The following is a 70,966-nucleotide window of genomic DNA, read 5'->3' as shown; positions in this document are numbered from 1 at the left end:
CCTACTTTGGTCCTATGCTGGCTCCCACGCTGTCAGGCTGGAGTTGATTGGTTCCCATTAGCTCAGGAAAGCTGCTTCAGTGGGTGTCCCCATCATGGTCTTGATGTCTTTGCTCATATTCTCATTCCTCCCACTCTTCGACTGGACTTTGTGAGCTCAGCCCAGCGCTCCGCTATGGATCTTTGCATCTGCTTCCATCAGTTGCTGGATGTAGATTCTATGATAACATTTAAGACAGTCATCGATCTGACTACATGGCAAGTCCAGTTCAGGCACCCTCTCCACTGTTGCTTAAGATCATAGAAATTCCTGGGAACTTCTCTAGTGCCAGGTTTCTTGTTAGCCCCATAATGGCTCCCTCAATCAAAATATCTATTTTCTTGCTCTCGGTCTTTGTCCTTCCCCCATCTCGACCAAGAACATTTGCTTAACTATGTTCATAACAACATAACACTTCTGGAAACTACCTAGATGCCCCTCAACCAAATAATGGAAAAAGAAAATGTGGTAAATTTACACAATGGAGTACTACTCAGCAAAAACAAAAACAATGACATCTTGAAATTTGCATGCAAATAGATGAAGCTAGAAAATAAAACACATCCTGAGTGAGGTAACCAGATCCAGAAAGATGAGCATAGCATATACTCACTCATAAGTCGATACTAGTGGTAAAGCAAAGATAATGAGCCTACAGTCTCCTACCCCAAAGAAGCTAAGTAACAAGGAGAACCCTAAGAGAAACATACATGGATCCCCCTGGGAAGGGAAAATAGACAAGATCTCCTGAGAGCCGGGTGGTGGTGGCGCACGCCTTTAATCCCAGCACTTGGGAGGCAGAGGCAGGCGGATCTCTGTGAGTTCGAGACCAGCCTGGTCTACAAGAGCTAGTTCCAGGACAGGCTCCAAAACCACAGAGAAACCCAGTCTCAAAAAAAGACAAACAAACAAACAAACAAACAAAGATCTCCTGAGAAAATCGGGAGTGGGATGGGAGGAGAAGAAAGGACAGAAGGGGAGAAGGAGGGGAGAAGGGGAGGTTGAGGAGAACTTGAGAGAAAGGAACACTTCTGTAAAGCAAAGGACACAGTCAATAAGTCAATAAAAAGGCAGTCTACTGAGTGGGAAAAGATCTTCACCAACCCCACATCAGACAGAGGACTGATCTCCAAAATGTATAAAGAACTCAAGAAATTAGACATCAAAATACCAAATGATCTAATTAAAAAATGGGATACAGATCTAAACAGAGAATTCTCAACAGAAGAATCTCAGATGGCTGAAAGACACCTAGGGAAATGTTCAACATCCTTATTCATCAGGAAAATGCAAATCAAAACAACTCTGAGATCCTAACTTACACCAGTCAGCACAGCCAAGATCAAAAACACTAATAATGGCTTGTGCTGAAGAGGATGTGGATTAAGGGGAACATTCTTCCATTGCTGGTGGGAATGCAAAGTTGTACAGCCACTTTGGATATCAGTTTGGTGGTTTCCCAGAAAATTGGGAATCAGTCTACATTAGGATCCAGCAATACCACTCTTGGGCATATACCCAAAGGATGCTCAAAAGGACATTTGAGAATTTTTTTATGACAAACAGAAGTAGGTAGAAAGATGATGAAACATAATCTAAAAGAACCCCAATATAACTCAATAACAAAAGACAAGTAACCCAATTTTAAAAGGACAAGGGAGCTAAGTAGACTTCTTTCTGAATGACCAATAAATACATGAAAGATTCTTAGCAGATAAATATAAATCAGAATCACAGTGAGATACTGTGCCATACCCAATAGGACAATCATAATAAAAAGTAAGATAATGTGTTGGCAAACATGGAAAATTGGAATCCTGGTGTACATTGCTCCAGGAAATACACAGAGGTGTTGCTGCTGGCCACAAACCAGTCAGTACCAGTCTGACAACTCCTCAGAGAGTTAAACAGAGTTAGATGCCATATAAACCAGCAATTGGTATGTCACACGAGAGAAGTAAAAGAAAAACAATCCACACAAAACTTTATATTTACATGTTTGTAGCAGCATGTCTCTCACAAATTTTTAAAATGCATTTATTTATTTTATGTGTATGTGTATATTTTGCCAGCATGTATGTATATGTACCATGTACATTCCTGATGCCAGTGGAAGCCAGAGGATGTCACCAGTCCCATGGTGTTACAGGTACAGATGATTTGTAAGCCACTATGTGGGTGCTGGGAACTGAACCTAACTAAGTCTTTGGCAAGAGAAGCAAGTGCTCTTAACTGCTGAGCCATCTCTTCCACCTCATAGCAGCATGATTTTCTTTGTTTTGTTTTTTTGAGACAGGCTTTCACCGTGAAACAGTCCTGACTGTCCTGGAACTCGCTTTGTACATCAGGTTGGCCTTGAACTCACAGAGATCCACCTGCCTCTGCCTCTTGAGTGCTGGAATTAAAGGTGCATGGTCCAGCATCAGCATGATTTTAAAAAAAATAGCACGGACAGTGATGGTGCACACCTTTAATCCCAGCACTCAGGAGGCAGAGACAGGCCGATCTCTGTGAGTTCGAGGCCAGCCTGGTCTACAGAGCTAGTTCCAGGACATATTCTAAAGCTACAGAGAAACCCTGCTTCAGAAAACAAAAAAAAAAAACAAAAAGAAAAAATAGACGACATTTCCACCAGCTGATTAATGAATAAACAAAATGAGATATTTCCATACAATGGGAAATCATTCCACCATAAAAAGAGATGAAGTCTCATTAAGTTTCCCAGGCTGAACTTGAATTCACTCAGTTGCCCAAATGTGTTTTGAAAGTAACTGGAATTATAGACCTGCACTATCAGACCTCGCTGCTTGAGTTCACTTTAGGGTGTAAGATGGGAGAAGGTCCATAGACATAACATTGTCTCTAAAGCTAAAAAAAACACATTTTCACTATACAGTCATGTGTCACTTAAAAATGGGGATGTAGTCTGAGAGACACCTTATTAGGCAGTTTCATCATACAGATGTCAAAGTGTACTTATGCAGTCCTAATGGGAGCCTACCACAGACCAAGAAAAGATATAATATATAAAGTTTATATTATATTATATTACTACTAAGGCTATTGGATAAAATTAAATTAAGCACAAGAGAAAGTGAGACAACCAAGAGGCATGGTAACCATGAGGTGATGACCTTGCTTATGGCATGATGTTTTGCAATATACTCTGTGTGTGTATGTGTTTGTACATATTCCTGTATGGGCAGGTACACTTGTATCTATAGATAGAACATATGTTCATATGCAAATGGAAATCAGGAAATAACTCCAGATGTTATTCTTCAAGTGCCTTCCATCTTTTAAGCTGGGGTCTCTCGTTAACTTGGAACTTCACTAATTAATCATGAGCTTCCAGGAACCTGCCCATCCCCAGTTTCCAGTCTGCCAGCCCTACAGTTACAGACATGTGCCACCAGACCCAGCTGTTTATGTAGGTTTGGGCAGCCAGAATTCAGGTCCCTACATTTGGAAAGCAAGTGTTTTATGAACTGAGTCATCTTTCCGGCTCTTAGAGTATGTTTTTAAAAATGTAAAGTAAGTACAGAATTCATTCTAACAGAGATTATGTGTTATAAATGCATAAGTCAGTACTGTAGTTTTTGTTACCAGTTTCAACTTTCTCAAAGTTGAGATCTTTTAACCAAAAATAAGAACAAGTTGGAGGCTGGGGGGAAAACCCATCTTTCACATTAAGTCCTCCCCAAATGGGTAAATGCCATATCTTTCTCTTCTCAGATTTCCACCCTTGGATGGATGGATGGATGGATGGATGGATGGATGCATGGGTGGGTGGGTGGATGGACGGACGTAGATGGACAAGGTAGATGTTTATAGTTTAATGATGTGTGCTTGGTGGTCAATTGCTTCATTTATCTTTTCCAAGTCAACAGAAGCATACATTTCTAATGAGTCATGTTTATGCTGTGTAGAATACTCATTCACCATCAAACTGGTAGCCAACTTTCCTGGCCCCATGGTGTCTCACTTGTATGTGATACCTCTGACCCCTACACACACAAATAGATAGATGATAGATAGATGGATGGACGGAAAGACAGACAGACAGATGATGGATGAATAGATAGATGATAGATAGATAGATAGATAGATAGATAGATAGATAGATAGATAGATAGATAGATAATGGATGGATGGATAGATAGATAGATGATGGATGGAGAGATAGATAGATAGATAAATAGATAGATAGATAATGGATAGATAGATAGATGATAGATAGATAGATAGATAGATAGATAGATAGATGATGAATGGAGAGATAGATAGATAGATGATAGATAGATAGATAGATAGATAGATAGATAGATAGATAGATAGATAGATGATAGATAGATAGATGATAGATAGATAGAGTCCGCAATAGCACAGGCTGTTCATGTTACATGCATGTGTTCACTCTGTGGTTTTGTCCACTGTGTCTCTCTCAATTGGGCAAAGAGTCTACCTCTCAGCTTGGCAGTGAACAGCCTAACAGAAGCTCCCAGAAGAAGAAGTCTGAGATAGTTCAAAAGCCCAATAGTTCATTGCCCAATTAAGTTGGAACAGTTTCACAATCCCATCAGTAGGCCAGGAGGTGGAGCCGAAGATAGGCTTCCTGCGGTTCTGTGAAGCTCAAGGGTCTGAGAAACTGGGAGCTTAGCTTTGGATCTTGTATTCTTTGTGTTGTTAGGGACATTGATGACCTCAAACCAGGGAAGAAATCACTGAATACCCCGTGCAAGCTGCCCATCTCAGATCAGTGACCAAGCAAGTGGACCAGTTTCTCAAACCAGTGTGTTCTAAAGTACAGGTTTTTTTTCTCTCTTTTTTTAAATTGAAAACAGATTTTTTCATACAATATATTCTAATTGTGTTTTCCTCTTCCTTAACTCCTCCCAGATCCTCCCCACCTCCCCCCTCAAACCCACATTTTCTTACTCTCATTTGAAAACTACCATCTAAAAAATAATAAGATGTAATAAAAACAAACTAGAATAGGTCAAGCTAAACAAATGGGGGGGGAAAGAAACAAAGAAAAGACACAAGAAACACATAGAGATACAGACATACACATACTCACACACACAGAAATCCCATAAAAACACAAAACTGGAAACCATAATATATATGCAAAAGACCTGTAAGGTTGAAAATGCCCAAACAAAGCTTCATGAGACGATAGACATCTACAACCTCTAAGAACCTCTAAGTTCACTTTGTGTTCACCATTTACTGCTGGGGTGAGGCCTGGCCTCAAGTACAATTTGTATACTCGGTGAAACTCCATCAGAGAAAACTAGTTTTCCTTTACAAGTGGTGTGGTTACCAGCTGGAGATAGCTTCAGGGTAAGGAATGCAGGCTTGTGCCCACGTTCCCTCTCAGTGAACAGCAAAGGCCCTGAAACTATTCATTGATGTTGGAAGGTCATTTGTCTATCTGTTGCTTTCATTGGTTAATTAATAAAGAAACTGCTTGCCCTGATAGGTCAGAACATAGGTAGGTGGAGTAGACAGAACAGAATGCTGGGAAGAAGGGAAGTGAGGGCAGACGCAATGGAGCCAGCCACCAGGTCAGACATGCTGAATCTTTCCCGGTAAGCCACCACCTTGTGGTGCTGCACAGGTTACTAAATATGGGTTAAAGCAAGATGTGAGAATTAGCCAATAAGAGGCTGAAACTAATGGGCCAGGCAGTGTTTAAATGAATACAATTTGTGTGTTGTTATTTCGGGGCATAAGCTAGCCAGATGGCCGGGAGCTGGGTGGCAGGAAGCAGCCCGCTGCTCCTTCTGAAATTCATGGCCCTCTCTGCCTGAGTACACAGGTATATAAAATAAGTAAACAAGTCAAGTATCTGCTGATAATAAGTCATAAAAATTGCATTTTAAAGTAATTGTTTGACATATACATGATTTACTCTTTATGAAAGACAAAAGTGGGCTGATGAGATGGCTCAGCAGATAAAGAAATTTGTTGCCAAGACTGAGGAGCTAAATTCCATTTCTAAGTACCCACGTACTAGACAGAACCATTTCTCACAAGTTGTTTTTTGACTTCCACATGTACTCCATGAACTACACACATACCAAGTAAAACGTAATAAAAGACAAAAGAAACTCTACCCAGAAATGAGATAGACATTTTGCCCCTTTTCACATAAATTTTAATTGTTTCTTAATGCTTGATACCAAAGGACACAGGGCATCTGCAATGTTTTTCAGAGTTGATAGATATTTTTACTTTACAATTATAAATGCTGAGACCACCACTTCATAGAAAAATACATGGTTAAAAAAAAATGATAGAAGTATGTTTACAGCCACTTCAGAAACTGTTAGAAATTCTCTCCTAATCCCAAAACTCATTTGACACTTAAAAAAAAAATTCAAGTCTAAAACTCAGTCATTTTTAAAACAAAACACTCTAACAAAATACAATCAGAAGATGCACTTGTTTGAAGATGGTAGGAAAATAGAAAGCCTTCATCGTCCATAATTAAGCCATTATATTTCTGTAAGAAAAGTCAGTAAAGTCAGTGTAACGCTTACTGCACAGAAGTCTCAAATCTGAGCCAATGAGTCCCATGCAGTCTACACCGGTGTGTGTGACAATGCAGTATATACAGTGCCAAGACTGCATGCTGCATGGTCAGCAGAACCGTGGTGAAGTCCCATGATGCAGCACTGGTAAGTACTGCCAGAAGCACCTTGGATTCACTACACATTTGATTCCGAGTTAATTTTTTATCATTGCACTTTTACTATCGCCACATTTCTTAAGGACCCCACATTCAGTTCTGCAAACCCTTGGGGCGGGGGCATGACGCACATTTGAGAAACAGAGTCTATAGGTGTATTCTTTGAAACGCATTGCGGTGTGCATTTGTGTTTTATTTTGTTAGTCATCTTGAAAATTAAGTGCACCTTAGATCATTTTGGATGGTCATCTAATCTAGCTGTAGAAGAACATTTTCCATTTCCAGAGACATCAAAGCCACACCACACCCCCAAATCCCATGGTCAGTATTTTGAGATAGTGGGAAAGGGCCGAGTGAAGCCTGGGTGACACAGAGCCAGGTGGCAAAGGTGAGGCTTTCGTTTCCCACATGATTTAAGGGGTTTTCCAGTGGGGATTTTGACTATAACCAATTTCTGTATTGCAAACTGGCTTCAAAACTAACCACTGTGACTGGGTGGTGGTGGTGCATGCCTTTAATCCCAGCATTCAGGAGGCAGAGGCAGGCAGATCTCCGTGAGTTCGAGACCAACCTGGTCTACAGAGTGAGTCCCGGGACAGCCAGTGCTACACAGTAAAACCTTGTCTTGAAAAGCAAAGCAAAAAACAAAAACAAAAACCACAGTGTAAGGCAAGACTCTAGTATCAGTTAGGCAGTAACTGAAGGACTAAATATCAATCAGGACATCAACCACTGTGCATGAAACTCACAACTTTACACCATAACAGGTAAGTCACAATCACAAATATTGATCTATTTTTCCAGCATGACCTCAGCCTAACACCAGCCAACATACTAAGTTAGCATTGTCTCTACTTTTGCGGCAATGGGAGCATTGGTTGCTTTTATTTACATTTTTGGTGGATTTGACAGTGGTGTGAATAGAGACTAAAGTGCGTTAAGAGTCACGCTGACTTTACTGCATTTTTGGTGGATTTGACAGTGGTGTGAATAGAGACTAAAGTGCGTTAAGAGTCACACTGACTTTACTGCATTTTTGGTGGATTTGACAGTGGTGTGAATAGAGACTACAGCGCATTAAGAGTCACGCTGACTTTAGTGCACACACAGTTTTCTGCTCTTACAGAAGCAAATTGGCTGACTTATGGGAAAAGAAGGTTTAATATTTTCCTGCAATCTTTCCTCAGCATCAAATGAGTGTTTTGTTGGGTATTTTTCCCCTTCTGTTTATGGGGTTTTTTTTTGTTTGGGGTTTTTTTTTTTATTGCATTGTTCTAGAGTGTTTGGTTTTTAAAATGGCTGTTTGAGTTGTTGACTTGAGTTTTCTTTAAAACTTGTGAAGTGAACTTGGCTCTGGGATGAAGACTTTAGCACATTTGTGCAAATTTAGGGTGTGTACAATTTTAAGGCTAACAATAGGAGTCAGAACTTACTTTATTTACAGGCTTACTTTTATCTTAATTACAATGTGCATGAATGGGGGTTTGGGCATGTGTTTGTGGTGCCTGAAGAGGCCAGAAGAGGCCACTGGGTCCCCAAGAGCTGTAGCCACCACATATGAGTGCTGGGAACCCAGCTTAGAGCCTCTGTCAGAGCAGGTCAGGCTGGTAACTGCTGAGCCATCTCTCCAGTCCCCAGAATTTATGTTTAAGACTTCAACATCTGTTGCCTTGTAACCATTTTCCAATGACAATAACAAAGGTAGCTTGAGGAAGGCCATCTTCTCCCAGTTCGCACAAATTTGCCCTGTGTGTTGGCCCTTCTACCCCCCTCTTCCACTGAACTGTGATGAAAGCCAGACCCCGGCAGGCTCTGTGGTTTTATTTGGCCTTTTCATAGCTCAAGCTCATCACATTAAACCTGTTTCAAGCAGTTAACCCTCCTTCTCTCCCTTCTCACTCCATTTCCCTACCCGCTTCTCTCTCCCCCCTGGAGCAGGGCCTCTCCACCCTCCTGTCTTCTAAGTCACAACGGATCACTTTTCCTGGTTAATCTCATTTTCCAAAATTAACACAGCTTCTGAGCTGCCCGTTGTAAAAACACGCCAGATCCCGTGATCTGAGAAGGCAGGAGGGCTCTGGGCCCAAACTGTATTTATGGGGCTCTGCTCTGCCCCTATCTGCCTGGATCTGCTCCAGGGCCTTCTAAACGTCAATTCGTAAAACCGTGAATGCATATACTGCTCACATAGGGATACAAATCACTGTGAGTCACAGCCTCAGGGTCAATCTCGACTCCAGTTAAGTTGCTGGCTACAGCGAGCCTCGCTATAAAACTTGAACTTAGAAGCAGCACATGGTTTGACCCGCAAGATAGTCGTCTTTTCTACAAGAAATGCCATATAAAACCTACAAATCCACTGTGCAAATGGACACAGAGCTATCTGAAGGGAGCCCCTGCCTCTGCCAGATGAGGATGGGAGAGGGTGAGGCAGGTGAACTGACCCCAGCAGCACCGTGTCATTCTTGAGAAAGTCCCCAGCCGCAATGGCAAAGTGTTCCGAGCAGACGGCTGTGACTTTCTCTGTCTTGACTGTGTGAGACGGGCAAGTTAACACTTTAAAGAATATGAAGGGGGGAAAGTGCCATGCACTTTGATGGCGATCACCTTCTAATTACTCATCGGAGAAGTTCTAGGGCTTGTGTTGATGCACACAAAGCCACCACAGTCCACGCTGGAGGGACCTTGTCTCCAGGGTAAAACATGAAGAGCCAGCTGCTCGCTAGTGGGATATGGATGATTCTGTAGCTCAGGTAGGTGTGGTACTAACACCAAAAGCAGTGGGCAGGCTTGTCAGCATATAAATGTACCCACAGGGTGTGGGCACACAAGGATGTCCCTTGTGCAAGGCTTTGCTTCTCCCAGGCATCTAACCCCATTGTTAATACTCTTGCATTAGCCTCTGCTTCTTCTTCCCCTGCCTGAAGAGAGGGAGGCATGTTTTCAATGATGTATCAGTTCTGCCACCTAGCCTTCAGGGATGTCATTACACCAAAGCAGCCTTGAGAAACTCCATTGCCCTGAACTCCTCAATCCTGCCGAACTTCTCCACCGGAGAGGGACTTGAGGACTTGGTGCCTGTTCACCTTAGAGGGGCATCCAGATGTGACAGCGGCAGGAGTGTGCCTAACATGCTCTGGTCTGTGTGTGTGTCAGTGACCAGATCTTGAAAGTGGAACCAGCGATGTAAACAAGCCTCTCCTGCTTCTCCCAACCCTGTTAGCAGACATCATCCTTGCTTTGAAATCACGCCAAGACCTTCCAGAAACAGCCAGCTTATGGAGGTCTGGTAAGCTTGATGAACTAAAATGTGTCCTCTGCCCTTTGAAAGTTGTCCAGGTAAACAGCACAAATCTTTCATTCACTCGTAGTTCTTGAAGCTCGGTTCTAATCATCACTTGATTCTTGAGAGAGTGATCCTAGAGGAGGTGGAACACAGTGGATGATATTTAACTTCTGACATCTCCAAGAAGATCACAGAGGCTTTCCAGAGCTCAGCTATACACAATCAAGGAAGGGCATGGCAGCAAAATTAAGCCACTGTCTCTGGGAGTAAAACTAGATTTGAACCTGATCAGAACAAGCTAGCCATCTCAAAGACACTTGTTGGTATTAACCCCCCCTCCCAATTCCACCCCATCCCACTCCCATTTTCTAAAGGTAACTGTAAAGGGCCTGGAGCCTCTGGAATAGAAGGCAGAGAGAATGGAATCGTAGGAGGCCCATATGCCCAATCCCAACCACAAATGTCACATATGGACTTTGAGCACAAAAGTTGTCTCAACAGTCCCCTCTCTTTGGACAAAATCCCTGCAGACAATCCCAGGATGCTGAGGGATCTTCATTCTCCTCTCTCCTCTCAAGAACCCAGCCAATGCCCTTGAACAGCAGTGCCTGTCTCTGAATTCCTTCTGCCCTTTGGGAAGTGGAGATCAAACACTGTTGCTTAACACAGTCTTTCATTGCTTTATCCCCATGAGCCCACCAGTCTCTCCCCATGACCTCACTGTCACTGCCCAAGGACCCGCTCCCCACCCTGTCTCTTCTTTCTTCTCTCTACCCACCTATCTTCTCTATGAACCGTCACCTCCTCTTTTCCTGGCCTTCATGCGATGTATTTTCCAGCCACAAGAAGTGAGCTGGAGAAAAGAAAAAGTTGGTCATTGGAGGTCATCTTTTGAGAGTACGGGATGACAGGAAATGAGTAATTTATGGTCCCTCAAAAAAAAACACCCTAGTTTTCTAACTTATCTCAAACATAACCTCAAGCTGATCTGAACCCATCCCCATACCATGCCTTCTGTGTGCCTACCACTCTTCTTGCCTGAACTTGATTCAAATGAGAAAATAACAGTTGATCTCTTTTGCTTCTGAAATATCTCAACCCAATTTTTCAACATTACTTTGCTCCCTGCTTTACCAACCCCTCCTACAGTAGAGATAAGCAGTTGGAACAGCCTTCCTACAATTTTTTTTTTTTTTTGCCCACAGCTCTTCCTCCCTCTCTTAACCAACACTTAAAACTTCTTTGGCAATGGGTGTAAAAGCACAAACTTTAGACTTCAGGCTTGTTTTAAAACGTGCCTTTCAGAAAACAAAGAGTTGAGAACGTGGATCAGGATCGGGGAGTGTGAACGGCACTGGGCGAGATGTTCCCAAACGGAGCTAGCAAGGGAAATATTTTCTTAAAAGCAGTCCTCCAAGAAGAATTCTTATCATAGATAAGGGTGCAGTCTAGTGGCAAAATTCATGAAATGCAGCCCCTTTTCTAAAAGAAGAATGGAGCACTTAGCAAGGAAGAAAGGGACTTGGAGAATGTGGAGAGCCCCTCCCTGAGGACTCCCCAGAGATGGTCACCTGACCGTTTCTTCTTGGTCTGTGGTGGGCAGTCTGGAGCCCACCTATTAGGTCAAACTTACTTTCAAAAGAAGTTAAGACTATCATATCCCTTCTTTCAAAGATTCGGTTTTCTTTCGTTTTCCTAAGGAAAGAATGGTCCCTAGTGCCAACGGAGCTGTGGGGTTTCAAGCAGCACCGTGAGGTCCTGGGTCAGGGTTTCTCCTGATCAGGTCCCAGGGTCCTGCCACTGTGTACCCCTGAGCTCTATTCTTTTGCACCATTAACCTTAAGACAAGGTTTCCTGCAGTGTGGCACCCGATCACTCCAGGAACAAACCCACAAAAGTACCCCCTCGATAACCCCAAGATTATCGCTAGTCTGCCTTCCTTCCACTTAGAAGAACATTTAAGGTGTCTATGGGAAGGACACCTGACACACCAGATGATGCTGACAGATCACAGCATTTCTTCCTATCTCAGTCACTGCTCCCAACAAAGCCGGGTGGGTACCCCTTCTTGACAGTGCATGTAACACACACGCACACGGGCGCATACACCACACACACAGAGAGATAAGCTTCCCTGGCCAGCTACATAGATGAAGGAAAATGTCCACTGAATGTAACTAAAATCAGTACTCCACCAAAGTCTTATCTTAATCCATTTTTCAGACTTTTGATGAGGGAGGGATCTATCCCCACCACTCCTCCCTCTTTTTAAATTCATCTCAACGCCCCTCACCGGCTAGTGTTCACTACCTATCCCCCAAACAACACACAAACCTTCAGTGGTCACTTAGACGCTTGTTTTCCTACAGGTTGGAAAGGACTTGTTGGGAGGGTACATATGGCTAATAAGAAAATGTGCGTCCTAACAGCCAGTGTCCAGGCTAGTTGTGGGTGAACCCAGCCACTCCATTGTATTCAGCCAGCTCACGAAGATTACTATTGCCTGTTCCTCCCTCCACCTTCTCCCTGCTCTCTGAAGCTCTAGTCTGTGCCCCAAGCCCTGTTCGTGCATTCCGTGGGGCGGAGGGCACTGTTCAGGGAGCGAAGGGGAGCCTCCGTGTGTCTAGAAGGCTTCTCCCCACCCCCACCCCGTGTGAGTTTTGCTGCAAAGCTCCTTGGCATCCTTGCATGGGTTGGGTGTTGGGGAGCTCAGATTGCAGCTACAACTGGCTGGCAGCCAGGGGCCGTCTATTTAAAAGCGCCTGCTCGACCAGAGCCCGCAGTCTCTTTGGAAACTTCTGCCGGGGGGTAAAAAGAGCTAGCAAAGAGCTGCAAAGCTGTTTGGGCTTTTTCCTTTTTTTTGTTCCTTTTCGTTATCCCCCCCTCCTCGGTCTGCACCCTTCTCCGGGCTTCACGCAGAACCTGCGGGTTCCGAAGAGGTGGTGGCAGAGTGGGAGACCAGAGGTGTTAGGGTCCAGGTTTGGTGAGGTTTGGGTTTTTGTTCGTTTTTTTTTCCCCTCTCTCTTGATTTCAACATTTTCCCCATCTTCTTGGCAGCCGCCGACGCCTCTTACCTGTTCTGCGGCAGCGGCGCAGCTGGCAGCGGAGGCTTGGTGAGGAGTGGGGGTGCGTTTTAGATTTTAAGCAACAAGAAAAAAAAAATAAGCCAAATCCATTTTTTCTTCATCACTCCCATTTCCACAGCCTCCAAGCTCATATTTTCTGTTGCTTTGGGGTGAGCAATTCTGTGCGCCCCCCCCGCCGCTCGCCCCTGTATTTCTGACCCGATCCCACCTAGGGGTTTCCTAGGTCTCCGCTCACTCTGCGTGCACCTGGCGCGCCTCTTTTTTTTCACCCCCAACCTGTTGCAAGTCTTTAATCCTTGCAATTGTGACTTGCGTGCAGGCACCTGAATCCTCCTTGCCTCGTATTTTGCAAGTGTTTGGGGGAGGGCACCTGCTCTACCTGCAAGAGATTTGAAAAAAATCTCCAGGCGCCCTCTTGGCCCCTTTCTCTACGCACTCTCGCTCTCCTGCCCCGCCCCGAGGTAAAGCGAGACTCGGAGAAAATGGTGCTCAGCGCGGTCCTCCTGCTGCTGGCCGCCTATGCCGGGCCGGCTCAAGGCCTGGGCTCTTTCGTGCACTGTGAGCCCTGCGACGAGAAAGCTCTGTCCATGTGTCCCCCCAGTCCTCTGGGCTGCGAGCTGGTCAAGGAGCCCGGCTGCGGCTGCTGCATGACTTGCGCCCTGGCGGAGGGGCAGTCGTGTGGCGTCTACACTGAGCGCTGTGCCCAAGATTTGCGCTGCCTCCCCCGGCAGGATGAGGAGAAGCCGCTGCACGCCCTGCTGCATGGCCGCGGGGTTTGCCTCAGCGAAAAGAGCTATAGCGAGCAAACCAAGATAGGTGAGCGATCCCGGGGTGCCAGTTGCAAGGCACACGGGTGGAGAGTGGGTGGGGGGATTTTGGACGGGTGGGGAGCCGGGACGGGTTGGGACCCGCGCGCTTTGCGCAGCAAGTGGTTTAAACCATGGGTAACTCCTGGGAATAGATGGGGTGGGTCTTTGCACCTCGGACTTAGAGCGCTGGCAGATTCTGCTATCCTAGGCGTCTGTCTAACCCAACCTCTTACAGTTTGCGCTCGATCTCAGCCTCCACCCCAGCCCGACCCTCCCCCACTCCTAACTCGTGGCAATCCTGACTCCGAGCTCCTATTGAATCTCAAAGTCCAAATCCCGTGCATCCACTCTGAAAAAGAACAGGTTAAATGACCAACCGTCTCCACCCCACCCCCATACTTTTCTCCCTAAACTTTAAAAAATCTTTTTGTTAAAAGGTCTTTTTTAATTGGGGCCTAAAGATGAATTACCCATCTTTGGAGCTAATTCTACCTTGATCCTTCCAAGCCCCATTCCCCATCCCATTGCATCTAGATTTATCTATCCGTCCATTCTTACTTGGTCAGGGGTGCACTCGTGAGCACACACACACACGCACACGCACACTACATCTGGGTAACTCGTACCTTTTGGGTAGAGGTGTTGAACCTCACCCACATGTACACTTGCTGTTTTTGAATTGATATGATTGATTATGATCAATGATAAAACACCTTAGACTGTAAACCGTGTCTCTTTTTTCCTCCCAGGAAGAGAATGACCGCTACAGAAGTGCTGGGGCGGGCTGTGGGGTGGAGGGTGAAAAGAGCTTGGTGTTCTGTGCTGAATATTCGTCCCTGAACCTAATGATTTTTCCCCCTTCTGAATTCAGATTTTACCTAAGATAATAAAGTGGAAATAGGTTTGAGAGGTAATGGGAGGTGTGGGGTGAAGACGTCCTCAAGATCCCAGTGGATGCTTGCCCTCTCCATCCCCCCTCCCTTTCTCCCCACTCCACTCCACCCTAGCATCCCACCCCTACCCCTATCCCCACCCCCACCCCCACCAATCACTTAACCCCGACTGAAAGTGAGTGTGGCTAAATGCATGAGGGGCCCTGGAAACGGAGAATGCAAAATTCAAGGGGCGGAGAGAGACAGAAAGACCGTGCACGGGGAGTCACCACTGCGTTTGCCCCGCCCCTTCTTGCCCCGCCTCCAAGTTCTGTGTGCCCCGGAGTCTATGGTTTAAATGATTGACAGAGCTGCTTGTTCAATCAGAACAGTTCTGCCTCAAGCTAGGTTTCTTTGGGGAGTTATCTGATCATACATATACACACATATGTACATATATACGTATATAAACATATATGTACATATATATTACTTGATCAGCGATGCACAAAATCTGGGCTCGGAGAGATGAACAGTTATTGACTTTCTCCTAGAGGAATTACAATTTAGCTAAATGTTTATTTGGTGCAGTTCCTTACAATGAAAACAAAGGCCTTCTCACGGCCCGCCGTCCTCCCTGATTCACAAGCACTCCAACGTGAGGAGTTTTGTAATCTTTTTAAAATTTTTTAAAATGCAAAGTAAGGACCTAAGGACTGTGCTCAGCATCTCTCCCTGGGAAGTGCAGGTTTTGGCTGTCCCGAGAAGTTGCATCATGAGAGGGAGGGGGAAATACAAACCGCGGAAGCCCTACAGACAGATTTTTCCGGGTTATCTTTTTTTATTACATTCCTGCCCGCCGAAACGGTAGGAATCCATTACCTGGCTTGGAGACAAGAGCTGTGGCTAGCAAGCCCATCACAGCCTAAGTGCGCAAGTTATGACTCCGCAGTAGCCCGGCCCCACTTTTATTTGCCTAACCACGTGACTGATAGGGAGTAGTTGGGCTAGATGTGTGCGCACGCGCGAGCGCAAATGCTAGCCCAGCAGAGAGGCAGCATCCAATTTCCCAAGCCAACGCAGTGCATGAGCCTGCGTGCCCGCGCGCTTAGAGAGAGAGAGAGAGAGAGAGAGAGAGAGAGAGAGAGAGAGAGAGAGAGAGAGAGAGAGAAAGAGAGAGAGAGAGAGAACGACGACGACGACGCTTCTCTCCGACCCCAGCCCGCCTCAGGCAGGTGCCTAGCGGGCTGCGGTTGCTCTCTGGCTGCTATCCACAGGGGCGAAGGTTGATGCTTTTTTCCCGGATGGGAACCAGCTCTCGGAAGATCATTCAACCCGAGAGCCATTAGCTGGATCCCTAAAACGCTAAAGATGACGTCATTCTTAAGGAGAGGAAAATGGGTAGTGAAAAGAGGAGGGTGTCCTCTGGGTCCTTTAGAAAAAATTCCTTCTCCCTAAGCTCCCTCCCCCACCATCGAAATCGGAGTAGTGTGAGCTTGGACCTACCTCTTCTCCCTCGGTGAAAGCTATATTATACATATAATGTATTTTTATTTGGTATGCAACCAAAAGTACATATTATATATTCATATATTATTTGCATTATGTAACACCCCCAGTACAGTGTGTTTCTAGAATGAGAAGTGAGGAGCGGAGGAGAATGAGGTGGCAGGCAGCCAAAGCTTCTGGAGAGGGAGGCGTGCACAGGCAGGAGGAGACTAGCGGTTTGCTGGGTGCGTTGCTTGGCAACTGAAGAGGGCGTGGCCTAGAGATCGCCCGCTGCTAAGAGCACGCCTGGCCAGAGAGCTAGAGAAGCAGAGGGCAGTGTGCGTGAGGCTGAAGGGACTAGGGAGAAAGGAGTTTCTAGGGCCAAGGGAAATAAATAAAAGTGAGTTTCAGGGGGTCAAGGAAGGTCCAGGCTTTTCTGAGAGCAGCGTCTGGAACCGGTCTCTGGATTTGGTGGTAGAAGCCCAGCACACTGGAGGGTCTGGACAGTGTCTCCTGGGCTAGAGACTTGAAATCTGAGATGCAGGGAGCAGAGGGTTGTGAATATCAATCCTGTCATTGAGAAATAAGGCAAAGAGAAACCTAAAACGTGCTTCTGGAAAAGAAAGCGGAGGGGACATCACGCAAATGAAAATGAAGTCAGCTTTTGCTACTTCAACCTGGCTTCGGCGCCAACCCTGGTCCGGAATGCCACGCTGAAGTCAATCCAGAGCAAGGATCTTTGGCCAGATCCATGTCTGGGTTGACCAAGATCAGGGAAAATTGAGGGAGCCAGATTCCCGTCCCACAGCACCCCTCCCTTTGAAGCAAGTCTGTGAGAGCCGGCTACGCTGAGGCCAACCAGAACGGAGGGAGAGCTGGGAACCGTGCTGAACTTGACGTTGCTTGCCTTTGCCCCATCTTTCTGCTATGTCAGCAGGGCCTGGAGCAGCCAACACAGCTGGCCCAGGGAAGCTCCTTTTCTTTCCAAGTCCCTTTTTTTTCCCCTTCAATATCCTCCTCTCCCCTGCCCTCTCTCCTTTCCCCAAACTTTGAGGCATCCCCTGTGAGCAGGGAGCTGTAGTTCTCAGCCTTTAAGCAAGCAGATAGACCTGCAGCTGCACCCTCCAGCCAGAGGTCACTGGAGAGTTGGAGCAGAGTCCATGGAAGCAAGAATCCCTTGGACTCCGTCCTGGTCTCTTAATTCAGGGAGGAGGAGAAAGATGAGAGGGGGGATTTACCAAAGAATTTTCACTTTGTACTTGAACAGTCGGCGCCGATAACCTTAAAATAGTTAATGGGGAGAAAAGGTAAAATTTAAAGAAGGCATTATGACCCTCCAGAGCCACCATACTCAGAAGCTGGAAGGGCTATATACAACCAAGTATGAACAAGGGACACCCCCTCCAGAGGGGGGTGGTTACCATGAGTCACAAACAGGCAAGTGGAAGGGGTTTTATTCAGCTGTGGTTTGCACTTTTACCAGTTAGGCAAAAGCAGCAATTCTCAAGGGCTGTCCTTAAATTCCAAGCCAGGCAGGCTGTTCAAGGCAGTAAGACTGGCCACATGTCTGCAAAAGGAAAGCAGCCGCTAACCAAAGAAGCCGGCAGAGATGTCTGCTTCCCTCCCCAGCCATGATTTCTATGCTTTCCTGCCCAGCCACGTATCCTAACTGTCTCTTAGCATCTCTCCAGGGATTATCTGGATATTGGCTAAAGAACATTAACACTGAAAGAAGCCCGCAGCTACCATCTTGGCTAAGGCCCTCACTTTATAAATAAGGACTCTGGGACCCGAAACAGGAAGCCCCTTGCCCAAGACAAGATCTCTGGTGGTCAGGACTTGAACTCAGCTCCTCCCTGGGAGTTGTGGCACTCTTGCTAATTCTGGCTTGTTTGGTCATCACTAGGGCTCTTGCCTAGACCTGGTCTAACCTGCAGCCCAGACCTTAGGCCAGCATTGGCGAATACTACCCTCCAGTGGTAGGTGTTCTGAAAGTGAAAGGAGACCCCTCCACTTGGGGGCGCTCTATTTTGTGGGCTGGAGAAGCAGTGGAGTGACCCAAAAGTAGGGTCTCTAATACCTTCTTGCTCTCAGGGTTTCTTCTGCCCCCCTTTCAGGCCACGTTTGGTCAGAGGAAGTGAGCAAGTCGGGCTTTGAAGGAATGGCACAGCCTCCAGGTCTGTGGGCCAAACCTCATTTCCTGAATGCAAGGAGCTCTTCTGAGGTGGCGGGCAGGTCCTTACCGCCCTGTGGCTGCCTGAGCTGCCTGTCTCTCTGGAGAACACAGGACCTCAGTGGTCTACTGCCCATGGTAACCTGGGTTGTGATAAACAGGCCCGTGGTAACCATAGCCCAGGTCTTTCTGGAATTGGCAAGCAGGATCCGAGGTAGGACGCCAGCGAGGTAGCGGGGGGGGGGGGGGGGGGCTGACAGAAGTTACTATAGGATTTCTACATCAGAAAGAGGATCATCCACCAAAGATGCTGATAAAACCCGCATCCAGATATGTCCAGGCATCTCAGCAGGCCAGCCTTTGCTGACAGGTTAGAGATGGGGGTTGAGGTTAATCTGAGGCTACGCCAAGATGCATCCCCACCCATCCCCACCTGTCCAGAGGCTGAGGAAGCCTTTCCCTTTGGGGTTGCTGGGGAGGCAGGCAAATGACACTAGCCTATCTTCCCAGTAGGACCCACCCGCTGAGCCTTTAGGCTCCACCAAATAGTCCTTACACTTAGTCCTCAGCCTAGACTGTCAGATAGACAGCCTTTCCTTGTCAAATCCTAGGCCCTGGGGGAATGTCACTCGGAACAGAGCCTTATAGGATCTCTTTCCGTTTGTGAATTTATGTAGGCTCCAGTCACTTGAACTCTGAACTGTAGCATTAAGGCTGTGGCAGCTCTCTATTCCCCACTAGAAGTGTGTTGCCTTCAGGAGTCTTTAGAATAGCACATCCAACTGGAATCTAATACAAGCCACATACGTAATGTCTAATTTTCCAGTGGCCACAATTTTTATTATTTTTAATTTTTTTGAGTGTGGAATTTATGGAGTGAAGGGTAAAGGGGAGGAGAGAGAGAAAGAGAGGGCGGAAGGGAGGGAGGGAGGGGGAAAAAAGCCTAGCATCCAAAAATTTTTTTAAATATTTATTTATTATGTATACAATATTCTGTCTGTGTGTATGCCTGCAGGCCAGAAGAGGGCATTACAGATGGTTGTGAGCCACCATGTGGTTGCTGGGAATTGAACTCAGGACCTTTGGAAGAGCAGGCAATGCTCTTAACCTCTGAGCCATCTCTCCAGCCCCCAGCATCCAAAATTTTTAAAGGTTAAAATGAAACAGAGGAAATTAATATTTCAGCAGAGCATACCCAAATATTATCATCTTAACATGTACCCAAATAATGATAAGGAAATCATCAATATCTTTTTATATACTATCATTAAAATCCATGCCATCTTTTTATATTTAGAATATAAAACCTCAATTTAGACACTGTTTCAGAATAATATAATATATATTATACACCTATATGTAGATATATATAGACAGATGTATTTATTTGGGTCATAAGGTTTATGGTATGTCATTCCAAATATACTTAAGACATTTCCAGTGAGCAAACTGTTTCAGAATTTAAGGTTAAGCTGTTTGAAATTAAATGAACCCCGCTGGCCCTCCTCCCCCTTAGGATACAGTTGTCTACATTTGTTTTCCTCTTGGAAGTTCAGTTCCTTATTCTGATTGTTAAAATCCCTGGACACAGCCTGTATTACTGACCACAGTGGAAAAGAAAATGGTGTCTTCGGGGATCTTCCAGAAAGAGCTTGGGGCCAGGCAGCTGCCGCTGTGGGCCAGGTCTCTGTCCAGAATCCCTCCTCCCCTTCTCTGTATGCAAATGCGCTCACACGGTGCAACTGAGCTAATTAGTCTCCATCTGCAGCTGGGAAGCAGTCAGACTTGGGGAGACCAAAACACGTCTAACATGTTGGGGGACAATGTGCCTCCGGTTTCTGGCTCTCCCACAAGCCTCGCGTTGCCGCAGAGAGCAGGAGGCTGCCTATTGGCTGAGAAACAAGACGAGGCAAGAGGGGGGAGGGAGGGCAGAGCGTGTAGCCTATTTTTGTCACTATCCAGGCACTCACTGCTCAGTGTCCTGGGCCAGTGCTATCTAGTAGAACTCACCGCGATGATGAAAGTGTTCTGTATCCGCACGGTCCAGCACAGTAGCAGCCGGCGGGCGGCGTGGGGCACTGGAAATGTGAAGAGAACACCCGAGGCCCTCTGGGTATTTGTTCCTTTAAATAGCCACTCTGGCTCCCGGATTGCACAGTCTCAGTCAAACAGAAGCCTCAGCCACACTGCCCGGCTCCTTTCTTCCCTGCAGCAAGGTAATCGTGCTCTGAGGCAGGGGCATGACTGCCATGGCCTCCCACAGCAGTCGTTAAACTACAGATTGTCCCATTTCTATTACAGAAGTGCCTCTAGCCTCCAAATCTTTTTGCCTTGGGGGCAGATTCATTCACTCATTTGTTGACTACTATCCAAGGAAAGAGAGGCTAAAGGACAAAGTTGTGCTCCCTTAAGACGCCAGGTTTTAGGGCCCACACAGGGAGCAAGCGTGAGAGTCCCAGGAAGCCCAGAACGTGTCTCCATATATTGGTGAAGTGTCAGATGCCTGCAAGAAAGCATTGGCTGCTGGGGTGTGGTCTTAGAAAAGTTGGGTGTGTACATGACAATGCTCTGTGAAATTCTGCCCTTCCTGAGGTACCTCTGCAACCTTAAAACCAGCCCTGCTCCCAGAGAGATACTGTGTTAGATGGAATGTGGTGAACAGCAGAGAGTCTGGGTGCGTGCATGCGTGCGTGCGTGCGTGCGTGCAAGCGTGTGTGTATGTATTACCACAGGGAGAGGCTGATGTACCCACCACCCCCCACCCCTCCCCGAGGTACCACAGTGATAGGAAGGGGAGGCTGAACAGATGAACTCAGTGTGACAGGGCACGTTACAAAGCTGGCCATAAGTAGACTCAGAACAGACCTCAGGGTAAACACTGGGATAGCATAAAAACTGACCCGCACAAACCCTTTCTTAATTGTTGGAACAGGTCGTGAAATTAAAAGTTCTGCTGCGGTGACTTCTGGGAAGGGAACCCTGAGCACCCCACCCTTCTCATCCTCTGCAGAAACCTTTCCCAGTGGCCTCAAGAGGGAGGGGGGGAGCTGGGCTGTGTTTCTCTTCTCTGGATCACCTTCCAGTCACAGATTGAGAAACTGTGGGACATACAAACGAGTCTTGCCCACGCTGTCCTCCACTCCGGCACAGTTCTCCCTTGTCTATCCCCCGACCTTTTCAGTGCATGCTGAAGACACACAAAGAGGGAGAAGGGATTGATGAGCCTCAAACAAGCAGGAAGGAGAGACACCCGAGGGCTAAATTTTCAAATTGCGTAGTCCATGCAAATACGCAGTCCATTGCAATTGCGCACAAGTGGGAGGGGTTCTCGGTCTCCTGCGCCACCTACTGGCCACTTGGAGGTATAACCCTGCTTGTTTCTGAAAGCCATGGTAGTTTCCTGGAAACTTTCTCTTGTACCCCACCTAAATCCCTTCAGCAACCTCAGTCTATTTTCTCTTTGTGAAGCGACCCATGGACTCTCTTTCTTTTTTTTAATTTAAAATCCAAACCTTCCCAAAATAAAATCCTCTTTATGATTCGGCCACAAGGCAGCTGAGCCAGGTGCTGGCATTCCCGTTCAACTTCAACGCCTGCTTGCCAGTCCTTTAATCTTTCTGACTCTGCCCTGGTCTGCCTCTAAGTTCCCACTGTCTCTTTGGAGTCTGCAGGTGACCACAAGACACTGATTAACATCTTTGCTACTTGCTTCTCCCACTGCCTAAGTAATAGGTTTCTAGCTTTCGTGGGGTGAAGTGGCACCAAAAAGTGGGAGACACATCCAAATTTTAAGCCTGCTCTTCAAAAGCAAGAAGCCTGAAAATTGGAGGAGTGTAAGCACCCCCAGGAGCCCAGACTTAATGAGGCCCAGAGTTTGCAAAAGTCCTTTAAGCCCTTAAAGAAAGATCTCCCCTTCTACTTTTCCATCTGCTCGGAGACTGCAGACTGGACACACCTCCTCCTGTCCCCAAGTTCCACAAGAAAATTGGCTTCATCCCAAAATATCCTCTTTTAATCTCTAGAATACTAAACTCCACCTTCGGCAGTCCGCCTGGAATTAGCCATCCCAACAGGTTCTTATACAGTAGGGTCAGACACTGAGGAAGGGGGACGGGCTGAGAAGGGGAGGGTCTGAAATCCCCATGCTGAACTTGATTGGGGAGAACCTGCCTGGCACTGTCATGTACTCCCGACCCTTCATCTTCCTTTCCAGTAGCTGTTTCTCTTCCTCTCCGAAACCAATGAAATCCTCTAGATCAATGAGAAAATAAAAATTCTAGCAGCTTCCTCCTAGCAAGAATGGATGCCCGGTTCATTAAGCTTGCCAAGCCCAAGAGGAACCTAGGCTTGGGAGTTTGGGGTCACCTGCTCTCTGACCATCTCCAGATGCCTCCCCTCGCTCACACCAGAGTTCCCTTTGGGTTGGGGGTTGGAGACATCCAACAGTGTCTTCTCCAAAACCCAAAACTCCTCTTTCCTTATGAGTTTCCCCTCATCCCAACTTCCTTGAATTCTTTCCCCCTTCTCTTTCATATCCAAGACACTTAGCTGTCGCCATTTCCAGGTATCTGAGGGAGGGTTATGGGTTTTCCTTTGCCCTATTTTATTATTTTTGGGGCTATCCCAAAGGCGTTTTTCCTTTCTGAGTATCTAAATAGCAAAGGTGATGGAATCTGAGCCCCCATCCCTTTCTGATCCTACATCTGGTCTTGGGGGTCACCCTAAGCACACCACCTGGGGACTGCGATCTAAAGGCTTCCCACTCGTAACCTATTGAGGTTGCAAGGTCAGGGAGCTCAGAGGGAAATGGTGGGCCCCAACGAGGAAAGAACTTACTGGAAATATGTACTGAGATGGCCCAGGCAGGCAGCATTCACAGAATAACAAACACGTAAACAAAGCCCTACTTCTTTTTTCTAAAGGTCATAAGTCAGCTAAGTATAGACTCTGTCACCAAGTTGCTCCTATATATAACTGGTGTGGTCCCAGCCAGCTGTCAGCCCCTCTCAGTGAGCTGAGTAATGCCCAGCCTCCCGGGCCCAGTGCATGGCATGGAGCCAGCTGGGAGCTAGTGTGGAGGGAGGAGGCCTCTGGGTTCCATCTACTTTGTACCTCTCCAGGGCCCATATTTCTGCCTCTCCAGTCTCCCAGTCCTCAGCATGGTCTCCACCCTCTACTGCTCCCATCCCTAGATACCCAAGTCCAAACATCCTGGCTTCTAGACTCTGCTCTCTGGCCTCAGAAGCTGATTCTTTCACTCCATCTCCCTACAGAGAGAGACTCTCGAGAGCATGAGGAACCCACCACCTCCGAGATGGCTGAAGAGACCTACTCCCCCAAGGTCTTCCGGCCCAAACACACTCGCATATCCGAGCTGAAGGCCGAGGCTGTGAAGAAGGACCGCAGGAAGAAGCTGACCCAGTCCAAGTTTGTGGGAGGCGCAGAGAACACTGCCCACTCCAGAGTCGTCCCTGCGCCTGAGATGAGACAGGAATCTGAACAAGTGAGTCTTAGGGATTCTCCCCTCCCTGCCCTGGCCACCACCACAAGGTGGTCGCGCCTGCACCTTACTTGAACATATATGGCCTCAGAGGGTGCTCAGGCTAGACCAATCAAAGGACCTAATGCAGTCATGGTGGTTCAACTGAGAGTTTGGGAAGATGCTTTTGAGAACTTGAGTTTATTTATCCAGACTGCGGGTTGATCCGAGTCAGTGGAAACAGAAATAGCTCTTCAAAGAAAGTACCTAGTATAAGAGTGAACACACACGAGGTGATGACCCCTAGAGCTATGGCCGGTCCCAGATAGAAGCTGAACACTATCCTAGCGTGTCTGGAGAGTACAGCCTGTGTCTTCATTGCTTGGAAGGGTAGAAAAGTTGAAGGTGAGTGACCTGCAAGATAAACGGGAAAGAAAAGCCCTGTGCCAGCCTACATACAGGCTTACTGTACAACCAAGGCACCAGCAGGTGAGGAAGAAGAAATAGCTTTACTAGCTGCTGATGGAGGCGATAGCTCTTCTCCCGGAGTCCCTTTGGATGCCCCCCCCCCGTGGTGCATAGGCCTGCACACCTGAGTGGTTTCCACTCGAGTCACGCCAGCCCTCTCATCCCTCCTGTCTTCACAGGGCCCCTGCCGCAGACACATGGAAGCGTCCCTGCAGGAGCTCAAAGCCAGTCCACGCATGGTGCCCCGTGCTGTGTACCTGCCCAACTGTGACCGCAAAGGATTCTACAAGAGAAAGCAGGTACGTGCCCCTGTACCAGGCTCCCAGACCTCACCTCGGGCGTTTCTGATTGGCGGGTCTGGAGTGAACTCCAAGCCCTTGCCATTTCTAACTGGATGACCTTGACAAACCTAGAGGGGACCCCTACTCTAAGTAAAGTTATGAGGTAGATCTCCTTGGGGCATATCTTGGCCCTGTCACTTCTAGCTGTGACCCCTTGCCCTGGTTATTTAAAGCCCCTGTGCAGACTAGCAGTGCCCACCACCCTGAGGGGGAGGAAGAAGAGGTACATCCCGACAAAATTCTTAGAAGAATTCCTGTCACGTGACCCTTCTTAAACTGCGTCTGGTACGCAATAGAGCCACAGAGCAATGTTTCCTGTTTGGATGGCTAGGGTCCTCTCTTGATGACCCCTGGAGAGTGTGAGGTTGGTGGTCCCCAAGTGGATGACAAACGGGAGATGGCAGGGCCAACTCCAGGGCAGGGTGCGCGGACTAACAATTTCTCGGAGTTCTCCCACGCGGTGGAGACACCAAAACCTCAAGAGTTGGCTAAGCGTGTACCCCTTTCGATTCTCAACTGTAGGAACACAGTTAGAAAAGAAGGGGGCTTCAGGGTACAGTAGCTCACTGCCGGCTGCCTCTCTCCCCAGTGCAAGCCTTCCCGTGGCCGCAAACGTGGCATCTGCTGGTGCGTGGACAAGTACGGGATGAAGCTGCCGGGCATGGAGTACGTGGATGGGGACTTCCAGTGCCACTCCTTCGACAGCAGTAACGTTGAGTGACGAGTCCCCTCCCGTCCTCCCCCTCTCCTACCCCCCAGCCCCAGCTCCAGCCAGCGCCTCCCTCCACCCCAGGACGCCACTCATTTCATCTCATTTAGGGGAAATATATACGCATATATATTTGAGGAAACTGAGGACCTCGGAATCTCTAGCAAGGGCTAAGGAGACACTCCCCACACCAACTCCGAAAATGTATTTCTTTTTGAAGCAAGTTGATGGACAGAGAAGGGAAGACGAGAAAAAAAGCAGGAGGGATCGAGAGTTGGAAAGAAAGCATTGGTGTAGAAAAGAGCAAGTGACAGATAGGGTTACAGAGAGAAAAAGAGGAACAATGAGACAGAAAAGGCACTGCAATCAGGCTGGATCTGCCCTTCACTTCCAGCCCTAGACAGAAGTCAGAGAGAGGCAGGGACACTCAAAAGTGTGGCATTCAGTGACACCCAGGTTTGATTGGTATGGGGGAGAAAAGGAACCACAAAATGTATCAGTGCCTCTCTCTCGGGTCTATAGCTTCCTCCAGCCAGCTATGGGGATGGATAGACCCTGTCCCTCCTCTTCTCTTACCAGTGCAAGGTGGTTTCACCCCCAAATTCATAAACACTGAAATGCGTTCCATCAATCTGACAACAAAGGAAATTGAGTGATTGCCAATAGGTCTTTCCCCAAGCGGATGAGTGAACTCAATATGTGTGCAAATTTTACTCTTGATGGAGATTTTTTTTTAGAAGTCAGTACCTGTCCCTGACACTGGAAAGACTTGATTTCCCAGGGTGACAGCAAGCATCCAGAGACTTGTGGCTTCAGCCCTTGATTTCACTAAACTCAAAGCTGGCCCAGCAGCCTCTGTGGAGGAGGATGATAGGCGGAGAAAACAAAGGGGCTTGTGCTTCCCTGCAAGGCTCCATGTAGACATATATAGGCATATAAGTCTATTTTCTTTATGTTTTTCCCCCTCTTCTTTTCTTTCAAAGTTTTGCATTACCTCTTCAAAGTAGTTTCTTTAGGGCACTGGAGATCTTCCTTCCTCATTCTGGGAAAATCGATGTTCAACTAACACAAGCCAGAACTGTAGCTTTGCCTGCTTCTGGGTCCCCGTGAGCTACAAATTTGGCTCTTTTATGGGACACGGTGTCAGATCTTCTCATGATTCCCAACCAGTGTTTAAATGGATCCACCAAGCCAGAGAGCTGCCGGCACCCAATGGTGCATCAAATACACATCCCAAGTCATCCCATCTCAACCACCCTCAGGAAGTAACTGACAGGCACCATGATACATAAAACCACCAGATCCCCTTTCCCACACTGGGGCCTGCCCAGGCCTTTCCTTCTACCTGCTCAGAAATCCTGCCTGTATTTTGAAGGCCTCCCTCAGATGCCAGGCTGACAGATCAGAAAGAAACTGACCTGAGAGGTGGCCAAGGATGAGGCAATGGGGTTGGGGCATCCACAGAGAGAGCTAGAAGATGGAGCAGAGACTAGGGGAACAGGAAAGCGATGGAAAGAGGGAAATACCAATAGACTTTCTCTTGGCTTCTCCCGGCTAATAAACCTTGCGGAATTTGAAATGAAAATGGGGGGAGAGGGGTTGGGTTCTGAGGCAGAAGAGAACTCAGTTGAATCACAGAGCCCAGACGGTGGGGAGTTGAGGCAGGCTCTAGACTTGAGAAGCACGGATGGAGATGAGGATCAATAGCCTGACTGAGACTCGAGGGGCAAAAGGATGTGCCTCTGACACCACAACTTCAGGTCAACTTCAGCCCACAGCAAGGGACTGAGACTGAAGAATCTTTAAAGTGCTCCATCGACTCTGCCCGGGCAACACATCCTCTCTGAGGTGGAGGATGGAATAAAGCCATCGGGCATAGATCTTCATTCATGGCTGTTGTCATTGGCCCGCCAGATTGTGATCCAAGAAAGATTTCATTGTCCGCTGACTTCTTAGGGTTGTCCTCGAAGACTGAAGACAGACCGGCAGGAGAGGGGAATAGGACATTGGTACAGGAGGCCCCTGCGGACACAGCTCTTTGCTCTTTCGTGATAGCATGGCACAGCAGAGGCCCCCTCGAGTGCTGAACTTGGAGAACAAAAAGGGGGCAGCGAAGAAACAAAACGACGTCGTCTCCTGGGAAACAGATGGCCATGGAGCTTGGGGTTGTCTCCTAGCGCCTGGACAGGACGGTTGGCTGGGAATGGAAGAGGTAGTTGATCTTCATAAGACAAAGGGCCTGATGGGGATGGCAATACAAGGACTTATCAGACCTGCAGGGCCAGTGCACCCATCTCCCCGCACAATGTCCCCAGCCCCCATTTCACGCTTGAGTACGTCCTAGGCCAGTATCCTACCCCTTCTCCATGATGCTCTTCTTTCTGCCTTTATTCTCCGGATCTTGAGCAGTCATATGACTGGGATTTGCAAAGCAAATACTGGGGAACCCCTCCCCCTAAGAAAAGACTGAGCCAGGAACTGCCTACTCACCTTCCCCTCCCTGAGAGGGGGGGTATTCCTTTCACCCCACTACTTGCTGGACCTTGTATGAGCCTCTGCCTCTTCCGTGGGCTCTTCGCTGTGAGAAACGGATGGAGGACGTTGTACAGACACTTTGGCCTTCCCCAGTTCAGCCTTGGGAGTCTTGGACGTCTCTCTACTGCTTATAGGGAGAGCCATGTGTACACAATTAATCTCTCCCCAGTGGAAGCTTGCCTTTAACAGGCAGATGGAATTAAACCTTCCAAATGGGAGGACTGGCTGAACCCAGGAGAGAAAGAAATGGGGCCACGGAGAGAGGAGTGTTGACCTTCTCCACGCCACAGGGAGAGAAGGCAGGCCTGCAATAATCCCACCATGCCCTGAGCAAGAAGCTTCTTGGCTCCAGGCTAGCCCTTGGCTCCACTAGGAGCCTCTAATTTGGGTTGTCCACAGTCACAGGTCTAAGTGTTGCCGTCCCCACCCCGCTCTCCCTTGGAAGGCTTCTTCCCCTCTCTTTTGACAAATGCCTCACTCAAGCAGTAAGAAAGATAGCTCTCTTCCCCCCACTCCTGCCAGGTTAGGTGAAAGAGGCCTAGCCAAATGGACTCTCCACCCCAGACAGTCTTGCCCATCCAGAACAAAGCAGGGAACCTGGGGAAGAGAAGACGCTATGTTTCTCTGACGGCCAGGCCTAGACAGACAAGGCCTGGGAACATCTACCCCCACAGGAGGCGAGGAGACCTCCTGTGGTCACTCCTCTCTCTTCTCCCTCCAAGATCCTCTTCCTACCACCATCTATCATCTCCATGGTAACACCCTCACCACCAAGCTCCTTAGAAGATCAGGTTGCTATGGCAACCTCCCAACCCCCTGCCCCTCCCAGGCAGGGTAGCAGTCCTTCCGCTCACTTAGACCCCTAGAGGGCTTTGGTGGCTACCACAGCTTGAGAGTGGTGAGACAAGGAGAAGAGACCCTCTAGCCTTCCGGCTTTCAAGAGAAAGATGGCAGAAGAGAGCAAGGTTTTTCGCACCGGGAGCCTGGGGGGTTGAACTGTCATTGTTTTCAAACCACTAAAGTGCAAGGATTCTTGCATCGTTCCTTCTCTGCCTCCTTCTCCCTTTTAGGTTTTTGTCTCTTTCAACATACTTTCTTGGTTTTCTAATGGAGTATAGGCGTCAGCCACTTCCCAGACTCTGGCCTTCTCTTTTAAGTCTTTCTGAATGGGGGAAAGAAGGGTGGAGGGTCGGAGGGGGAGGGGTCCCTAGCCGCCCTGCATCCATCCACCCCACTTCTCTGGTCCCTAGGCACCAGTCTGGGCCCCATCTCCAGCACCATCACCGTCACACAGTAGTAGCCTGTCGCCGGATAGCACAGTTCAGACAAGACTCCTTCAGATTCCGAGACGTCTACCGGTTGTTTTGGGGTTTTTTTTTTTTGGTTTGTTTGTTTTCATTTTTTTTTTTACAACAGCAATAACCACAGCACATATAGGTCTTTGTAGTATTCTGTTCAGACACCATAGCTCTGATCTCTCTTCCTTTTTGTTTTCAACTTTAAAAAAAAATGCTTATACTTTTTACTGGTGAAACGGATGAAAAAATAATAATAATAAAGCAACAAACCAGTTTGTGACAAGCAGAACGTGGAGAGAAATCCCCCCGTGTGGGAGGGCTCAGCTCCTGTCTAGCGTATTGTACTTAAGGAAATAAAAAGAGGAAAAATCGCAAGATCTCACATTTTATTGCGAAGTGAAAATCGCTGTATTCTATTTATTCAACTTATAATTTATGTTACTCCTTGATCTTTGTCTTTTGTCTTGACAAAGCATTTATTTAATAAAGTTATGCATTCAGTTAGCTTCGTCGCCTTCCTCCTGGGGCAGAGGGCTCTGTGAGAACCCAGGCTGCCAACAGGAGAGGGGGGACAAAGGATCCGGACCTGTGTGTCCTCCAGAGGGTCCCTAAGTGGCGGAAAGCCAGTCCTCGTAGATAGCGCCCATTCTAAGTTGCCATCTCCATGAACTCTGTACCCCAGTACCACGGGTGAGACCCCACAGAGCTGCTGAGAGGCTCCAGAACACGCGGAACCATGAGCACACGTGTTCTACGGTTGTCGCTATAATTTAATCTCCATCACTGTCAGCAAATGCGGTGTTCTACCCCACCCTTAGACAAATCACCATTCTCTTCTCCTTGGAGAAGATGCCAAGGAAGACGTTTCCAGAATGTTCCTCAGTCGCTTATTCCAGTCCCTTACGAGTTCTCAAGGCACAGAAACCTCTGGCCCAGGTGAACTGTACTTTCAGCTCCTCCCAGGCATCCCTACTTGTTTATGCCCAGGGGAAATGTAAACTAGGAATTGACCGCTCAGGTTTAACAGCGGCTTCCCTGTGGCTTTTCCTTTCTAGAGTCTTTCAGCCTTTGAGTTTTTTACCGGGTTCTCCATGGCCCGTGGTCATTCTCGAAGATATTAGCACAGTTCACGGTCCCTTAAGTGGGCCGTTAACCGTATACTGCAGGAACCACACCGCTAGGGAGATGAAGGTGACGGGTTGCCCATCCTGTGCCAGCTCAACGCTGAGGCTCTCAGGAGCGCTAGCGGCCAGCTCTTGCAGTCACGAGGTAAGTGGGGCCTTGTTTCTCACTGCAAGCTGGTTTTTTGGAGGCCATCAACAGTCTCCCTGGGGCTCTCAGCCATCCGCATCACGGAGCCAGAGACCCAAACACTGCGTTTGAGGTAAAAATAAACTATGCACGGCACAGGCAGTGCCTCAGGAAGGTGCCGGGAGCTTTAAAGGGGCCGTGGGCAGAGGACACGGCGCGTGACTTGCCTGTGCTGACACCTGGGACAGTCTTCAAGCTTCTCCATCAGAAACTGCTCACCGATGCCCATTGCCCATGCGATGTCTGAAGGAAGCAGGAACCGGTATTTTCCACCCAGCTGTTCCTCCTTGGGGCTCGTCTCCCTGAGGACTGACTCTAACCCACTCCACCTGTGCCCCCAGGGCCTTATCCGACCCTTGTAACCCTCATCTTCTACCTCCCCGCTCACAGCCTGTGGACTTTTAGCAATCTGCCTCTTGGCTATTCTACACAACTCATGATCAGGAGACACAATCGCATGGCATATTCAGACCATGTAACTTACCCGCACACTTACAGTCTTAACGCGAGCCTGGGCCACAAGTTTGGCAGCAGGTTCAAGACCGACCACGTGGCTCTGCTGTTCTATTCATCTCCTCCTTCTGCCTCCATCCACTCTGAGTCTTGGAATGTCCTTGTCTCCAACGATGTCATCACATCCACCCAGATGTCCACGCCCAACCCCCAGGTATTAATCCCAACTCCTCACTTAGCTCCTCAGGCGGGGATCCCAGCAATCAGCCGCTCCCTGGTAACTCTGAACTCAGCCGCTCTCGCTATCTTTCCTAGTCCTGGTTTGGGTCCTGTTCACGTCTGCCTGCCTGCTGGACCCCACCTACCCCTCCTCTGTCTCACTCTCCTGGGTGACCTTCCCAGGCACGGTGCACTTTCTAAACACATATTGCCCGTCCTTGGCATCCTTATCTCCCAGATTCCGGCGCAAAATTCACATCCTCCAGCAAGATACCCACACCCCTCCTGTTAGGATCCCCCACAGCCTTCTTCTTCAGCCGCCCCTCTGCCTGCACCCTGCCAATGCCACACAGGTCCTCAGCCATGTGCAGGCCTCCGGGTTAAAGTACAGTTTAGGGTTGAAGACCTCCCATGTGGTGTTCCCTCTTTCTGAACCCCATTCCTTAGAAACACACACGCATGCATACACACACGGGGGGGGGGGGGCTCTCTATTCTGCCAGCTGTTCTTTGCTATAGACATTATCCCAGTATTTAAAGATGAGGTTTGAAAAAGTGTGGGAAGTTATAAATATGGACGACGTCATACCATTCATAATCAGGGCAAAACAAATTCTTCCCCATAGCAGTCCATGTTCCTGACTAGCACATTGCAGGTAGCTAATGCCGAAGATCCATTTAGCAAATGCAGCAGCTATAGCAGGGTGTCCGCACGTCCAGAGGACAGAGAAAAGGGCCAGTCTCGTGGTCATATACCTGGACATCACCCAGAGCACCAAGCTTTGGTGCACTGCTTTCCTATTACCGTCTTAAAGTTCCTAGCAATGTTGGAACGAGAGGTCTCATATATTCATTTGTCCCAGGCCCTGCAAATTAAGCCATCAGCCTTCCAGTAGAAATCGCACACAGTTTCTCATGCCCCGCCACAGCTCCTACCTCAGAAAGTCTGTGGGAGGGCTCAGGACTACATCCTATGAGACAGCACCTCCATTTGACTTACTCTGGGTTCCTGGATAGCCTTTTAATAAGTTTAAAGCGCCAAGCGCTCTTAGCTGCAGTTCCCCATATTGACACACGGAGGCAGTATTAGCTCAGCGTTTACCAAGGACCAGACTTAAACTTGAAATGATTAAGCCTAGTTCTAGCAAGAGATCAGGGAACACACATTCAATAGACACACTCAAACAGCCCCCTTTCTACAGGGAACTAGCACCCGGGTAGAGCAGGCTGTGGATGGGGAACATCAAGAGCCTTTCAAAAAATGTTCTGGAAAAAACCTAGGCAAGGTGACTGAGGGCCTGTAAGCAGAAGAGTGACCCGGAGAATCTCCCAGAAGCCCTCCCATCTGGTACCGCGCTTGGCAGCAGTCTCCCCAGGATATGGTCGTGTTCCTTGAAGTTTAAAGCGCCCCCACTAGGGCCAGGTTAAAATGCATCCACATGGGGATGCATAACCCAAGGTTGAGAAGCAACTTTGATGCTGAGCAAAAAGGGCCTCAGGAGAATAACGCAAGTAGCCATGGTTTTTGTACGTGAACTCATGAGGGAAGCAGGACACCCTCTGTTCCACCCTGAAGTAGCCCTTTCTCCTGGCAGGGGTCTGCTCCAGGAACCTAGTTTTCTGGCACCTGCCAAAAGTCCCAGGCGTCCCTTGACCCCTCCAGATGTGCTATGTAAGTCAGGTGGAAGACTAGGCGAAGCCATTAACAAGGCCCCTCCGTGCCCAGAGGGGTCAGATGCAGACTGGAAGTCCGGCTCGGCCTTGCACTGGGAAGGAAGATGGCCTGCCTTCCACCATGGCCCTCTGTCAAAGGGTTAAGGAGAGTCCCTGTACTTGCCTGGGGCTTCCGGTGCAAACAGAACCGCGTGAGAGCGAGCTGAGAGCTGACACAGGACATTCGTTGCTTTAAAACCTTTCCCAGAGCTGTGCTTGCTCTCCGACTCCGTTTTCAGTCTCTTGGCCCAGGTTCTTTCGTTTTTCAAGACAGGATTTCTCTGTGTAGCCCTGGCAGTCCTGGAACTCGCTCTGTAGCCCAGGCTGGCTTCTAACTCAGAGGTTTGCCTGAGGCGTGTGTCCCACCACCTTCCAGCCTCTGTCCGAGCTCTTTACCCATCTAGATCTCTTTGTGGTGACTTGCTGATCTGGAGGCTGTCATTCGGCCCCTCCAGGAGCTACTTCTGAAAACTCCGAGGTGACCTTTCTGACCGAGCCCAGCAACAACAGGGTCATCAGCATTTTCCTTGGGGTCCCAAGTGAAGTTCCTCGTCCTGGGTTGAAAACTATTTCTGTAGGAAGAGAATCCCAGTTCCAATGTTTCCCATTCCCCATCTCCCATCGCAAGGTCATCTGCAATGTTTTTATATTGGCATTGCTTTCTTTGGGTATTTGTAGGCTGTGTAGCCGAGACTATAACTGACTCTCCATCTTCCTGCCTGAGCATCCCCAATACTAGGATTGCAGACCATGTATCCAGTGTCTAGTGTCTTCTGGGTGCTGAAAAGAGGAAGACTGATGTAGTGTATGCAGTGAATATGTTTCATTACCACTGGTTAATGAAGAAGCTGCTTTGGCCTACAGCAGGGCAGAATATGGCCAGGCTGAAAGATATATAGAGTAAGCAGAGTCAGAGAGGAGAGATGCCATGTAGCTGCCAAAGGAGACCAATACCAGAACTTTACCCTGTAAACCACAGCCTTGTGGCGATACACAGATCAATAGAAATAGGATAATTTAAGAAGTAAGAGTAAGTTAATAAGAAGCCTGAGCTAATCGGCCCAGCAGTGTTGTAATTAATATAGTGTCTGTGTGATTGTTAGGGTCTGGGTGGCCGGGGGGGAAAAAGAGCAGTCTCTGTTTAAAAAATGGTGCCCAACATCTGGGGCATGGATTCATAAAAGACTTTAAAAAGAAAAAAAAAAGCTTAAGAAAAAAATATACTTTTAGGCAAGCAAAAAAAGGGGGGGGGGAGTCAATTGGAGCTTCTTAGTAGCCACATTTTTTTTTTTTCAGATAGGCTCTGTTTGATGGTGGTGAGCAGAGGTGCGGCTCCTTTAAAAGAAAGATTCTTGGGGGCTGGAGAGATGGCTCAGAGGTTAAGAGCACTGACTTCTTCCAAAGGTCTTGAGTTCAATTCCTAGCAACCATATGGTGGCTCACAACCATCTGTAATGGGGTCTGGTGCCCTCTTCTGGCCTGCAAACATACATGGAAGGAATGCTGTATACATAATAAATAAATAAATAAATAAATAAATATTTTTAAAAAAAAAGAAAGAAAGATTCTTGACTCAGCATTAGCAGCAAGAACTGCAGGCTTCTTCAAGAGATGACTTCCTGCCGTATGCTGGCCGTACTAACTCTGGCTCTTGTAGGAGGTCCTGCACTTAAATGGGGTTTGTGAGCAGCATGCTACTAATTGCTTAATAGTGACACAGACCCGCTGCGTCCCTGGAGCTGGGGCCATGTGCATGGCTCACAGAGGCAATGAACATGCCCCCATGATGTTGGATGCGGCACAGCCAACAAACAGGGCCACGGAGTTGATCCTAGCCACACTGCTTAGAATTTCAAGAAGTACTCCTGGTCAGAAAATGATTACAGATACACAATAAAACAGATTCAGACCAAAGGGGGGGGGGAGTACAGTCATAGATTAAAGGAGTAATAAATATTAAAAAGTAAAAGAGTAAAAAAAAGCCACATAAAATAGAGTCTGGATTATGTATACTATTGTATTTTCTTTGAATTTCTTGACTGTGAATGAGCTAAGTACAGAAAGACATTTTATTGTATGGGCTGCTAAGCTACACCAACATATATATTTTTAAAGCATCTTGACTTCAAAATTTGAGTCTAAGGACATGTTACTTTGGAAAAGAGGTTCTGTTTTTGTTTCCACAGAGAATGGGAACCTGAGATTCCTTCCAGGCTAATGTGGTTTGATGGAACAAGACCCCTCCAAAAGGTTTTTGTGAACCCTAAAGATAGTTTGCCCAACAAACAGAAGGAAGCAATTTGGAGAAAACAATGCCCAAATTCCCAAAATGGTTGTTTATAAATGTTTGCTTTCCTTTAAAGGGGGATATGATATAGAGATGAATACATTAGTATGGACTTTGGTTTACTGGTACAAATTTAAGGTTGATTTTGTTACACTGTGCATATGTATTTCTGCTTTTAAGGTATCATGTTTGTGCTGCTCATTTTAAAATGTAATATATAGTTAAAAATACAGATTAATAGTCATCTACAATAGTCAAACTTGAAGTCAAATTAGTTAAGTTTTCTAGATATATAGATGTATTTCAACTAGATATTTTTCAAACCTTTCAAAGATCTACAGCATATGGCATTTAAAATGTTTTAAGAATTTTTCTCAACAGTGAGACATGTCTGCTTCTGGCAGCACCAATTCCGAGAGGATGATAGGGACTAAAAAAACTCATATGGAATTTGCCTTCAGTGTGACACGGCTGGCCATTTGGGCAAAAAATGGCTCTTGCCTGAACTGCTTGATGGTATTCTGTATACACTGGACATGCAGGACCCACAGAAAAATGACTGCTGAACTTGTCTAAAGGTGAGACAGTCCTTCGGAATTCCTGCTTCATGAAAGTCTGCCATTCTACAGGACACAGAAAACAGTAGCTGACAAACTGCCAATATTGGCAAAACAGTCTTTCAAATTCCTGCTTCATGGGAAAGTGTGCCCACTACTACAGGCCTGTAGGTTGAAGATGGATGCCCCAACATTACAGAAGAACTTTGGGACACTGTCCAGGCAGCAAGATGTCTCTGTTGATTTTAGAGTTTTGGAAGTTGCTTACAATGCACTTCCTGTTTGTATGCTTCTGGGGTCTCTGCTGGAGTTAAAGGCAGATAGTTATGGTTTTGCTTGGTTATGATAAAAGATAATTATAGTTATTGTTTTGCTTGGTTATGATAAAAGATAAATTAGGCTCACAAAGAAATATTGTAACTATAATTCTTGCTTGATGTCTTATTATATGTAATTTTACTGTTAGAATTTTCCTTTTAATTTAGACAGAAAAGGGGAGATGATGTGAGATTTCCCTCTATATGCTATGAGTATGTTTTTCTACCATCAATTAATAAAGAAGCTGCTTTGGCCGATGGCAGAGCAGAATAAAGTCAGGTGGCAAATCCTAACAGAGATCGAGAGAGAGAGAATAGGCAGAGTCAGAGAGATGCCATGTAGCTGCCACAGGAGAAAGATGCCTAGAACTTTACCCAGTAAGTCACAGCCTTGTGGCAATACACAGATGAATAGAAATGGATTAAGATATAAGAGCTAGCTAGAAATATACTTGAGCCATTGCCCAAAGAATGTTGCAATTAATAGTTTCTTTTTCTTATTTTTATTGAGCTCTACATTTTTCTCTGCTCCCCTCCCTGCCCACCACCTTCAACCCTCTTCCAAGTTCCCCATGCTCCCAATTAACCCAGGAGATCATGGTTTTTTTTCTACTTCCATGTAGATTAGATCTATTTAAGTCTCCCTTAGTGTCTGCATTGTTGTCTAGGTTCTCTGGGATTGTGATTTGTAGGCTGGTTTTCTTTGCTTTATGTTTAAAAACCACCTATGAGCGAGTAAATATGATAATTGTCTTTCTGAGTCTGGGTTATCTCATTCAAAATGATGTTTTCTATCTCCATCCATTTGCCTGCAAATTTCAAGATGTCATTATTTTTTTCTGCTATGTAGTACTCCGTTGTGTAAATATACCACATTTTCCTCATCCATTCTTTGGTCACAATCAATAGTTTCTATGTGATTATTTGGGTCTGGGCAGCCGGAAAATGAATGAGCAGTCTCCACTTACAGAAGATACTACGCTCTCCCCCACCACCCATCTTCCTCTAAACAATTGGCTAGAGCGGTCACAGGGGTGGGAAGCCTTCCCTGGTGGGAAACAGCAAAATCCTGGGTCCCATCACAGACCTGAATCTGGGTACAGAAGCATTTTTCCTGTCCCTGGATTTGGTGGGCAAGTGACTTTCCTGTGCTTTCAAGGTGTTAGGGCCAAGTTGGACAGGAGGCTCAGTCTGCCTCTCAGGCTGCTCCCCAGGGACGCCCAAAAGACTCACGCAAGACATACACTTTGTTTTTCCTTCCTTTAATCTTAAGTAAAAGAGACACGGGGGATTCAAAAATAAAAATTTCTTTCCCCATTCCCAAGCCTGTACCCAGCACCCCCCAGTGCCACCCTTCCCCTCCCCAAGAGAAGCAGGAATGGGGGTCCAGGTTATTTGTAGCTGGAAGGGGGGCTGGGAGGCTTCTGAGCTCAGTGTTGGTCTCTTTCCAAATATAAATACATGTGTCAAAAGTGGGAAATCCTCCCTACCCATAACCCAAGCACCCTCTGTTTCTGCCGGTGTTTGGGGTAGGGGAGCCAGGCACCAACTAGCTGCGGTTTTACTGAACCCTCTGGGCGTGAGCCCCGCCGGCCTCCTGCTGCTCATTGTAGAAGAGATGGCACTCGGGGTCTCCCCGAATGGTGGGGGCTCCCTGGATCAGCTTCCCGGTATTGGGGTTCACACACCAGCACTCCCCACGTTGTCCATTCAGAGACATCTTGCACTGCGAGGCGAGAAGAGTAAAGGGTGAAGATTACCACCTCCCCTTTCCCTGTACCGGGCCCAGAGCTGGCCAGTTCCCAGGTGCGGGGCTACTGAACGGGAATCTTGTTCTGCTCTAAGTGAGCACTAGCAAGCTTGTCACAGTGCAGATTCCTGTACAGGTGACCCAAAAATGCTCCAGGGCCAACGGTGGAAGGACGCTGATACTATTGGCCCACAGGCTCTGCCCATCACCAGGGCTGCTGGAGACCTTAAGATCAAGAAATGCCTCAGCTCCCGTGGGAGACCCAGAATAGAGTGTAGCCATGGTGTGAGAGGAAAACCCTCATAACCTGGTGGAGTGTGTGCCGGGCGCTGCGCGAGCAAGATATTGCACCCACCAACAGTCTCACGTCTAGAGTGACATCTACAGTCACATCATCCTCACCACCACTTTGTGTATCGGGCACCATTAACGTCCCCACTTTGCAGCCATGAAACTGCAGCAAAGATTGGTTCAGCGACTTGTTCCCAGCTCCTAAGGAGAGAGCTGAGACCTGAACTTGGGGTGTTCGGACCCAGGGTGTCTGATCTTGTCATATAAACTTCAGTAATCACTGTTGTAAATGTGCTTAGGGGCTCATGGGGTAAAGCAGAACATCTGTTGCTCGTTAGAAGTGTTCATTATTTCTTCCACATTCCAACTAATGCAATTAGCTTATACTTGGTGGGAAAAGCATACAAACAGCTCCTAACGCTGGTATCACATGGGGCTTGCAGGGGCGGGGGGGTGCGGGGGGGCGAGATGCCTTTGTTGAGGGAGCAAGACCCAAAGCAGAAGAGCAGATTCTTGTATCCCAGCTTCTGGTTCCACACATCCATTCCTTAAGTGAACCCTGACTGGCAATTAGGATGACCACGAGAGTTCTGTCTCTAACAGACCCAAATCTCTCACATCATACCCTGGCATCTAAATTTCTCCAAGCTGCCCGGACAATCCCACATGCACTCAAGTCTATCGTGGTCTGCCTAACAGTTCAGTCCCCCCTCCCACCACACCCCAACTCCTGCCAACCACATCCCTGCCCCATCCCTTCTCCTCCTTCTTAAAGGAGGTTGTGAGGCGGAGGAGAAAGTGAGGGGTGGACCACCTAAAAGAACATATACATACGGAGAAGCAAGAGGGCAAAGGATCCTGGGAGTTTACTTCAACTTCCTTAACCCTTGCTAATAAACAGACTGCTGTGTTTAGGAGATTCTCAGCACTTGATCCCCGATTTCCTATCTCTTGAGATAACCAGGTGTCAGAGAGGTTACCTGGCCAACGGCTAAATTGGGGATTCCAAGAATACGGTTCATGTTCCATTAACAACACACGGCAGCATCTTAAAAATGCAAGCCCTAGATTCCTACCCAACCTATTAAGCGACGGCCTCTGGAGGGCCCAGGGGTCAGCTCTCGGGAAAAGCTGAAGCGCAAGGCCTGGGACCTACTTCCCGGGCTTCTCCAGGGTACTCCTTCCCAACAGACACAACGGGCAGAGAGAGAGGAGAGGGCCCCGGCCTGCCCGAGGCCAAGGGCGGAAGCCTCCTAGAGCTCACGCACGCCTCGTTCCTTTGGTTACAAAAGTCTGCATCCCGGCTCAACGCTCAGCCTCCGAGATCACAAGCAGGCAGAGCAAGAGCGCAGAGCTGAGCGAGGGCCTCCCGGCCGAAGCTGCACCCACACTCACCTGTTTAAGGTTGTACAGGCCGTGCTTGTCACAGTTGGGGATGTGCAGAGAGTAGAGGTGCTCCAGGGGGCCCCGATCATCTGGAAGGCGCATGGTGGAGATGCGTTCCAGGACTTGGTCCAGCTCCTGCTGGCAAGGGGTCTAAAGGCAAAACGGACACCTGGGGTGAGAAGAAGGAGCCCAAGAAACACTAGCACTAGACAAGGTCTACAGACTCCCTCAACACCAGACAGCTAGTAGGGCAGCATCTGTGGCAGTCAAGCCCGCTGTGCCAGCCTACCCATCCAGAAAGTCCCATGGCTGTGGACGTCTGAGTCTTATAACCCCGGCAACAGCTTCAATGAGTCAAAGTGGGCTCTCGTTGAAAGATTAGAATTTACATCTCAAGTCATAGCCCAGTCCAGCTCAGACATTGTCCCTAGACAATTTATACCCCAACCTGATTCAATTACTGTCCCTGAAGTCGAGACTCTAACCACTGGACCAAGCTCCATTCCCAAACATGACCTAACCAGGGTCATTTGCCCAGATAGTAAAGCTGGTCTGGGAAGAAGCTCGTCACGACCCAGGAGAAGCAGGCTTTGTCTGAGCTCCTGGATATTTCCCTGCCAGTGTTCCAAAGTCAAACAGACACGTGAAGAAGGTTTTAGGAGAGATTTCCAGATACCATTTTAGAGACAGACATGCCATGTGGCTCAGAGGTCATCAAATATGATGATATTGTTAGGTTTTTGTGTGTTCATTCGTGGTGGAGCGTATGGGATATGGAGTGATAGCCTTCCCAAGTGCGACGTATTCCCCCTTTCCACACCCTCTTCCCTCCAGCAGACCCCAGTCTTCCACTGACCCTGGCAGGAGGTGGCCGCAGCTTCTTGGGCTCCTCTAGGCTGAGGTGGTGTTTGCCGCCTTTACCCATCTGCCGGTGCTGTTCGGTGACCTTCTCCCGGAACACGGCTAGCTCCTTCATGCCTGACTTGAGGGGCTTCCGGCCAGCACTACTTCCGCCTCCCAGCATGTTCATGGTCCCATCCACGTGATTCTCCACCAGGCCCCTCTCAGGGTGGTCATCACCATTATCTGTGGAGAAGAGAGAAGGCACTTCCAGATTCAGCTTCCCAAAGAGAGGGGGCTTGCGGAACCCTAACCTCTAGGAGGGTGGCTGTACCAATGAGGGAGAAGACTTAGCAACAATGTCCAGGGCCGTGCTCCCTCCACAACTTAGCTAGATTATCCTTTTCCATCTCAAAATAACTCTTTCGGAAATATCATGGGTTGGATATAAAATGCTCCCCCCACAGACTTGTGTGTTTGAACTGTCGGTCCCCAGATGGTGGCAGTGTTGAGGGAGGTTGTGAAGCCAGGCTGGGAGAGGGGAGTTGAGGGTGGAACTTTGAGGGTTATGGTCCACCCTGCTTCCAGGTCCAGTCTGCTTTCTGGTCCAGACTGGGATGTGCCAAGCCGCCACCACCCCACTGGCACTGCTTGCCTCTTGATGGTGGGTGAAATCCTCTGAAACCATCACCTTAACTAACGCATTCCTCTCCAGAAGCTGCTTCTGTGGGGCATCTGAGCACAGTGATGAATAGATGGGGGTTTCAGTGGTGTCCCCCATCCTTCACACACAACATGGCGCTCAGAGGCCACGTGATTGGCCACGACTGAACTCAAGCTGTGTGACGCCAGAGAAATGGGAGCGCCATCCTCAGTTCTGCCCTCATCCTCCGAAGCTGGGACACAGGCGCTCAGAAGGATGAAGACAGCCGCAGAACTCAACGCAGAATGGACACAGGCCATCCCTGGGTCCATTAGAATCTACCGGACTCACCCACAACCACCCCAAGTTTACGTTCTCCTTCATTTATGGTCTGAACAGAACAGTCTGGACAGGGCTGAGGTTTTAAAAATTCCTCCCATAAGCACCCTGGGCCATGGCAGAGCTAGCAAGGGAGAAGTAAAAGGCAGACAGCCACCTGCCAGTGAGAACCAGGCCCACCACTCTTTGTTTGCTCACCCCTCCCTGATGGGAAGTCTCCATAGTCTTTGGCTCCTAGGCTCCTCCTACACAGCTATGGTACTAATCCCACTGGCTCTTATTCTGTTTGTTAGGACATCTACCTGTGTGTCGCACCCCATCACACTGAGAGGCCCCAGTACAGGACCTATGTATGACAGCTTTGACTCTATAAATGTAGCATCTCACGAGGCATGAGACCAAATCAAGCTGCCTGCTGTGGAGTGGCCGTTCATGTCTCTTCAGGCTGTCTTAGAATCTACTGCACACAGAGGACTCTAGAAGCAGCTCCTAGACGGCTGATTCATGTCTTTCCAAGGTAGAACGACAGAATGGGAATTGTGAGGTCAGGTCTGCAACCAAGGGGGGGGGTGCACCAGCATTCCAGCCACAGCCCACAAGTCCCAGTAAAATCTAGGTGTTTGCACAATGGGTGTTTTTCAACAAATCTTGCATCACTATGCCCGGCTTTTAATTCTCTATCCCCAAATGAGATAACTCTTCTAGAGAAACATTGAGGCAAGGTACATAGCTCCCAGAGAACCAGTATAGCGTTCCCCCTCCGAGGCAGTACTACAAGTTGGAAAGAGACAGAATTGACTGCAAAAGGCAAGGCATACTGCCGTATTTGAGTCATTAGAAACTAGGCAGCACTCAGTAAGGGACGATGCAGCTCTTCCCTGCCAGGGACAGTACTGGGTACCAGTGCTCAAAGCTGCCCCTGCTGCTGAGGTGCCTTAGCATCCAAAAGCAACCAGTAGGGGTTTGTTCCACACCATCCCTTCACACGGGGTAGAGCTAACTCTCCTACAGCAGCTAACCCCCCTCCACCCCACCTCCATCCACAGCCATACCAACCCACAGCTCCACAGAAAAGAGCACAGGGTCTTCCCAGGGCATCCGGGGCACTAAGCTTGCAGACCTATTGTGTCCACACCCTCCTGGGCATTTAAACCACAGATAGTAGCTGAAGAATCCCTTGACTGAGTCTCCAAGGTCAGGCCAACACTGAATGCCCAGAACACCCTCTGGAGACAAATTTGCAAAGAGAGGGGTACTCTCAAATGCTAGGTACTCGGGTCTAGAGTCAGGCAGGGAAAACTTGTCCATTAGACACAGTAGAAACAGGAGACAGATGCCTAGAAAATGTTTTTGTTCATATTAAAGTCAGAAGAAGAAAAAAATTACTTTTTAAGTCAAAAAGTCTTAAGGTAAAATACTGATATACTTGCAATTATAAGGTCAGATGCTATCAGCTTAAAATGTTTTTATGGAAGGGTCCCCAAAGGTGAAAAGGCCTAAGATTCGTACAGCATCCTAATGTAATCCCTGCTGGATCCAGGCCCCAGAAGAGCAGGGTCAGCTGGGCAGTGCTCTCCCGGGAGGCTAGCTGGCTTCCTGTCCTGAGAGGTCCCCAGCCTCCCCAAGGTGAAAGCCACTTTGTCCCTCCTCACAGAGGCCATCTGGATTCAAGGGTATGTTTCATACTCTCCCTTTATTGATCTCACCACGACCAGCAAACATGCCAATAAGATGGGGAAACCCACAGGCATGGCTTGTTGACACAGGCCCCTTTAGAGGCCGCAGGACATCCATTTCCTTCTCTGGAAGAGTTTGCTGGACCCAAGTAAATACATCAGGAAGCAGGAGCCTAGGGAAGAGGAATGAAAGGCTGGCCAAGTAGAAAGCAAAATAACAATAAGCTGAGAAAGGCCTTGTGCCTTCTAATCATCCTTGGCCAAAGAGGTTCAAGGGTTCAAAGCCAAGGTCTGATTGACTAAGTCCATCTTTTCCACTCAGCACCGACGCCCTGAACAAATAACGTAGGCTCTCTGTGCCTCCACTGATAATCTGTAAAAAGAAAGCGATTGGCTTCTAGCTTCTCGATCTTTCTAGAAAGATTCCCAAGGGCTGTTCATGTTGCGTACAGAGTGAAGCACGATGGGAGCATATGGGTGAACTCATAGGTGTTATTTCCAGATTGGCCCCCACGTCACCTGAACAAGCATCCCTCACCCATACATTTTCTTATGTATGGCTACAGAAGTGATCCATGGGGAAAACATTCCAAATAGGGAATTTCAGCTAGAGACGGAATGTTGTCTCAGAACAAAAATACCAAGTTGCATTCTTTTCTGCCTAAGAGAGTTAGATCCCAAGCAGTATTTATTAAGCAACCACTTATACGTGCAGCTAAGCAGACTATGTACAGAGGCCACTACATAATCACCCCCAATATCTAGGTGGAAAAGGTTTCAGGCTTTGGGGTAACCAGTAGGGACTTGAGACATCTCCCTACTGGTTGGTAAACATCGGCTGTTCTCTCCAACACAGCAACTGAGGAAAGAGGTCAACACGGAAGCATGAAATTTCACAGTTATAATAATACACAAAAAGTAAAGCTTTTCCAAAAAGGCAAGAAGTAGGCAATGGAATAAAGAAAGTCAGAGTCCCACTGCTCCCCTTGGAAATCCATGGTTCATGATCTGTGGGAAATTCTAAAGTGTTATTAGCAAAACAAACCCCAAGAACCTAAAAGTAATCCCTCCAGGGTTCTTGTTCTGAATACTTGGCCCTGGTCCTTACCTAGGTTTGACCAAAAACACGTCCTTGCCTTCAAGCCGTCACTGTCTTCCTAAGAGACCAATCAGTCTTCCGCTCTCCTGCCTTGTATATTTATTCTAAACAACTTCCCAGCCTTCTGCCTCATGATGATCTCAAGCCCTGGGAGCTCAGGCACCACTGAGGTGAAGACTCCTAGTCTTCAACAGGTGCAGGCCTTCCAGACCCAATTCAAGAACTGCTTCTGCACATCAGAGCACATGAACTGAGTGCTGGTTGCTTTCCTAACTCTGCCCTGGCTGGGCACAAAATCCACATGGCCCCTTTGCTGTCAGTCTCTCCCACAATGCACCTAACCCAGACATACGCTAGCCCTCTTCCTCTTCTTCCTCCACAGACAACTTCTCTACTAATAGCCATGGGAACAGACAATTCATTATCAGACTCCAATGGGCAAAGCACCCCAAGAACCAGCTAATTGAATTCTGGACTATGGGGCATTGTTCTTCCGTTGTTTGGGTTGAACCCTTTCATTTTTTTGACCTCGCAATTCCCATCAGGGCAGTGGGAATAATGGCTACGATCTAACATGATAGCATTTTATTACTCTCCTCATTCAAACTATCATCATGGGAGAAAAAAATCAAGCTTTATACAAGATAGATTGATAATCTGTCTCTTGAATGCGTAAATATAAGATTGTCTGCCCTGTAGGGGGAAAGTAGCTTATATCTAATAATAGAAAAATCAAATGCATGGAAAAAACTAATTAGAAGACAGTTCCCAATATTCTCACTGTAATGTTTCTCCTTTTTTATTTTTAAGATGTTATTATTCATTTCACTTTATGTACACGGATTTTTTGCCCGCATGTATGTCAGTACACCATGTGAATGTAGTATCTGCAGATGCCAGAAAAGGGTTTCAGATGTCCCTGGAATTGGAGTCACAGATTGTTGTGAGCCGTAATGTGGGTGCCTGGATCCCACCTGGGTCCTCTGTGAGAGCAGCAAACACTCCTAACTCTCTAGCCTCCTCAGTTGGATTGGGGGCGGGGGAGGGTGATATTCTATGTTTTCTGTTTTTCATTTTTCACTTTTTGCAGTTCTGGGACAAGCACACACTGCAGGAAGAGAGAAAGAGGGGCCTATGTGTTTGCTTTATATACATATGTTTGCTTGTTTTCAAGGAGACTCTTGCATGGGGTTAGGTGTATTGTGGGAGAGACCATGGGCAAAGGGGCCATGCGGATTTTGTGCCCAGCCAGGGCAGAGTTAGGAAAGCAACCAGCACTCAGTTCGTGTGCTCTGATGTGCAGAAGCAGTTCTTGAATTGGGTCTGGAAGGCCTGCACCTGTTGAAGACTAGGAGTCTTCACCTCAGTGGTGCCTGAGCTCCCAGGGCTTGAGATCTGTTTCCTTGTACACATAGGAAACAGACTGTGTCAGTGAAAACTGCAAGTCACTCCCTTTGAACGGCTGATCACTACCACTACACTCACCTTCATGGCAACTGCTCCCTAGCACATGCTACAGGGTGTAAGGCAGCCAGAAGAAAGGGAGTCCCGTTTGTTGACTTAGTTCATATTTAACCTGAAGACTTTAGTCTTCTGAAGTGACATTGTATTTTTCCCCTTCATTTCTTCAATAGGTCCAGGACAGCAGGAAGCAGTGGCCTCTAGCTCTGGAATCCAGAACAGCACACAGGGATGCCTGGATACAGAATGGTGCACAGAGGTGCCTGAATTCTGAACAGTATCAAGTGCTCCTGAATTCTAAATGGCATATGAGGTGTCTGAATCTTAATGATGTAGAGCGATGCTTGTCATGGTATACATTTGTCCCCAGAACACAGACTAGTTTAAGCAGTGAGTGACCCTCTCTGGGTTGGTAGGTCCACCTACCCTTGGCTGACATCCGGCTTTCTGTCCTAACTCTCATTCTTGTGCCCCTTTGCTCCCAGAACGGAAGCCAACCAAGCAAAGCCTGGCATCTTCTGGGCACCATGGCCATACTTTAGAAGATGTCTCCTTGTCCAGCAGACCACAACAGACGGCCCTTCTTTCAGAAGCATGTTTGTGGAAGGAAATGGCTGGGCCAGTGTTTTGATCTACAAGCCTCAGGAAGCATCCTACAGCTACGGCCTGTTACTGCCCAGCTGAGTAGTGAAGGGTCCAGGAGATACTGTCAAGGGGAAAGCTAAGGAGGCACAGGCCATTGTACGGGAGAGCAATGCAAAGAGGAGGGCAGAGCACTGGCCGCTTGGCTGAGGAGTCCCCTCCCCCCATCCCTCAGTTCTTCATCACCAGTCTTTGAGCTCCAGAGCCTGACTCAGCTCTAGCACGGTTGGATAAGCAGTGCTGGCTTCAAAGTCAGAGGGTCATGGTTCTGACCCTGAGTTTGCTGCTCTTGGTGCCGTGAGTGAGGCCAGGTGGGGTGCTGAGCCGGGTTTGGCATCAGTGTGTTGTTCATCTGTAAGACAGGGAGTTAGACTGGGTCACGGTTTCCAAATGCATCTACACAGAGGGATCATACGAAACTTCTAAAAATAGTTTTGGACCCAAGCCCTGGAAATCCAGAAGCAGCAAGCCGGGGCTAAGACCAAAACCTGTTAAAATAAGAACCCTCAAACACTGGCATTTCCAGGGTTCCATCTTTCTGTGATTCTTCTGCTGGACTTTCTTGAAGTGCTTGATGTGAAGAAAAAGAGACCTCTTCTATTGGAGCAAGAAAGCCTCGGGTAAATACTCAAGCTTTCTCGCCATTGGCTCCCGGGTTTGTGGCGAGGCACATGAATGCTTGCACGCATGCAGAGGGGCTGCCCTCCTTGGCCAGGCACCACGGAGCTTTCTAGAGCATTGCCTTCATACTGCTGTGTCATCGCAGGCTCCCCCTGAGCAAGCACAGTCTCCCAGGAGCCTCCCTGCCTGTGCACACTCAAAAGAGCTGCTTTATAAACACCGGGTTCATTCCTGGAATCGCAAAGACCTGCGGAGGGTCAGAGCTGAGGCAGACAGTTTGAGAAAACAAAAACATACTCAAATTCAGCCCAGGTCCTCTGGGGCTCGGCAAGCCGAGTTGCCCTTGAAGAGCCAGAGAAACCGATATCAAGATGTCAAACAACACTATCAGTTTTCACGTCTTCCCGTGAGCCCTGGACACTTCTCCTCCCTCCAGGTCACTCACGTCATCCAGGAACCTGGCGAAGTGACTCAGTGACCAAAGGCCGAAGCATGGAATGTGTGCCTTAGCGTACACTTGGACCAGAAGTCACAGGGACGGAAAGAAAGTGCCTGACTCCCAAATTCTACCTGTGCATATGCACAGAGTATATGCATAAAAACTGTTCAACCGTCTGCATTTGTAAATTAGTAACATCCGGGCCAGAAGGTGCTGCAGTTGGTAAATGAAAACACAAAATGGACAGGGTGACATAGAGGAGTAACACACGGCAGCCGTGAAGACGAGCTTTCACCTGTGTGAACACCAACAGATTCAAAACCTAACCTACAGCGCTCTCTCTCGCTCGCTCTCTTTCTCTCTCTCATCTCTCTCTCTCTCTCTCTCTCTCTCTCTCTCTCTCTCTCTCTCTCTCTCTCTCTCTCTGCTGTTGTAGTTGTTGTTTTTGTTCGTTTTGTTTTTCAAGACAAGGTTTCTCTGTGTAGCCATGGCTATCCTGGAACTCACTCCGTAGACCAGGCTAGCCTAGAACTCAGAGATCTGTCTGCCTCTGCCTCTGCCTCTGCCTCCCAAGTGCTGGGATTAAAGGCGTGCACCAACACAACAAACTTTCCCAATTTACTGTCAAGAACCTGAACAATATTGATCATCCATCACACACACACACACACACACACCTGCATACAAGCAAAAATGTGGATATTAGCCATTCATGCCACTCATCATATGTGTGAAAATCTCTTTAGATTTAAAAAAAAAAAGTGCTACTGAGCCAGCTGTGGTGGTGCACATCTTAATCCCAGCACTCAGGAGGCAGAGGCAGGTGGATCTTCAAGTTTGAGACCAGCCTGGTTTACATCATACTGAGTTCCAGAACAGCCAGGGCTACATATTGAGACCCTGTCTTGGGGGAGGGGGAGGTACTATTTAAGTACTACATACTAGCAGACAAAATTAAGCATTCAGAATTCTGGGAAGTAGACTGGGTGTTTTTATGTTTCTTATTATTTCTAGACTTAAAAAAAATGTCATTTCTCTGGGCCAGGGTTATACATAGTTCAGTAGCAGAGTGCTTGCTAGCATATACAAGGCCCTGAGTTCCATTCCCAGCACCACAAAGATAAATATTCATAAGTCATTTCACCCACTGGCTTCTGTCACCTTGACACAGCTGGAGTCATCTGAAAAGAGGGAACCTCAACTGAGAAAATGCCTCCATAAAATCAGGCTGTGGGCAAGCCCACAGCACATTTTCATAATTATGATCGATGAGGGAAGATCTAGCCCACTGTGAGGGGGGCTGCCTCTGGGCTGGTGGTCCTGGGAGTTCTGTAAGAAAGCAGACTGAGCAAGCCATGAGATCCAAGCCAGTAAGCAGCACTCCTCCGTGGCCTCTGCATCAGCTCCTGCCTCCCAGTTCCCACCTGATTTGAGTTCCTGCTTTGGATTCCCACAGTGGACTGTGTCTCAGGATGTGGAAGCCAAATAAATCCCTTCCCCCTCAAGCTGCTTTTGGTCATGGGGTTTCATCACAGCAATAGTAACCCTAAGACAGCCACCAGCCGCTCTTCCCCTATCTTAAATAGGGTACGGTCAAACTTGGGGAGCCCTAGAGCACTACTGACTAGACAAGGCCTTCACTGACACAGCAAGCATTAACACCACTTTCACTGGCTGGAGCCATGTCGCCGGTAAGGTTTGCCCACCAATAAGTCTCTACACGGGCCCCTCACCATTTCTCTGTGACACAGAGGCATGAAGGAATGTGTTGGGGAAGACGCAGAAAGGGTTGCAGAGGGTCAATGACCCAAGAAGAACAAAATGAAGATGGTTCAGCCCAGAGAATAGAGTCAAGTGTATCCTGGTGCAGCTCAAAGTGTCAGTGGTATGGGGCTCGGCAGATACAAAGAGGTAGAGATGTCCAAGGGGCAGTGGGAAGAGAGTCGTTCTGCTCCCCCCAAAAAACAAGAGGAGAGATCCAGATAATTACCTAGCTTGGAATTTCACGAGAAAGACTAAAAGTGACAAATAGCGGGGAGGGAGGTACACGATCTCTGGGAAAATTGGGAGGGGCCTTTGAAGGACTAAGAATGGATAGTGTGGCTGCTGAAGGTGCAAACCCACTTGACATCACTGGGCAAAGCATCCTAGTAACTCAACTCTACTTCCTTCCTAGTACTTCGGGTCTACTCTATTGACAAAAACAGGAGTAGGGGTGGGGAGGAATACGGGTCTCAATGGATAAGGGGCCCGCGACCAGGCCTGACAACCTGGGTTCAATTCACAGGACCCATGTGGTAGAAGAGGACTGGCCTGTGGAGGGTTGAAGGCTATGCCCCCCAGGGTCTCTGGCTTTTGAATGTTTGGTCCTTAGCTGTTGGCCCTGTTCAGGAGGTTTGCCCTTGTCAGAGGAAAACGTCCTCGGAGGTGGACTTTGACAGTAAAAAGACTCCGCCCACTCTGAGTTTCCTCGCTTCGTGCTTGCAGTTAAAAATGGGATTCTCGGCTTTCAACTCAGCTACCAGGCCTGTCTCTTCGCTGCCATGACGACACTCATCCCTCTGATGGTGTTTTATCACAGCAATAGCAAGGTAATTCACATGAGAACTCTGACACGGTCACTGTTGCACACGCGCGTGAACGCAATGCATGTGAAAGATAAACAAAAAAAAATCAGTGAGTTCGTGGACTCAACTTCCCCTCTCAAGGATGGAAGCCTCAAAGACGCCAGCTTGGTCTCGGCTTCCCCAGGGGCTTAAAAAGTATACTTCAGAAAAAGGGACCATGGTGGGAGGTGAGCAATAGAGAGGGGACCAGCAGGGCCCAGGCGATCTGAAGGAGGAAATGGAAAAGCACTGAGGCAATTAGGGATGGAGGGGATAAAGGCAGATGAAGGAGGGTAAAACAGCAGCAAAGATTTATGGAAAAGTCCTAAGGAATCATGGGATTAATGGCCCAAAAATATCTGCAATACACAAAAATCAGTAGGTAAATATACATTTATTGTTGAAATGAAATTCTCACATCTGGGCTAGCATGGAAGAGAGCTAAAGTTTATGAGGATTCAAACCTAGAGAAAGAACCGTGGGTAACTAAGGAACGCAGAGAGGGGAGAAATGGTTTCCCCAGGGAGGAGAGCACCAATACCAAATGGTCAGTCCTGAAAAGCACATGAGGAACATGATAGGGACCGAGCAGACTTTATTTATATATTTAGGAGCGCGCATACGTGTGCATGCACCTGTACGCAAGAGAGGCCATGAACGTATAAGAGCAGAGAGGGTAGGTGGCTATGCGGAAGGGTTTTGAAGGATGAAAGGAAAGGAAGAAGTGATGTAATTATAACCCCAATAAATAAATAAATAAATAAAAATTTAAAAGTTATACATCACCACAGGAGGAACAGAAAGAAGTTTGATGTTCTGGAAGATCGTGTGCTTTCTTCCTCCAGACCAAAGAAGCAATTCCTACCAAACTTGACTATGGTGGATTCTGCCTCTGTAAAGGGACCTCACCGTTTGAGGAGATCTTCCTAGAGTTTTGATCAAAGGCTGGGTTTCTGCTCATAACTGCATTAGATACATATACATCTCTTCTGACTTCAGCACTTGGACAATATTTAACTTTTAAACTATTTTTCTTGTGTTACAGGCGGGATGGCAATAGGCTGCTAGCTGGTGCGGTGTGTACTCAATTGTCACTTAAACATTAGAAAAGCTAGTTATGGTGCCAGCATTTACGTCCTTCCCTGGAGTATCTTCCTACTTCATTGTTCTCTTTAACACCACACCATCTAGGCCTCCACTGCAGCAAGCAAGGTTAGTGGTAAACTAAAAGCAGTTAGCCATAACAGCATGAGATTGGGGGGGACACATGTTTCTTCTAGGGCCTAAGCCACTGTCCCCTACACTTGAGTCTGATGACGTGACCCCCACAGTCCTGATCCAAGAAAGCGATACCTGCTGACCTTTCCGACCACTCTTCCACCTCCTTCACCTCCCGAGTGCCTCCTCCCTGGTACTCCACACTGACACACTGAACCCAGAGGAAGCAGAAAGAACTGTAAGACCTGCAAGGATGTCCGGGGCTTGCCAGCCACACTCTCAAACCAGCACACCAGTGTCCTGAATATAAATGAGCGTCTTTAAATAGGTCACCGTGCTTTCCTCGCGCTTCAGCTCAACGTCCACGATCCGTGACTCATCCAACTCTACCTCACATCCATCACACTCCTTGACGTGCTCTCTTGGGTGGAGGAGCAACAATCCAAACTAGAGACAAGGGATGGAACCGTAAGCAGGAGTTCTCATGTCTGAGCCCATGAGATGACTCGGTGGGTAAAGACACTCGCTGTGCATGCATGCAGTCCTAAATTTGATCCCCGGAAGCCACATAAAGGTAAAAGGAGTTGTCCTCTGGCCTCCACATGTGCTCTATGGCATATGCAAATTCCTCTACCTGACGCACACATTCACACACGCGTGCACACACACACACTTCTACTACTACTAATAGTAGTTTTAAAAAGAATCCTCATTTCTGGGACATAAATGGGCCATCAAGCTACCAGAAGAATCATAGTTTGGGAAGATGTCAACGGCTATGACTGCCCATTGGAAATCCTCAGAGACTCCAAGCTCTGGATTCCCTGAAAGCTTTGCCGAACAACACACTACCCCAGGTGTCCTCCTTTGTCTTCTTGTTGATGAGACAGGCTTCTTCACTGAACCTGGAGCTTGGTGGGCTTCAACTAGAATGGCTGGCCAACAAGCCCCAGTGATCCTCATGTTTCTGCCCTCCCACCCCTGCTCCCCATCCCCACCCCCCACTACAAGCACTTGTGACTGCTTTCAGCTTTTTTTTAACACGTGGGTGTTGGGGATCCAAACTCAGATCCTAGAGGTTTCATAGCAAGTGCATTTTTTACCTACTGAGCCAGCTCCCCAGCCCCGCCCCGCCTCCCACCCCCACCTCTACCCCCTGCTACACCTCATCAGAGTTCTTGAGATGACCAATCAGACTTGGTCTAAACAGGCACTGACTCCCTCCTGACCTCTGCCGAGGTAGGGCAAGAAGGAAGGGATCAGAGGATGCATAACCTCATTTGATTATTGGAGTTCCTGCGTTACATCATTTGTATACATAACTCCGTTTACTATCAAACAATCACAAGAGGTTGATGGATTTTTCTCCCCTCTCACAGTCGATAAAAACCCTGGACTACGGAGGCCTGCTGCACAGCTACCTTATCAGAGGTAGGGCCCAAACCAAACCCAAGTTGCTGGGCTACACAGCTCTTAACTCCTCAGAATGCCTTCTAATTGTTAAGGAAAGGAAAGACAACCTGACATTTCAACCCCCGGGGAAGAGGGTTATCAGTTAATATGCCAGGTGGTCTCACTCAACCACAAAAGCCTTTCCGAGCCAGGAAGCCCAACCCACTTGACCCTTTACCCTGTCTGGCATACCTCCTCCAGTTGGCTGCTGGTACAGCCAGTCAGCATTACCAGTGACAGGGGACAGTCAAGGGATACCAGGGGAACTGCTATTCTATCTTTTCGTGGCTTTGGGCACTTCAGAAAGCAAGTTCAGCTCCCAGGGGAGACTGGGTATCTTCTATCCAGAAGTAGAGACAATAGTCCCTGAAGAAACTCCCTGGGGAGCTGCATAAAGGAACATTGTTGAGAAGTTATCCCTTAATTACTGCCGCCCAGGGAAAACGAACTTTTCCAGGAAGCAGTATATACCCCACTGACTTTGTGCTTGGATTAACTCTGGTGGAAGAGAGCACAGGGACGAGAAGCCAGGGCAATGGGTTTGCCTTGGCGCTCGACCCAGAATGCAGCCTTGATTTCTTCATCTGACTCTGAGCTGTGGAAGGAACTGTCTGCAGCAAGTCGTTCCCAACTGTCCCAGACTTAGCGTGTGCCCGCCGAGATGGCACCTTGGCTACCAGCTCTCTCCCACCCCCCAGTCTAACTCGGACCCCGCCAGCTGGAAGCCAGCCCCCCCATCTTTTCAACCCACCAGGATGAACACACTAAATAAGCTCCTCTGGTCTTCCAAGCTCCAACAACCTGCCAAGGCTTTCAGGGCCCCCAGCCCCCTTCCCTCCTCGACATCCTGGCTCTGTCTAGTTCCTTGAATGAACATAGGCTAACACACCTACACCCGTCCACTAATTAGAACCCCCCCCACACCAGGCTTCGCTCCCAGCCAATTCCACCAGGGTCTGTGGGCTAATTTCTCTGCCCAGCACCTGGAGGTATGCCAACCCGTCCCCTTCTCCCCAATCTTCACTTCTGCCCTGCTTCCCGACAGCCAGGAAGGGATGTGGGGCAGACAGCCAGAAGGGCTTCAAGGCTTCCAACTGCCTACCCTCCTCAAAAAAAAAAAAAAAAAAAAAAAAAAAAAAAAAAAAAGTCTAACTGCAGTGGACTATACTGCTCTCCCTCCCGGAAAGGCAGTTTTCTGAGCAAGGTCTCCCTCTGAGTCCTGACTGACACTCAGGCTGAGCCAGCCCACATCTTCCTTGGCTTTGTGAAGGAACAGAAGGGGAGGGGGCTAGGAGCCAAGGAGGAGGAGGGGGTGGGGGATGATCTATTCTCCACTAGAGAAAAGGAAAAGGAAAAAAATCCCTCATTCTGCTCATTGTGGGAAGAATGCTGGGGAAACTGAAGCCCCACGCATACCCTTGGTCTCACAACCCATCCCCACCTTGAAGGGTCTAATCTACCCCTGATTCCCCAGGGTCCTGGATTCTAACCTAAGTATGTGCTGACCACCCCTGCTTTCCTGGAGGCCTATCTCAGATGCCTAAAAACAGTTGTCTGAAAACATACAGGCTCCCATTCGGAAGGCTTCCTTCAAACCTTAGGGAAGGCCCCAGTTCTCAGAAAGTCCTGCCCAGGCCAACATGCCCCTGCAGATGGATCACTCTTCCCCGAAAGCTAACAGGCAGCAGTCGGGTGTCAGCAGTGAGCTCAGCTCTGGAGGCCATGTAGTAAGAAAACACTGCCCTGGAGAGAACATCCAAATTCTTTGCCAGGATCATGTTCAAACTCCTGGCACTCTAGCCTCATAGACACCAGACCTGAAAGTGTCTACTTCGCGGGAATGAAAAAGGGATCTCAGCCTTCTTTACTGGGTTTGACCACTGCACGCCCCTGAACACACCCATGTGTGCCAAGTGTGTGCAGCACTTGTGTTAGTGTCTGACTTTGCTCTATCCAGTCAGCTTCCCGTGAGGAACACCTGCAGAGACAGGGCATCCCACCATGACCATCCTTGCCCACCTCAGCTATTCTCCAGTCTTCCAAACTCTGCCAGCTGGAAGGCTAAGCATCCAGGTTGACTGCCTGAAGGCAGGACTCAATCCTTAAATGAGCAGAAGAGCTGGCACAAGAACCCAAGAGTCCAATCTCTAGGGTCATCTCTGTCCCTCTGGATTTTACTCTGGGCACTGTCAAGTGTCAAGTGTGAACGACAGCCCTGGAACGGTCAGTCCCAGAAATCTGGACACAGGTCCCAAAATGCACTCAAAAAAAGCTTAACTCACACAGAAGAAATGCAAGCCATTTCTTCTCAGCTGGTTTTATATTGCGTCAAAGTGCAGCTTCATTACCCCGTCCACAAAAGGATTCTCTAAAGCCCAGAGAGCATAGGTCAGAGAGAGCTGGACTTACTCCTTCTCTAGGTGAGGAGGTTGTAGCATGATCGGGGGCCTGCTTGTTGGGGTTTCTGTCCCACCCAGTACCCCACAACTGTTTAGCCCCAAAGAAAATCACACATAGGTCTCCAGAAATTATAAGCTGATTAGCCCATTAGCTCTAGCCTATCACTGGCTAACTCTTACATCTTGATTAACCCATTTTTCTGATCTATGTTAGCTATGTGGCTCAGCACCTTTTTTCAGTGGGGCAGATCACATCTTGCTACTTCGGTGGTCTGGGCAGGAGTGGGAGGAATCAACTTCCTCCTTCCCAGAATTCTCCCGTTCTCATTACATCATTTCTATTTCCTGTCTGGTTTTCCAGCCTATACTTCCTGCCTGGCCAATCAGCATTTATTTAAAACATGATTGGCAGAATACAGACAATTCTCCTGCACCAGGAAGTGGAAAATTAAGCTGCACTAGCAGAGACGGCCAACACTGGGCATGACATGCATTCTTTACTCATTGTTTGTTGTTTGTTTACAACTTGTTTGTTGTTGCTGATTTTTTTGTCTTGTTTTGTGTAATAGCTCATCTCATCTGTCAACTCAATGAGTTCTAGAATCAAACAGAGAGACGACAGGCTTCTAGGCATGCCTGAAGGATGTTATTTCAATCAACTTAATTGACATGGAAAAAACCTGCACATTGTGGGCAGCACCATTCCCTGGCTGGAATCCTTAACTGCATAACAGGAAGAAGCAAGTTGAGGACAGTATTCATCCTCTACTTCCTGAATGTTGTACTGCTGCTGCCGTGACCTCCCCTCTATGAGGGATTGTACCCCTCTATGAGGGATTGTACCCTTGAACCCACCCAGAATTAACTCTGCCCTCCCTCAATTGCCTTTGTCAGAGAATTTCATCACAAAAAAAAAAGGAACTAAAACATTTTGTTTTGAAACCCCAAACTCATTACAATCCTCCTGCTTCTGCCTCCTTAAGATAATCAGCATAGGGGGCTGGAGAGATGGCTCAGCGGTTAAGAGCATTGCCTGCTAATTCCAGAGGTCCTGAGTTCAATTCCCAGCAACCATATGGTGGCTCACAACCATCTGTAATGAAGTCTGGTGCCCTCTTCTGGCCTGTAGGCATATACACAGAATATTGTAATAAATAAATAAATATTTTTTTAAAAAAGGATAATCAGCATAAACTATGCCTAGCTGTGTTATCTACTTTGACACACACCCATGCAAGGTAACCCAGTAGGGTCATAAGCATCACCAACTTCAGATTTATATACACATAAGAAAACAGAGGTTCAAAGAGACTAAACCTCTTACATCTAGATACCCTGCTGACATGTGGGATTGGGTCCTTAAGAAATGAGCAGCCCACCTGACTTGTCCAGTCTGGCCTTCATTTTAAGGGCCAGCTAACAAAACAACAAAAATGTCACTGGTCAAGATTAAGTCAGTTAATGCGTACAGCAACTAATTATGGGTAAGGCACACAACTAATGTGTGTGACACCCCACCCTGGTCACAACTAACCCAATATACACACCCTGAAAGAAATAAAACTCATCCCTACTTAACAAAGCCTGGTTTCTGAGAAAAGCCCACGCTCATCGCGAGTTTTTTGTGGCTTTGGGTTTGGTTTTCGGTCGTGGAACTCACAATGTAGCCAAGACAGTCTTCTAACTCTGGACTGACCCTGCCTCTGTCTCCCAAGTGCTGAGATTCCGGACATGTGCCATCCAACCCAGCTACCACACAGACAGTTAGACATATGCTTGCTTGCATTGGGACCAGGTTAGTCTGGTCACACAGTCATCTCTCTCCAGATATTGTGTGGCCCTTCTACTTCATCTCATCACTCATCATATGCTGGCCCCTTATGTTTTAAAAATGTCCTCTCCCTCACCGAAGCCAGTCATGGTGTCCTATGACCTACCAATCACCTATGTGCAACAGGCATCCGGGAACAAAGCCTGTGGCCCATAGGCTCATAGCTCAACCCTGGCTTGACCACAGGGGCAGACGGTTCAGCAGCAGGAAGCCAATAAAACTCTTAGCTCTTAACTTGGTCCCTCCACTGAGCCCATGAAGGCATCCAGGATGAAAGTACAGAAAACCTGTAGGGCCCAGGTCTACCCTTGTTCTTGGGGTTCACCTTGAGGACAGTTTCTGGTCAGCCAGCTAAAACATTGTTTGTTCCTGTGCTCCCTCTGCCCCCCCCCCCTCCAAGGTGATTAGCTGTAGGGTATTGTTGACTCCATCTTTGGTGTGGTAATTTCCCACCTGCCTGGGCCGAAATCCTTGTGCAGCAGCTAGGTATGTAAGGATTTCCCCAAGGTTGAATAAACAGCATTCGGCTGAAAAGGCTGATGTCCTTTCGAATGACCCAGGTCTCTTTGTGTGTTCTTTCGATCTCCAGGCCCTTGTCTGACTCGCAAACGGTACAGTGGCTACAGTGGCGTGCGAACTGTACCGAGGGGGTAACGCGGAATCGGGTAATACACTCCCCCCTTGGTTGGTGGTTAATCCCAGCACTCAGGAGGCAGAGGCAGGTGGATCTCGTTGAGTGTGATGCCAGCCAGGTCTGCAGAGCAAGATCCAGGTCAGCCAGGACTACAGAGAGAAACCCTATCTTGAAAACAAAACAAAACAAAATCCACAACTCCCTCCCCTAGGGTGATGGAGGAAAACTGGACGCAAAGAATGAGGCCACAAGAGGGGCTGACCCATCTTTGATGGCTCCCTGCCACCTCAGGAAAACGCCAGCCAGAGATAACAAAGAGAAGCTGAGGGGCCTGGAACATCTGCCAGCCAGATCTCAGGTTCCCTAGTGAAGCATCTGTAACTTCCTCCTCTTTGGCTCCATTTTAAAAGAGCTGCTCTACTCCCCCTTAGGAGCAAAGTGCCACGCCACCCGTCCACGGAAGACCCATCTCTGGCCCAGCCCCTGCCCGCTCGCCGGGCAGTCAGCCTTCCATTCCGAATCTGCATTTTGTTCAACATTCCTGTCTCAGGTCACCTTCTACACCTCCCTCGGACTGGAGCTGAAGAAGGCTGGGACCAATGGATTACCCGTGCTACTTTTTCTGAACAGTATCCACCTACTCACCACGCAGTCAAGCATTCCAGCTGGGCCAGCTGTGAAGGAGGCACAGGCAGAGACAATCACGGGAGGTGGGGGAAGGGGAGCTACAGAGACTTCAAGGGCAGCATAAAGGCAAGAAAGAGCTGGAAACAAAAAAAGGTGAACACAATAAATGCAGCCACAGTGGTAGACAGCTGTGGCAAGCGAGCCAACCAAGGAACGAAAGGTGTCTGCCTTCCTCCTGTCCCTTTAGCAGTGCTGGCCCTACCTTCCCTGTGATTTACCCTCTCCTCCACTCCGTCAGCAGGAAGGGTTCTCCAAGCTTCCTGGCAGTTCTAATAGCAACTTGTCTGACTTTTAAGAAAAGTGAAGAGCCACGGTGAGAACCAACCAGAAGCTCACCTGACCACGAAGCCTCTCCAAGTCAGCCCCGAAATGTCTGACGCTGAGCGGATGGATTCCTGCTTCCGAGCAATCTGAGGCATTTGTTCTGATTACGACTACAACCATGGCTATGACTATTATTCGGGGGGGGGGGGGGGTGCCACTGCACAGCTCTAGAAGTTAGAGGGCAATTTGAAGGGACTGGTTCTCTCCTTCCACTCTAGGTTCTGGGGACTGAACTCAAGGAACAGGCTTGCATAGCAAGTGTCTTTATCCGCTGAGTCATCTCACCCGCCCTGGAATACTTTTATAGGGTTACTTTCACTGACCTGCCCCCCACACACCCTACCCCTCCCCGTCTTCAGGAAATGCTTTGCCTGGATAGGTAGCATAAGGTAGGCGGACAGTGAGAACCATCCTGGCCTCCCTCTTCCTTTGGCTCGCTAGCAAACTCAACCATCCAAGTTGGCTGTGAGCCACTCCACAGAGGAGCCTCTCGTAAATGCAGCCAGTGGGTTCCCTCTCCCAATTCTCCCACCTGTTCTAATTTCAGGTAGCCTTACGCTGTTTGGTGAAAGTGCTTTGGAAGTTTATAACATCTTTTAGAGTTATTACACAAAGTTTTTGGGGTGTCTTTGAGGGGAGCGGATTGGTTTTGGTTTTTCAAGACAGCGTTTCACTGTGTAGCACTGGCTGTCCTCAAACTCACTCTATAGACCAGGATGGCCTCGAACTCAGAGATCTGCCTGCCTCTGCCTCCCTCTCTGCCTCCGGGATTGAGAGCATGTGCTGCCAATGCCCGGTCAATTTCTCGTTTTTAAATTTTTTTATTATTTGTTATTACTGTGTTTGTGGGAAGGCGGGACCACATGTGTGAAGGTCAAACATCCATGGAGCAGGCTCTCCTTCCACCTTTACATGGGTTCCAGGTGTCAAGTTCAGGTTGCTATGGTAGTAGACACCTTTACTACCCACTAAACCATCTCTGCCAGTCCACAGGATTTGTCCTTCCTCAAGCTTCCTTTCACCTCTTGAAGAACTGGGTCATCACTGTCACAGGAAGGAAACTACGCAGGAACATTTCTGACAGTTGCAGAAGGCTAGGAGTAAAGTGGGAACAAAGACTCGCCGTCGCTGCTGCTTCCAATCCTAGCCCCTGGGCCAAGGCAGGCCAGGGCCACAGTTGTGTGCCTCCCTGGTCCCCTCCACTGCCCTGACTCTGCTGCCTTGGTACACAGAGCCACACCCAGCTCAGTTCCCAAACCAACCAACTCCAGGAGCCCTTAGTGCAGCCTCGCCCTTTGGTGGCCCTCAGCGAGGTGCAGTCTGGGGACAGGGTGGAGGAAGGCGGTGCTAGGAATCAGCGGAGACAGGGAGCCCCACTCATTGCGGAGTCTGCTTTACCGTCGTGAACTCGGTATGCAAATTTATGCAAGACGAGATGCAAAGCAGTGCTCCGAGCCAGAAGTGCCGTGGCTTTCTCCCCCTTGATCTGGAAGCTCAAGTGAGCCGCTGTAAATCAGGGCCCCCTCTCAGCGGCTGAAGATTCAGGCCTCCCCGCTCAACACCGATCAGCAGGCCAGCCCTTGTGGCTCTGGGGCTTTAAATGACTGAACATTTCTATAGCACCTTTATACGTGCTAAAGGCCAGACGGCCACTAGGGCGGCTCCGCCCCTCAGCATAATCCCCCTGCCTTGTGTGAAACTGGGTGGGGGGGGGGGATGGGGGACAGGAGGCAGAGGAGATGCTGAGGAACCAGCCTAGCCTGAATTCTGAAAGGGCTTAGGTTGGCCCAAGCTACACCCCCTAGTCTGTGACTCCCCAGAGATTATTTTAGGTTCTCCTGCCTAGGGCCTTATTTTCTCCGAGACCCTTAGAAAGCAAGCATGGATTTGCAACGGCCCTCAGAGTTCCCTTTCCATTCTTCTTTCAGGCCTTCCCAGCCTGATTTCTGTTCCTACGAACCAAAGAGGCCCAGCCCATCATCTCTTGGGATGCAGGATCACCACCAGCCACTTCTACCCTCCGACGTGCCCACCCCCACACCCTGCCTTCCTGCCATCCCCCAGGAAGCCAGCAATACAGCCCCTGAGTCCCTGGGAACAAAGACAAAAGAGCCAAGAGCAAAGCCGGAACTGCTGGGCTGCGCTGCGTGGAAATAAGAGGGTATGTTTAAAATTCTCAAAAGCAACCTGCTCAAAGAGGAACGCTGGTGATGGGGGGGAGGGGTTCAGCCTTCAGAGCAGAGAGATGGGTGAAAGACGGTGGGAGGGGGGTACCAGTGGCCCTCATGGCGAAGATCTGTCTGGACCATGTGTGATATTCCCTCCCTACAACTGAGACTTCAACATTCTCCATACAGAGTCCCTGGTCCCTGCCCCAAGTCAAAAGCCTCTCCCACAGACACCCTTGCAAAACCAGGCTCCTGCCCAGACGACTCCTTTGACAGCCCGGCAGTTCTGCCGACCATGGCTTTCAAGTATATACCTAACCTACTCAGCTTCCAGTTCCCAGCCCAACCCCTACCTTGGTTAATGCCCCCTCTTCCAGACAGGAACACGGGAGGGAAACGTGGAAGGCATCTGTCCCTTGGGCGAAGGCTGAGACAGCAGCTGGGACGAGTTGGTGGAAGAGACGCCCATAACCAGGCAGAAAATTCAGAGTGACATTCTTCCCATGAACTCACCTCATTGTCCCCTAGCTCCCCTGACAACCCCCTTCACCCCACTCCACCCCCTCTCCCGCCTCCTGTAAGGAAAAGTGACCCAGGGAAGCTGCCACATCTGTTGCCTGCGAGAGACTCCAACCTTGTCTTGGGAAGCTTTCAGAAAGGCTGGATTTCAGGCTTAGAATGAAAGCAATTGGGGGGAGGGGGCATTAAGACCATGAGAGGAAAGTACACCACGATTTAATAAAATGGTCAAAATCTGAAGGATTCCGCATGGCCTTTGGGTTACTCTGCTGAGGAAGATGGTGCTGGGGTCGTGATAAGGTGGGAGGGCATGGAAAATGGATTTCTTTTCCTTTTTATTATTACTTAGAAGCAAGAGGCAAGGATTACTCCCAAGGCAAGCTGAGAAAGAAGAAAGAAACCCTGGGACTCCAATACAGAGGAAGCCCCACCTTGCTCCGTACTCAAGGTCAAAAATGCCCCTACAGCTAGAAGGCTTCAGCTGACCTCTAACTCTAAGGGGCGGAGCCATAAGCAGACCAAGGGAAAGAGTGGGGCGCACAAAGAAATCGAAAAGCAGAGTGTTTGTACTTTTTCCTTCCTTCCTTTCTTTTTTCTTCCTTTCTTTCTCCCTTTCTTTCTTTTAAAGCAACACCTCTGAGAAACTGGTCAAAGTCTCCTTTTAAACGTTAGCGAATAGTGGGCACAATTCAGCACTGTCTCCAAGACAAAATAAAACAATTACAACTTTCTCCAGACCGAAGAGGCAGGAGGCTTTTATAAAGAAGAAAAAAAAAAGTGAACTCCTAGCAACCGGATTGTGTCCCTCAAGTTAACTTTTTGGGAAAGAGGGGCTCCTTAACAAAGAACCCCACCTTTCCCATTCTGTGGTATAGGACGAGTTCCCTAGATTCAGGAGGAGGTAGGGTGTGACACCCACCCATCTTGAGAGTTGTCGCTTCCAGGTTTCAAGCTGCTCCAGCATTCAGACCTGAGGCCCAGATGCTCAGCTTGGCTGCCAGGGTGCCGGAATGCAGCTGGCGATCCGGCTAAAGTTACACAGATGGAGCCCCCTCCATTTTCCACGTGCAACCTTACCTTTTAAAAGACACAAGTCTTTTTCTTCTCACCTCCCAATACCAGAAGAAAGAGTCCCTCCAAGCGATCCCTTCTCACTCGAGGTCCGCGGTGTCACCTGCGCCCGGTGGCCTCGGCCACCCAGTAGTTTTCCCATCGGGGAACATTCGACCGGTGGTCGGTGACTCAATTTGTGTTCTAAATAAGTTTCAAGTTCCTACAGCCCCCACCCCCACCCCACAGCCCCTAGATCTGACCAACACTCTCCTCACCACTAAGTACCGTCAGAGTAGAGGTGAGGATCACTTTCACCAAGGGAAGACCGTGGTGACACCGTGTCTCCTCCCCCTCCTCGTTTACTCCATCAAAATCCGCTTGTTCAACCTCCAGTCTCCATCCTGTACTTTGGGGTTCCGGCACTCAAGAGTCTCCCTGGATCAGATCAAGGACTGGGCTCTTTCTCGTGTACAACAGTCCCAGGGTCCAGTCAGACTCTCCTTTCCCACGTGAGGGCTGCTAGCCAGGAGATCCCGCTAAACTGAGAGATTACCCCGCCCCCAAACTAGTCCGCTTTACCTGCAACCTGCTGTGGGGTAGCACCCACGCGACTCTTTTCACAGGTACCCGCGCCGGTGACCAGCGCCTTCAGGGGAAGCTCAGAGCCAGGATTGGGGTAGCAACGCAGCGACTGGGCGCAGCGCGGTGTGTACACGCCGCATGCCTCGCCCTCCAGCCGTGCGCACACGGAGCAGCAACCGCAGCCGGGCTCTCGCACCAGCTCTGCGCAGGGCCCGTCGGGCGGGGGTCCGCAGGCAGCCAGGCGCTCGGGCGTGCAGGGCGGGCAGCGGAACAGCACCTCGGCGCGCACTCCGGGGCCGCAGCCGCCCGCGCCTAGCAGCAGCAGCAGCAGCAGCGACGGCAGGAGCAGCGACAGAGCGGGGCCGCCCAGTCTCGGCAGCATGTTGGCTTGTTGGCAGCGTTAGTGCGGCGAGCTAGCGGGCAGGTGGCACGGTCCTGGGGAGCGCGGGGGACGCCTCCTTGCCTTCTTTCTCCTCCCCCGCCTCTGCCGGGTCCTAAAAAGCCAGCTTCTCCCCGCCCCCCCTGCTTTCTCCCCTCCCCCTTTTGGAGACCACTCCCTTCCCCCCCAAGGCACTCCTGCGTGCGGGCACGTGCTTGCGCACACGCCCACTCGCCCACCCTACGTTACTAGGGCGTTAAGCTGCTCCCCCACTGCTCCGTGACCAGGGCTTTACACCCTTCAGCCTTGGCTCTCCCGCTTCGAGAGAGTAAGAATAACTTGCAAGCGTGGGTAGAATCGGCGTGGAGTGGGAAAGTGCCGGTGCTTTTGTCTCTTGTCTTTTAGTTTAGTTCGATTTGGAAGGACTTAGTTTGCGCACTTCCCACGTGGCCGCTCTGAACTGACTGCTGGGGAAACACAAAGGCAGTCTTGACCTTAAAGATTTCGGCGCTCTCACTGGCTCCCCACAGTCCTCGTGTTGCTAGGAACAATGACCTTGAGTGAGTCCCGAGGAAGTTCGGTCTTTTTAGACCAGGCTCGTCCTAGCACCTCCTAGCAACAACTTCAGTTTCCCAAACCAGAGCTCGCGGAGACGAATAAAAACCCGAAGTATTTCCTGGTACCGGACAAATCTCTTCCCTTCCCACTCCCAACCCCCAAGTCCTCTAATTTCTGAGAGACCCAGGCCACGATACACAAACCCTGCTGTATTTGCCCACCCCACCCCCTACACACACACACACACACACACACACACACACACACACACACACACACACGCTCCCACCCCTACCCCCGCCCCAAGAAGGTCTGAAGACACACCCACTAAAGGGGTCCCGAAAAGGTCAGATTAGACCCCCAGGTGTGAGCGAAAGCCCTAGCGCTGGGCTGAAACCCTCACTCAGGTAGGACAGATGACAAAGATTGGCTACCTCCATTGTTCAGATTGACTGAGTCACCCAGCCTTGCTGCCCCCAACCTCCATCATTCCAGCCTGGACGGGACCTTAATTATTCTTTCGTGTCCCAGGGTTGTGACCTTCGCTGGGTGGGGTGTTTCCATTCCCTCAGGAGATTTCTCCAAGCCACCCTGTCTAACTTGAAGGCTCGTTCAATTCCACATCCATTTGCTCCTAAGTCTGCCGGGCCCCAAAGGGGCATGAATTTCATGCCTGCTAGAAGGCAAATTTTTAATTTTAAGAAATAAGGAGCAAAAAAGTTGTGGAAGAGAGTTTGGGCAAGGTAAGTATCTGGCCATCATAGGAACCTTTGTGGAATAGGATTGCTCAGAGGAAGCGAAGCGGGTGGGCGTGTGTGAAATTGAAGCTTGGCGATTCCATAGGGAGAGATGGAGGGCTGGTAATGGGGCACTCTCACCACAATGACCAGCCAAAATGAGGACGCAGGAATGGAAGAGTGAGACTAGAAAGTCACTTTGGCCAGAGATCAAAACCCCTGGGGAGATGGGGGAACTGGCAGGAAAATCAGTTAATTGTGTTGAGATTTGGCTTAATTTGGGGCATAGCAGGGACACAGCCTCAGTGTTTGAGCAGAGAGATGGACCTCTGACAACAATGGGATCTATACAGAATGAAGACCTTACAGTAGGGAAGTGACGAAAGCTGGCAGCGGCTCCTGCACATCGTCTCCAGGTGTCCTGGTGTCTTGTGCCTACCTTGGAGTATGTTCCTGTTGGCTTCACCCACGGGGTATCCCCTTTGAGAAGAAATAGTACCGGGCACCTGCGTGTGCCATAGACATCTAATGCAAACTGCTAGGGGAGCCATATTATTACCTAAATTTTCTAATAGCTACATTAAAACATAGTAAGAACAGAGTGTGATAGCTCACGCCTTTAATCCCAGCCCGTGGAAGGCAGAGTCAGGCAGATTCCTGGGTCTGAGCCATCTTGTCCTACAGAGAAAGTTCCAGAACAGGCAGGATAACACAGAGAAACCCTATCTCAGAAAAGGGGGGGGTGTAAGTACCATCCATTTTAATACTATACTTGAATTCTGTTTACTCCAAATAGTATTATTTAATCACAAATGAATATGAAAAATTATAAAGGCAAGATTATCCAAGCACATGGAAAGACAACCTTGAACTCACAGTCCTCCTGCCTTGGTCTCCAGAGTGCTGAGTTCACAGGCATGAGCTACTGTGAATTTCTAGAAGTCTCATCCTGCTGATGCCTTACTTCTAATTCCCATGTTAATAGCTTTATCCTTCACAATCCCAAATACTGACAACGCCAAGAGCACCCTCGTCTCAGATCTTTCCTGAATCCCATAATCTCTGTGTCCTACTCCAGACAAGCCTGCCGTCACATGACTGTGAGAGAAGATCAGAAGATATTGTTATTTTTGTCCCCCCCCCCCCTCCTTCTTTCTTTTCCGAGACAGAGTTTCTCTGTAGCTTTGGAGCCTGGAGACTTTTTATACAATCTTTAAAATATAAAGGAAATTCGTGAAGCAGAATTAGCAGAGTTTTTTGTTTTTTTTTTTCTTAAAGAGTCAGCAGCCATTGTGGAAGCAAGACATGGGGTATCCTGGTAAACCTTTGCAAGGTCAGGACCTGGGAGGCTAAAGAAGAAAGATCCTAAGTTCAAGGTTAGCCAGCACTGCCTAATAAAATCCTATCAATGGAAAAAATAAAAAAGGGGAGAGGACTGGAGAGATGGCTCAGCAGTTAGGAGCACCAACTACTCTTCTATAGGACCAGGGTTCAATTCCCAGCACCCACGTGGCAGCTCACAACTACCTTAAGTACAGTTCCAAGGGACCAGGAGATATGACACCCTCACACAGACATACATGCAGGCAAAACACCAATGCACATAAAATAAAAAATAAATTTAGAAGAAGAAGAAGAAGAAGAAGAAGAAGAAGAAGAAGAAGAAGAAGAAGAAGAAGAAGAAGAAGAAGAAGAAGAAATGAAGAAGGAAGAGGAAGGCTGGGAAACAGGATTTCTGCACAACCTAACCTGCTACTTAGGAAAGTGAACTTCAATGACCCTCACCCTGCATCTGATGCCCTTGGAAGCCTGTGCTAAGGTGAGGAGCAGCTAAACATCTGTGGGTTAGGTGTGCACTAAGTGTGTGCATTCTTGTCTTTATCTTCTGTGATCATGCTGGACAGTGGTGGCACGTGCCTTTAATCCCAGCACTCAGGAGACAGAGTCAGGAGGATCTCGATGAGTTTGAGAGTTCCAAACCAGCCTGGTCTACAGAGAGAGTTCTTCCAGGACAGTCTCCAGGCTCCAAAGCTACAGAGAAACTCTGTCTCAGAAAAGAAAGAAAGGGGGGGGGGCAAAAATAACAATATCTTCTGATCTTCTCTCACAGTCATGGTTGTGCATGGGTTAGTTCGGTCACAGTCCCACTTGTGATATGATATGATACTTTCATATATGTGATAACATATGATACTTTTCTTACCGTTCCAAGCCCTTACATGTTTATCACTCCTGTATTTGAATTAAGCTATGTTTGAACCCACTGAATCCTAAAGAAGTGGAGGGGCTTGACCGTGGCCTCAAATCAACTTATTGGCTCTTCTGGGTCTTGACCACTTTGCCCGATGCCCAGAGCCTACACCATTGCCTGCTACACAGAGACTCGGTAATCATATGTGTGTCTACTAATATTGTTTCTACCTTCACTTCTGCTTTAATACTAAAGTCTCTACTCCTAGTCTCTTGCTTTGACCATTGTTCCTGGAATATTCCTTGCTTTAAATTTCTCACAAAGCCTCTGTAAATGACGCACTCTTTGGCTCGAGAGCCTCTCTCTGCGGGGCAGTGTGCACTGGTGAAGAGATGGAGACAAGCTGAGACTGGCTTTCCCCCTTCTAATCCCTGCTTTCTTTCCACTAAACAATACTGTACAAACCCCACCCTCTTACAGTTTCCCATCGCTAAGCACCATCTGTACTATTACTTACGTAATCTTTAATGTAAGCTAGTTTGCTTTTTCTTGACTTGGGGCTATTTTAAATGGAAACTCTATATCATTACCATAAATGGAAACCCAGTAAGGATAGCCATATACAGATGGTAACCATAAAAATAAACACAATAAAAACAATTCGGGCTGGATACTGTTACTTGCTGAAAGCCTCCAATGCTGGAACGCGCTCCTCCGGGTGAGCCAGGATAAGGAGTGCTAAGGGCCAGCCAGACCCACGCTGAGATTTCATTTTCACCAAGTGATCAGAATGGTGGGGGATATATTTCTAGATGTTTTACTGGAATATAATATGCAAACCAAAAAAACACATATCATAAACTTGAAACACATTTGCAAAGTGCTAGCCATATAACAAGCAACAGAGTGCCAGCCATATAACAAGCAACCACATCAAGAAAGGCACTAGCTAGCATCCTCCATGTACCACCTCCATTATCCACCAGGATAAACATTACCTGCACTTTGATGAACCTGGATGCATTTTGCCTGTTCTGCTTTTTATTGCTTCATATGTGAAAACATACATTGTGCAGCCTTTTATTTTGCCTTTGCCCAGTGTTATAGCATTCTTTCTCATTAGTGGGTATGTTTCACGGTATTACTGACTCCAAAATGCTCCTATTCATTCTGTCATTGGCAGGTATATAAGTAGCTTCCGGCTTGTTACTGTCAAGAACCAGCGGCAGTTAAGAGTGCTCGCTGCTTTTGCAGAAAACCAGAATTGGGTCCACCTGTAACCCCAACTCCAAGGGAACTGACGCCCTCTGCTGGCCTCCACAGGTACCAGCACACGGAGACACTCATACACATATACTTAACAAGAATGTACACACTTCCTAAAACATGTCATATTCCAAAAACATGTCATACGTCATTTGTTGAACATGTGAATCTATTCTAATGGGTCTTGTGGCTTAAAGGTAAAATGTCCCCTATAGGCTCTTGTGTCAGAACACTTGGTAACAAACAGCTGGTAGCGCTGTTTGGGAAGACTGTGGAACCCTTAGGAGGTATTTGGTTGGGAATTCCATAAAGGATGAAGAACATCACGGTGGGAAAGTCTAACAAGGGAAATTATTAAGGTCAAAGCTACAAGCTTCAAGTGCCAGGCCAAGCCCTTGATCTGGTGACTGTCCTCACCATTCTCGGGAAATCTTAACCTGTGCTTCTTCCTGGATGCTACGTCAGGTTCTACTGTGGCTCTAGGAGCTCCTGAAGGAGGGCAGGTGTCCCTGGGAGGAGAAGATGGGAAGACACAGAGAAAAGGAGGAGGAATGGAAACGTGGGCCCTGGGTTCTGAAGCCACATTATAAAGGTTCAAACTCCTATAGTTAGGAGAAAGGGCTTCAGGTTAAACTTTGAACCTCAATTTCCTTCTCTGTAGTCAGGGTGATAATTCTATCACCTTTCCCAAAGAGTACTGCAAAGAATAAATGAAACTGATATAGATATGAATAATTTACATTGATATAAATTTTGCTTCGTTGATATAAATTTAAGGTCAATTTTGTTATATGTATATGTATTTCTGATCTTGATTAAGGTACTGTGATTGTGTAGCTCATTTAAAAATGTAATGTATAATTAGGAAATATAGGTTGTTAATGGATAATCATCAATAATAATCAAGCTTGAAGTTATGTTAGTTAGATTTTCTAGATATATAGAGATATATTTCAGTTAGATAGTCATTCTTCATATCTTTCAACGACTACAGAATATGACATTTAATGTTTTAATAATTTAGGGCTTTTCATGACAATGAGACATGTCTGCTCCTGGCAGCACCAGCTACTTCAAGAGGAAGATGGGCATCAAAGAGGCTCCTTATGGAGTTGGTCAGACATTTGGGCAAGAAACTGCTCTTGTCTGGATTGATGTATAAACTGGACACAAAGAACCCACAGAGAGAGGACTGCTAAACTTGCCTAAAGGTGAGATGGTCTTTCAGGATTCCTGATTCATTCAGAAAGTCTACAAGACATTCTGCAGGACACAGCAGATAGTAACTGAACTGCCTTTGAAATTTCCTGCTTCGTGGAAATGTCTGCTGGATACTATGGGCCTGTAGGCTGAAGATGGATGTCCCAATGGTACAGAGGAACTTTTGGTGACTGTCCAGACGGTGAGATGTCTCTGTCATTTCTAGAGTTTGAAAGTTGCTTATTTCTTGTTTACTTAGGTAGTATTATATCCTTCTGGAGTCTTTGATGGAGTTAAAGAATAAATAGATAGTTATAGTTTTCCTTAGTTATGATAAAAGATAAAGTAGATAGAAATATTGTAACTGTAATACTTGCTTGATAACTGTTTTGTTATATGTAATTTTACTATGTTAAAGTGAAAGCCTTTCTTTTTTGTTTAAACAGAAAAAGGGGAAATGATGGAGGAGGGTCATCTGTATGTGTTACTTTCATTGGTTAATAATGAAACTGCCTTGGCCCTTTGATAGGACAGAAAATTAGGTAGGCGGAGTAAACAGAACAGAATGCTGGGAAGAAGGGAAGTGAGTTAGATGCCATAGCTCTCCTCTCCGAGATGGACGCAGGTTAAGATCTTTCCCGGTAAGCTACCACCTCGTGGTGCTACACAGATTACTAAATATGGGTTAAAGCAAGATGTGAGAATTAGCCAGTAAGAGGCTGAAACTAATGGGCCAGGCAGTGTTTAAATGAATACAATTTGTATGTTGTTATTTCGGGTGTAAAGCTAACCATGCGGGAGCCAGGTGGGACAAAAAGCAGGCCTGCCCACAGCTCATCACTACATGAAACAACCAAGTCAAAGCATGCAGCCTCTAACTTAGTGTTTCTCAGCCTTCCCGAGGCTGCGGCCCATTGATTCAGTCCTCGTGATGTGGTGACCCCTAACCATGAGATCACTTCATTGCTACTTCATAGCTGGAAGTCTGCTACTGTTAGGAATCAGAACGTAAATGTCTAATATGTAGGATAGCTGATATGTGATCCTAGGGGGTTCCAAACCACGGGCTGGGAATCGTTGCTCTGAATGAAGACACTTCAACTCTTGTCACCTTAGGTGTGTGCAGAATGACCACAGACTGTCAAACTGTGCAAGAGTGGAGCATGAGGTTGCTAGTTCCTCAGCTGAGACCAGGAACACACTACCGTCGCTCCCTCTCATAAAGCCGGGAAGAGGTTTGCGAGGGCAGCAGAAGAGAAAGTAGGTAGGGTAGAAATTGTTCTCTTGTCCAAGGAAGCTGGACCTCCAAAGCCTTCTCTCTGCTCTGAGTTGAAGACCTGGCTGGCTGATGTGCACATCAGAGTCAGAGTAGAGAGCAGGGACAAGAGGGGGCAGTCCAAAGTACCACCTCTGTGTCTGTGCAGACACTCGTCCTAAGCGCATATTCTCTTAAGCATCAAAGGAGGCTTGGAGAGGGTCAGTGACCTGCCTGTGGTCACCTTGGAAGCATATCAAAACCTTACATTTCCACCCTTTCAGTGATTGGATGCAAGGAACAGTGATTCAAGGTGTGTGCCCCATGAGCGCACTGTGACACTCCCGTCTCAAGAGTTCACCAAAATCCTTCTGAAGAAAAAGGAGCTTGCTCTAGGTGTTTTCAGGCACCAGAAAAGGAACAGATAATTACAGAGGCAGATTCTGTGCACAGCCTACATGACCTCTGGGTTCTAAGCCCACATACATGGTGAAGCTGCAATAGGACAGCATTTCCACTAGTGAAGATTCCGAGGCTATGGAACGGAGAACTGAACTTCTTGCCTTGTAGAAATAATGAGAATG

At 48.0% G+C, this 70,966-nt stretch overlaps 2 protein-coding genes across 2 annotated transcripts; one reads left to right on the top strand and one right to left on the bottom strand.

Moving 5' to 3' along the window:
- Window positions 1–12,801: 12,801 nt before the first annotated feature.
- On the top strand, window positions 12,802–29,784 carry Igfbp5 (insulin like growth factor binding protein 5). The gene is made up of 4 exons (XM_075952034.1): window positions 12,802–13,924; window positions 23,724–23,953; window positions 24,577–24,696; window positions 25,328–29,784. Exons 1-4 carry the CDS (start codon window positions 13,591–13,593, stop codon window positions 25,457–25,459), a joined length of 816 nt encoding a protein of 271 aa, XP_075808149.1. The 5' UTR covers window positions 12,802–13,590; the 3' UTR covers window positions 25,460–29,784.
- Window positions 29,785–37,382: 7,598 nt separating this feature from the next.
- Window positions 37,383–63,282, bottom strand: Igfbp2 (insulin like growth factor binding protein 2). The gene is made up of 4 exons (XM_075951655.1): window positions 62,794–63,282; window positions 40,420–40,649; window positions 39,573–39,713; window positions 37,383–37,862 (listed from the first exon to the last, which is right to left on the bottom strand). Exons 1-4 carry the CDS (start codon window positions 63,176–63,178, stop codon window positions 37,698–37,700), a joined length of 921 nt encoding a protein of 306 aa, XP_075807770.1. The 5' UTR covers window positions 63,179–63,282; the 3' UTR covers window positions 37,383–37,697.
- Between the last annotated feature and the right edge of the window lie 7,684 nt (window positions 63,283–70,966).

This window comes from Microtus pennsylvanicus, chromosome 17 (assembly GCF_037038515.1).
Source record: "Microtus pennsylvanicus isolate mMicPen1 chromosome 17, mMicPen1.hap1, whole genome shotgun sequence".
Taxonomy (NCBI): domain Eukaryota; kingdom Metazoa; phylum Chordata; class Mammalia; order Rodentia; family Cricetidae; genus Microtus; species Microtus pennsylvanicus.
The sequence above is the reverse complement of the archived record's forward strand: the minus strand, read 5'-3'. Positions and strand labels throughout refer to the sequence as shown.

Excerpts from the sequence above, each read along its gene's own strand:
- Igfbp5 (XM_075952034.1), top strand. The coding sequence starts at position 13,591 with ATGGTGCTCAGCGCGGTCCTCCTGCTGCTGGCCGCCTATGCCGGGCCG. Across the intron at positions 23,954-24,576 it reads TGAGACAGGAATCTGAACAA|GGCCCCTGCCGCAGACACAT; the intron begins GTGAGTCTTAGG and ends CTGTCTTCACAG. Across the intron at positions 24,697-25,327 it reads GATTCTACAAGAGAAAGCAG|TGCAAGCCTTCCCGTGGCCG; the intron begins GTACGTGCCCCT and ends CTCTCTCCCCAG.
- Igfbp2 (XM_075951655.1), bottom strand. The coding sequence starts at position 63,178 with ATGCTGCCGAGACTGGGCGGCCCCGCTCTGTCGCTGCTCCTGCCGTCG. Across the intron at positions 39,714-40,419 it reads TGCGGCCACCTCCTGCCAGG|ACCCCTTGCCAGCAGGAGCT; the intron begins GTCAGTGGAAGA and ends TTTTGCCTTTAG. Across the intron at positions 37,863-39,572 it reads GCCTGTACAACCTTAAACAG|TGCAAGATGTCTCTGAATGG; the intron begins GTGAGTGTGGGT and ends CTCGCCTCGCAG.